Source organism: Indicator indicator, chromosome 34 (genome assembly GCF_027791375.1).
Source record: "Indicator indicator isolate 239-I01 chromosome 34, UM_Iind_1.1, whole genome shotgun sequence".
Classification (NCBI taxonomy): Eukaryota; Metazoa; Chordata; class Aves; order Piciformes; family Indicatoridae; genus Indicator; species Indicator indicator.
This window is the reverse complement of record NC_072043.1, coordinates 4,346,071-4,417,583: the sequence shown is the minus strand read 5'-3', so window position 1 is coordinate 4,417,583 and position 71,513 is coordinate 4,346,071. Positions and strand designations below refer to the sequence as shown.

Below are 71,513 nucleotides of genomic sequence, written 5' to 3'. Positions count from 1 at the left end.
AGCCGTGTATTTAGGACACAATAAATGTGGTCTGAGCTTCAGCTTCCTCCCACAGGGAGCCTGCTGAGCCAAAAAAACCCACTTGGAAGACAAATTCACAGCAGTGTAATGAATGTGTGACTAAAGCAGTGGTTTGGGTTTGGGGTTTTGTTTTGTTTTGTTTTTTTGTTAAGCCTTAACCCTTAATAAATGACAGATAATTTGTTGGCAGAGGGGTTATAAAGACTATCTGGATACTTGGGCTAATTCAGTGGCTGAGGGAAGAGGAAAGAGGAGAGGAGAAAGCCAATTAGATGTAAAATAAAACAGGAGGCCAACTAAGCAAGCCCTAGAAATGCTCATTTTATTTGTGGAAATGCAGGCCTGATGGAATTGAAAAGCTCTGTGGGAAGAGGACAGTTTGGTTGTTTTTTTTAAAGCAGGGGAGAGTTTGGAGGTGGACAGAAGGAAACAAGGAACCAGCTCATTGTTGTTTTGTGAGGGAGGGGGGAAAAAGTAAATCCTCAGAGGAAAACTGAACATTTTGAAATGTTCAGATAGAAAAAGCCTCAAATTCTGACAAAAGGATCAATCTCCACAGCTTAAAAAAACTTCTAGCTAGTCAAAGCACTGACTTATCAGCAAGGATTTCTGCTTGAGAAAGATATTTTTTGGGGGAACAAACCACAAAGAGCTGTTAGCATTGAGCAGTGTGGGTTTTAAAGTTACCTTTTCTCTTTGTTTTGTCCACTGACATTGCTCAGTAGTTCTCAAACAGAATGGATTTTGACTATCCCAGACCCTCAGCCTCCTTATATCAAGTGGGATGTCCAGAACGTAAATGGTCACAGGCTCTTTGCCCACAGGGCTAGGCAAAGGGTTTCTACTCATTAATCCACCCCAAATCCCAAGGATTTACTGTAACCTGGGCAGAACCCCACAAAGGGGTTTGAGGGATTTGGGATGTGCCACTCAGCACTGGACTTTAACCTCCCAGGAGCCAGTTTGGCTTTTTCTGAGGGTTCTGCTCTATCCAAAAACTCAAGTAGCACGAAGTTCCAGTATCACCTAGATTGGTTGGTTACCCAATTTTCCTGCAGTAGAAGCATTGCTCAGACCCATGGACATCCCTCCATCCCATGTTGGTTGGATAATAAGCAGAGGATTTGCAAAGTCACCAGAACTTGCCCTGCTTGAACAGTTTATAGCATCATAGAGTCGTCTGGCTTGGAAAAGACCTCCAAGATCACTGCATCCAACCATCAACCCAAAACCACCATGGCCACTAAACCATGTTCCAAACCCTGTATTTACAACAATTCTTGAAGCCTGACCCTTTCCTCACCTCTTGCAAATCATTTTCCCCTCCAAACAGGCTGCAAACAAAACCAGGGGAGAGCCCACACCCAACACAGGCATCGAAGCCATGAGAAAGGGCAGAATCAAACCCCCCTCACACTTCCACCCCCTTCCTCAAGTCTAATCTTTCATGCCCTGCTGGTACATTTTAGCAGGTGATGGATCTGGGAGCAGATAATTCTGCTTGCTGGTTGATTAATCCAGTGTTACAAGTGCAATGAGAGTCTAAAGACCACTCTTAATCCCCCTGCAATAACATTGCATACTGCCTTTCACTGCAGGCCACCTGCTGGGGTGCAACTGGGGTACTGGGATGGCAGTGGCTGCTGCTTGTCAGTGCCCTATCCACTGCTGGTATTTTATTCACCATCATTTGAGGTGTTACCCACCTTGCATACCCGATCTGAGCCTGAAATATTGGTTTCCAACTTTAACTAAAAGCCTCCATTTGATTTACTGGATGAGTGTAGTTGCCCACCAGTAATGATTTGCCACCTCTACCCAGTGGGGTAGTTTAGGTTTGGTGGCTTTAGAGTTTCTCAGCAGTGACCAAACTCCAGACACACCAAAATAAAAAAGGAAAAGTCAGATATTTATAGAATCACTGGATTGTTTGGGTTGGAAAAGACCTCTAAGTCATCAAGCCCAACCTCCAAGCCAACACCACCACACCCACTAATCCATGTGCCACAGTGCCATGCCCACACACTTTCTGAACACCTCCAGGGATGGTGACTCCTCCATCACCTCCCTGGGCAGCCTGTTCCCATGGCTGACCACTCTTGCAGAAAAGAAATTCTTCCTAATATTCAACCTAACCCTCCCCTGGCACAATTTCAGGCATCTAAACTGCAAACAAGATAATGTGACCTGGACAAGAGTCACACAACAGCTGTTTGGGGAGCTTTGCTTTATGAAGGCTCCTGGTGACTTCTCATGGAAGATTTAGCTAATTAGTCAAGCAGACCCTCAATAAACTGGACACTAAGTTATGTTTAGCTTTAATTAGCTGCTAGTCCTGTTGGCCTTTTGGGTTGCTGGAAGTCAGACATGCTTAAGTGTTGTGCTGAGCTGAGGTTAATGTGACCACGTCTCCTGTGAGCAGCTAGGAAGCTGTGCTGGAGGAAAAAAGATATCCAGAAAAATAATGAGGACAATAAGAGGAGGACAGAAAACAGCTGGAGACTCAGCTCAATAGGGGCATTGTGAGAGGCACCTCCCTTTGTGGCTCCTGTTCTCTTTAAGATAGTGTGAACATTTGGGTTGAGGGGTGGCTTCTCCTGGCACTCTTCAGAAAGGGAAAACCATTGCAGAGGGCTCTCAAGGATTGAGAGTTTTGCTAGGTGTCCCCTTACCAGCTTTGCCCCATCACACCCCTCTTCTGCATCATAATATCCTCCTTGTCCCTCCCTTTTCTCTTTCCCATCCTCTCCCCACCACAGGCTCTGTGTTCTCCCAGCCGCTTTCTCTCCCCATCACTGCTGCCTGCTCCTCTCACCATCTCCTGTCCAGCCTTCTTCCACCATGGCATTTTAGAGTGCTGAGCTCACCCCAAGCCCCAGCTGCTCTTTCCAGTGCAGCCTCCTCCACCTCATACTCTATTTGCAATTTGTTCCTCCTCATTTGCACCCACCCCCTTCCTCCCATGGAATCCTCAGGAGCTCCTTGGAGCAAGTGGGTCACAGCCAGCTTCATAACTCTCCCCTTTCCACCCCCAGCTGTAGGAATACCCTGGATCCTTCTCATTTTCAGAGGTCTTGTGTCCTAAATCCAGCCAGGCAAGAAGTGCTGACTGCCCCTTACCACTGCAGATGCATCTCCTCTTCCTTGTCACTCCTCCATCAACGTCTGTCCACTTTGTCTCTTGCCATTTTCCATCCTGCTATGATGGAATATTTCAATCCCATAAAATGGATTTTTCCCAGCACAAATTGGGCCAAGAGTCAGGTGGGAGATTGCTTTCAAAATTAAATGTGTTCTGCTCCTGAGATTCCCAGATTGCATTGGTTTGGAAGGGACCCTCCAAGGTCATCCTGTCCAAACCCCCCTGCAGGCAGCAGATGAGCACATGCTCCCCAATTGTTTCCCAGCTACTCTGTTTATCTAACCTTAGAGCTATTTCCTACAACCCCGTGGTTCTGACAGCTTAAGGCTTGTTATGAGCTCATATTCTAACATCAAAATATCTCAGAGGTACAAGAGATTGTGAAGGATCACCCAGGCAAGCTGTGCAGAGAAGCAAAATTTGCTTTGTTTTCATATTTCCTGATGTTACTTTGTCTTCAACTCAGGAGATGTTTGAGCAAAGCAAACCCACTCCCTTTCCAACGTGATGGCCTTTAGGAAGCTGAAAACCTTAACCCATGGATACACACTTTATTGTCTTTCTACCTGGCTTTTCTAGCTGAATAAAGGGCTTCCAGCCAAAACCAACCAGATAAAATCTTTCAGGAACTTTTACAGTGTCACATACTTGTGCAAATTGCCAGTGTGTTTATAGCAACAGGCACCACAACAGACCTCAATGCTTTCAAGCAGCCTCCCTCTGTTTATCTACACATATTTGCATGTGGCACCCTCTGAGAGATCACCTGGCCAAAGCACGTAGGTGCTCAGGAGGCCTGAGGGAATCACTGCTCCTCACTCACCCTCCTGTGAATGGAGCATGGACACACCTGAAGGGACCCACTGACAGAATCATACAATCTTAGAAGCATAGAATTATAGAATGGTCCATGCTGGAAGGCACCTCCAAAGGTCATCCAGTCCAACCCCCCTGCAGTCAGCAGGGACATCCCTGCCTAGGGCTTCATTGAGTCTTACCTTGAATATCTCCAGATAAGGAGCCTCAACCACCTCCCTGGGCAATCTGTTCCAGTGTTCCATCACCCTTGTAGTGAAGAACTTCTTCCTGCTATCCAATCTAAATCTGCCCTTCTCTAATTTGAAGCCCTACACGTCAGGGAATGGAGCCCAGCGTGGTGGTCAAAATAAAACCAACACGAAAGGGTTCTATGAGGATTTGGGGTCCTTTTGTAGTGATAGAACAAAAAGAACTGACTTTAAGTTCCCTCAGGGGAGGTTTAGGTTGGACATGTGCAACAATTTCTTCCCCAAAAGGGTTGTCAAGCCCAGGCCCAGGCTGCTCAGGACAGTGGTGGAGTCCCTATCCCTAGAGGGATGTCAAAGCCGTGGTGATGTGGTGCTGAGGGCTGTGGTTTAGTGGGGACCTGGCAGGGCTGGGTTAATGGCTGGACTTGATGATCTTCATGATGTCTTCCAACCAAAACAACTCCATGAGCTGCTTCAGCAGTTGCTGTCGATCTATATGAAGGAAGTCAAACAACACTTAATCACCTTGCTGAAGGTGCTGTGAAGTGTCAGATACCTGGAAATCCTGGAGCGTAAGATCCAGCGTGAGAAGGAAATAATATTATGCATGACAGCCTACAACCATCTTGGGGAGATGTTGCCTAATGCTGCAGATGTAGAAATGAGCTTCCTAGTTGCTTTAAAGGGGAATAAGACACTCTTGCTCTGCAGCACAAATGTTCCTACCAAAAAAAAAAATGCTCCAGAATACGTTATTTGGAAACTGTCCATAAGCAGATGGACTTTTGTGTGCTGGAAGGAAGGAGCTTCATGATTCCTAAGGCTTATTTCTAGGCATAATCACAGAATGCCAGGTTGAAAGGGACCCCAAAGATCAGCTTGTCCAACCTTTCTAGGTGATGGTGGAGTTGAAATGAGCTGGCCCAGCACCCTAGCAAGCTGAGTCTTCCAGCTGTCCAGTGTAGGAGAATTCACCATGTCCCTTGGGAGATGATTCCAATGTCTGATGGTTGGAAGTTTGGCCAGAGAGTGCCTAAAATGGTGGACTTCCATCTCTGTGGGCTGTGAAGAGATAGAGATAACATCTGTGAGGATGGGATGGAAGTGATTGAGTCTTCATCACAGAAAAGTGGGCTGGAAGACATCTTCAGCCATGAAAGTAGGACTTGTACCCACTTGCTTTCTTCAAGGAATGCATTGTTTGGCTTAATGCTTCCATCTCTTGGTGGAAATTGCTTTTTAAGAATCATAGAATGTCAGGGGTTGGAAGGGACCTCTTGAGATCATCCACTCCAACCCCCTGCCAAAGCAGCATCACCCAGGGCAGGTCACACAGGAACACAACCAGGCAGGTTTTGAAAGTCTCCAGAGAAGGAGGCTCCATAACCTCTCTGGGCAGCCTGCTCCAGGGCTCCAGCACCCTCGCACCAAAGAAGTTTCTCCTCATGTTGAGGTGCTGAGCTTATACCTATTGTTCCTTCTCCTATCACTGAGCACCACCAAAAGAGACTGCAGAGTCTTGTTTGTTCTCAAGGGCCAAGTCCTTTCCCCTTTCCACATTTTGGGCAAGGCAGGAGGTGCAACCATCCACTGCCAGTGTGCTGTAGGTGTCTATCAACAGGTAAAATGAGTCTCCAGGCAGAACAGGGTGATGAAGAGCTCCAAGGGATGCTTTAAAACAGGACAGGAAAGTGTCTGGGCTGCTCCACAGGAGAAGCTGGGGAAGAGGAACGTGATTTATTATGCTAAATCCCAGCAAGAAAAAGAAGGAGGTGACTCAAGCATGTGCTTGCCTTAGCAGGGGTCACATCCCTCTTCCCACCTGGTGGAAAACCGCCTCGGGGAATCCTCCCAGGATCCAGTGAGTGATCTGGGGAACATCACTTAAGCTAGTGCGTTTCATTTCCAGCCCCTTGGGATTCCAGATGAACAATCAAAGGGGTGAAAAGGGAAGCTCCACCCAGGCTGGTGTTTCACAGGAGCAGAGGAGCATCACCAGGTGACAGGAGAGGAGCCCGAGGCGCCGCGAGCGCCGGGACGGTGCCGGCCTGGCCATCACTTCTGATTAATGCCAGCGTGCAGGTGGAGATCTTTCACTGAGTTCATCACATGCACTGGGCAGAGGGGAAGGCTCCTGGCCAGGAGGAAGAAGGTGACAAAGCCCCCACTCCCACCCTGCAAACTCCCCTCCTGCCGAAAACTCCTTTGGAAACAGAGAGGGTTTGGGAAGGGCTGTGGTAAATGGGGTTTGAACAATGATTAAGCAAGGATGGAGAAGGGCCTGGGGGTGCTGGTGGACAAGCTCACTATGAGCCAGCAACGTGCCTGCATGAACAAGAAGGTCAATGGTTTCCTGTGGTGCATGAAGAAGAGTGTGGCCAAGAAGATGTTCTCCTCCCCCTTTACTCTGTCCCACTGAGGCCACATCTGGAGTCCCATGTCCAGTTCTGGGCTCCCCAGCTCAAGACAGACAGGGAACTACTGGAGCGAGTCCAGCAGAGGCTGCAAAGTTGCTGAGGGGCCTGGAGCATCTCTGTGAGGAGGAAAGGCTGAGAGCCATGGGGTTGTTGAGCCTGGAGAAGAGCAGCCCCAGAGGGGAGCTGAGCAATGCTCAGCAAGAGCTAAAGGGTGGAGTCATGAGAATGGGGCTGGGCTCTTAGTGGTGCCCAGTGACAGGACAAGTGGCAATGGGCACAAACTGGAACCTAGGTAGCTTCACCTGAACAGAAGGAGAAAATTCTTTGTTGTGCTGGTGCTGGAATCCTGGAGCAGCTGCCCAGAGAGGTTGTGGAGTTTCCTTCTCTGGAGAGATTCCAAACCAGGGCGTTGTGATCCTGGGTAAGCTGCTGTGGGTGACCTTGCTTTAGCAGAAGGGTTGGACTGGGTGATCTCCAGAGACCCAATCTCCACCATGCTGGGATTGTGTGAGGACAAGCCATGCAGAGGCTGCCCAAGCAGAAGGGCTGTCCAAAGGAGAAGGGATGATTCACTCCATCCCCTCTCCAAGTGACACTCTCTCAGTTGTGGGAGGGTAGCAGAAAGCACCAACTGCCCCCCTGCCAAACCTCCCTCCTGACGCAGGGACATTTTTGTATTGCCACCCACACAAACTCAGAGGGCTGTGACTCATCTCCAGGGATAATGAGATCAGCTTTAAAGCAAGGAGATTTTGAATACAATAAAGGTTGTCTCCTAAGTTCTTCACTCATAGAAAGCACTTTCCCCAGCTTTCCCCACCTTCTCCAAGAGGTGGGAATGTCTTGATATTTTTTTTCACCTCCACCTCTCCCAGGAGCAGAGGCTCTCAGCAGTTCCCATGGCTCCTAGGGCCAGGTTTTTTTGGGTAAACACCATCTATCCTCAACATACAGCAACAAAAAATACTCACGGGCTGGCAAAGCAAAGCCCTCACCTTGGCGGGAGCACTCCCCGAGTGGTCTGGCCCATGATCAGCTCCATCTTGAGATGTTTCACTCATTCCTGGCTCACCTCCCACTGCTCTGTTCCCAGCTCAAGCCTGGCAGTGGAGGACAAATAGAGGATTTAACACCTGAATACACCTCCTGTCCTCTGCAGCTGCTGCAGGAAAGGATTGGGCTATGAATCACAGACCCTTCTGGATTTTGGACAAGAAAATCATTCCCAGGGGGATTTTGAGGTTCAGCTTCACATTTAGGGTCTCTCAACCACTCTGTGGTTGGGTTGTGGGCTGCTGTTTGGGTTTTTTTTAGCATTACCCCTTTGGGCTCAGGGTTCCAATTACTCCTTTCCATTCCTTTTCTCGTTAATGATTCGGAAATATTTGAGTGACACATCTTTTATTAAAACATCCTTATCAGGAGGCATCCAAGAGCGGGCAGGGCTCGTGCTCCACTCAGGCTTTCCATGCCTCAGGGAGAGCAAAGCTCTTCCTGGCTCTTGCCTGGCCTCTGAGGAGCAGAGGTTTGGTATGCAGGCTTGGGTAAAGAAGGCAGAAGAACGTGATTGTCCCAAAGGGTTGGTAGGAAAATGAATGTCCATCACACCACAGGTAAGTGGTGAGGCAGGTGAGACATCCTCCAAGAGCTTCTTCTCATCTCCCAGCAGGAGAGCCATCAGCAAGCAGGATGTGGTGTGAGCAGCTGATGCCATTGCTCACCTTGTTCCTTGCCCACTCAGTGACCATTCACACAGCAAAGAGCAGTGTCCCCTCCTCTTGCATTAATGCTTCAGGCACCCATCTGAACTCACTGGTGGTCATCTCTGAGACCCTTCTTCTGGAGCACAGCTTTACATGAGTCATTTTTCCTTGCAGCACCTTCTCTCCTCCTGCTTTGCCCATTGAGACTGCAGCAGCCCATAGTGGTCCATCCCTTGCTGGTACAATAGTTAGTCCCATGATTTCCTCTTCTAACACAGGCACTGCACATGGAGGTCTATGGATTCTGCAGGAGATCAAATGGACCTGATGGAAAACAAGGTTCTTCACATCCAGCCTTTCCCCCATTCCACTAATTGTATGGTTTGTCCATTTCTCTTTTAAGTCCACTCCAAAACGAGCACTGGGGCCAGAACCTGAAATAGATCTGCTTTGAAAAGCCTCACCTGGGGCTCCTCCTGGGTTTCTGTGTGTCTTCTCAAGGCTCTCCCATCTTCTCCAGCATCTTATGGCTGCAATTTTCAAGAAACTGGCCAAGAGGAGTCCAACAACTGTCCCCAGCTCACCTTGCCCAGGGGAACTGGGGTTTTGGGTTGGTGTGATCAAGTGCTCAGCACCAACTGCTCTTTGTCAGAGCACACATTTGACACAACACTGCTTCCCAGTCCTCCCAGGCTGATGTGGTTTCTGCACAGCTAAGTCAACATCACACCCAAAGGCTGTTGTGGAAAAATAAATGAAAAAGACCAATTTGCTCTCTCTTGCCTATCCATGAAGAAATTCCAATTATTTAATGGCCTAAGTGAGCCTGAAAACCACAAGGAACACCTATGGGGAGAGGAAATGAGGATTTCACAGCTGGATGCATGTGGTGGGTCACTCACAGGTTTTGGCATGGAAGGGCATTGCTGGCTCCTGGGGTTTGGCTGCACCATCCCAGCACTGCTCCTGAGAGGGAGGAGACTGGGAAGGGAGAATTTCAGCTTTTCTTATCAAGCTTGCTGCAAATTTCCCTCTTGCTGAAATTAGATGGCTGGTGGGCAGGCTTGCTGCAGGCACAGGGCTAAGCCCCTTTCCTAGAGGCCACCTATCTTCCAGGAGATCAGGATTATGCGAAGCCAGCACACATCTTCACCAATGACAGACATGAGCAGAAAAATTCCACCTGACGTGCAGGGACAGACCTCACCGAGGGCCTGGGGCTACGTCACTGTGCCAGAAGGTGCCAAGGGTTAGCACAGCTCCATCCTGCTTGCAGCCTCCTCAGTGAATGTTCTCAGCTCCTTTTTTTTCCACAATGAAAACGATTATCAAGGCTTTCACCTCCTCTGTTTGGCTTGGCTGGGTCACCTCTGGTTGTTGTGTATGGCCACGAATGTCTCTGCTCCAGGGCGGCTGGAGGTGGGGCTGTGCCAGTGGAGAGGTGTGGGATAGAGGAGAAAAGGTCTGGACTTGCAGGATGTGGTGCTGCCTGCCCAGGGCTCTGCTTGTGACCTGACATGGTGGGAAAAATGCAGCCAAAGCTTTGTTGTGACAGAGGACATGGGTTTCTGTACAGCCCCAGCAAATGTTGCATTAGCATTGCTACTATCATCATCATCATTCCTTCTCTTCTCCTCCTCCTTCTTTCTTCTTTTTCTTCTTTCTTTTTCCTTCTTATTTCTTCTTTCTCCCTATTTCTCCTCCTTCTCCTTCTCCTTCTCCTTCTCCTTTCATCTCATTTCTTCTCCTTTATTTTTCTTTCCTCTTCTTTCTCCTTATCCTTCTCCTTCTCCTTTCATCTCATTTCTTCTCCTTTATTTTTCTTTCCTCTTCTTTCTCCTTATCCTTCTCCTTCTCCTTTCATCTCATTTCTTCTCCTTTATTTTTCTTTCCTCTTCTTTCTCCTTATCCTTCTCCTTCTCCTTTCATCTCATTTCTTCTCCTTTATTTTTCTTTCCTCTTCTTTCTCCTTATCCTTCTCCTTCTCCTTTCATCTCATTTCTTCTCCTTTATTTTTCTTTCCTCTTCTTTCTCCTTATCCTTCTCCTTCTCCTTTCATCTCATTTCTTCTCCTTTATTTTTCTTTCCTCTTCTTTCTCCTTATCCTTCTCCTTCTCCTTTCATCTCATTTCTTCTCCTTTATTTTTCTTTCCTCTTCTTTCTCCTTATCCTTCTCCTTCTCCTTTCATCTCATTTCTTCTCCTTTATTTTTCTTTCCTCTTCTTTCTCCTTATCCTTCTCCTTCTCCTTTCATCTCATTTCTTCTCCTTTATTTTTCTTTCCTCTTCTTTCTCCTTATCCTTCTCCTTCTCCTTTCATCTCATTTCTTCTCCTTTATTTTTCTTTCCTCTTCTTTCTCCTTATCCTTCTCCTTCTCCTTTCATCTCATTTCTTCTCCTTTATTTTTCTTTCCTCTTCTTTCTCCTTATCCTTCTCCTTCTCCTTTCATCTCATTTCTTCTCCTTTATTTTTCTTTCCTCTTCTTTCTCCTTATCCTTCTCCTTCTCCTTTCATCTCATTTCTTCTCCTTTATTTTTCTTTCCTCTTCTTTCTCCTTATCCTTCTCCTTCTCCTTTCATCTCATTTCTTCTCCTTTATTTTTCTTTCCTCTTCTTTCTCCTTATCCTTCTCCTTTTCCTCCTCCTCCTCCTTCTTTTTCTCCTCCTCCTCCTCCTTCTCTTTATTCTCCTCCTTATTCTCTTCTACAGAAATACCCAGTGACAAGCATATAAGCATTTGGCTTTGCCTCACCTTATTTCCCCAACAGAAGAATATGTACTTATTTCAGAGGGGAACTCATGATCCTAGCAAGCAACAGGGCAAAAACAACCTAAAAGTTTCAGTATGAGGTGAAGCTGGATGGGAAGCAAGCAGGGAAAGGGCTGGCAACATAGAGAAGGCTGAGGTGCTAAGGCTGGAGGCTTTGAACCCAAGCTGGTGAAGGGTCTGGAGAACAAATTCTAGGAGGAACTGCTGAGGGAACTTAGGTTGCTTAGTTTAGAGAAGAGGAGGCTGAGGAGAGACCTCATTGCTCTCTACAAGTGTCTGAAAGGAGGTTGGATCTTTCAGAGATTGGTCTCTTGGATTGGTCTCTTATACTTAGCATCAGCTGGTAGAATGAGAGGAAATGGCCTCGAGTTGCAGCAGGGAAGGTTTAGGTTGAAGATTAGGAAGAATTTTTTTGCTGCAAGAATGGTCAGGGATTGGCACAGGCTGCCCAGGGAGGTGGTGGAGTCCCCATCCCTGGAGGTGTTCAAGAAATGTGTGGCCATGGCACTTTGGGACATGGTTTAGTGGCCATGGTGGTACTGGGTTGATGGTTGGACTGGATGCTCTTAGAGAGCTTTTCCATCCAAAACAATTCTACGATTCTAAGAGATAATAACCTAGAGAGGGGCAGAAGAGAAATGAGAAGCACTTTTCCCTACTCCTCTGCTTGCCCATAAAACTGGAGGAGCAAAGCATGTGCACCACATGCACCCAGGCAAAGGGGTGGAAAGGAGAACCAAAGCATGATCAGCTCAGTGAGACAGTGAGGAAAAGAAAAAACAAATGACCTTCTGTGCTGTCTGGGGAGAGACTCTTCCATCACCTTTATGGATTTCCACCTTCGGCAAGAGCTCAACAGCCCTGCATTATCTACCATCAAGACACTAACAGCCACATCATAAATCTTACCCCTCAGCTATCATCATTCACCAGAGAAAATGACTGGTTTGCTCCACAGAGGCTAGAGAGCAGAGCTTCTGAGAGAGGAGATCCCTCTCGGGCTGGGCATCCTCCCCGGCTGCGTTTTGGGCTCGCTCCTACTCGTTGGTGGGCTGAGCAGTCCTTGCCCGATCAGCTCTCTGAGAGGTCCATGGAAAGGAGCCATTTTCTGTCTGCTGAACTGGTGTCATCTTGATATTATCTCTTGGGGGAAGGAGTGAGTCAGGCGGGGCTGGGCGGTCAGGTCTGAGTGGCTCAGCTGCAAAATGAAGTTAGATCAACTCACTTGGAATAAACATGAAAGATTATGGAGGTCTCAGAAACTATGGATTCGTGGAATCACAGAATGGTTTGGGTTGGAAGAGACTCGGAAGATGATTCAGTTCAGCCATGAACCCAGCACTGCCAGGTCACCACTAAACCATGTGCCTCAGCACTGCATCTACAAGGCCCTGAAACTTCTCCAGGGATGGGGCTTCCAGCACTGCCCTGGGGCAGCCTGGTCCAGGGCTTGACAACCCTTTCAGAGAAGAAATTGTTCCTCAGGCCCAACCTGGTGCAATATGAGGCTATTTCCCATTGTCCTGTTGCTTTTTCCTTCAGAGAAGAGTTCGACTCCAACCTGGCTCCCACCTCCTTTCAGGGAGCTGTGGAGAGCAATGAGGTCTCTCTTCAGCCTCCTCTTCTCCACACTAAACAGCCTCAGTTCTCTCAGCTGCTCCTCACCAGCCCTGTTCTCCAGACCCTTCACCAGCTCTGACGTCCTTCTCTGGACCCGCTCCAGCACCTAAAGGAGATAATAATTGATAATAATTTGGGTTAAACTCATCAATACAGCTAGGAGAAGTGTCTGGAGATTGTTTTTCCCGCCTCCTCTCCCCCATGAAGGACACCAAGCCTCTCATGTTGGCTGTGAGGCAGCTTTGATATGGTTTAATTCCTCCCCTCTTGCTGCTGCTTCTTTAGCTGAGGTGCCTGTGAGCCCTGAGGGAGAGCAGAGATGAGGGGAAACATCAGTTTCTTAACAAATTCTTGTGTCATCCTCTTGACAGCACCTTTAAGCATTGAATGACACTCAGGAATGATGTGGCTTAACCTCCAGAGTTCAAGGGAGGGATCATTTTGCCTTGCCAAGGAGCAGCAGGAATTGCTGGAGAAGAAATCCATTCCAGCCCTCACTGCCAGCAGCCACCCACCCTTCCAACCCACAGGAGGCGCCCTGTGCCACCATGGGAGCTGGGGGTGATGGCATTTTGGAGGAGCATTAGGATATCTGTGCATAAAGGAGATATAGAATCACAGGATGGTGTTGGAAAAGCCCTCTAAGATCATCCAGTCCAACCATCAACCCAGCACCACCATGGCCACTACACCATATCCCAAAGCACCATAGCCACATGGCCACCTTCCAATGAAAGTGCTGTGATTGACCTTATTGACCTCTTAATCTACCACAAACAGCAAACAAAAGGAATTAATGCAAAGCATGGGGGAAGGGAGCACCCAGGAGAGGCAGGTGGTGCATGGAGTGGGACAGGCTTTTAGCAGGACCTGTGGTGACAGGACAAGGGGTGATGGTCTGAAACTAAAAGAGAGGAATTCAGACTGGAGAGAGGGAAGACGTTTTTGATGTTGAGGGTGGTGAGATGCTGGCCCAGGTTTCCCAGAGAGATGGGAGGTGCCCCATTTCTGGAACCATTCCAGGTCAGGTTGTTTGGGGTTCAGAGCAAGCTGCACTAGTTGCAGATGTCCCTGCTGACTGCAGAGGGATTGGACTGGATGAGTTTTAAAGGTCCCTTCCCACTTGATCTAGAGAAGAAGCCTTATGAGAAGGAGCTGAGGGAACTGGGGTTGTTCAGTCTGGAGAAGAGAGACTGAGGGGAGAACAACTCCCTGAAAAGAGGTTGGAGTGAGGTGGGGGTTGGTCTCCTCTCCCTAGTATCAGGTGATAGAAGGAGAGGAAATGGCCTCTAGTTGCACCAGAGGAGGTTTGGATTGGCTATCAGGGAAAAACTCTTGGGAGAAAAATGTTCCCTGGGAGAAGAAACCAAACTCCACTTCACTCCAAGATCCTTTCAGGGAGTTGTAGAAAGCAGTGAGGTCTCTTCTCAGCCTCCTTTTCTCCAGGATGAACACCCCCAGCTCCTTCAACTGCTCCTCACCAGCCCTGTCCTCCAGACCCTTCCCCAGCTTTGTTGCCCTTCTCTGCACCTGCTCCAGCCTCTCAATGTCCTTCTTGGAGTGAGGGCCCCAAAACCGAACCCAGTACTCAAGGTGTGGCCTCACCTCTCTTATAACACAGGCACAGAATGATTTTTAACAGAGGAAACTTCTTAAGAGGAGAAATTTACAGTGGATATCAACATTCCCAGTAATGGAAAACCCACCAGCAGCTGGGGACTCTGCTCCATGACCAATTACCCTCATTGCTGAAACATCTCTCCTGCCATCTCCAGCATCCATCCTGTCCATTAGGGGAAATCCAGGCTATGAGGTGTGGCTCAGGTCACCTTTTATTTCAGTGCAGAAAAAATAATAAAGGGATAATGGGAACTAAAAAATGTGCAACGGGAAATAAAAATGTGCAACTGAAACTAAAAATGTGCAACTGAAACTAAAAATGTGCAACTGAAAATAAAAACGTGCAGTATGAATTAAAAATGTACAATGTGAGCTAAAAATGCACAATGTGAGCTAAAAATGTACAATGTGAGCTGAAAATGTACAATGTGAGCTGAAAATGTACAACGTGAGCTGAAAATGTGTAATATTACCTAAAAGCCAGGATAATTCACTAACCTCCCTTTTCCCCAGAAGATCTCCTTTTCCAGAAGCTGCAATTCCACCTCTTTTGCTCCTGACTCCAGCCCAAGAGCTAATGAACTCATTGACAACAGAAGGAGTGTGCACAGAGAGGGACTTGGCAGAGCATGAAGCTGAGCCCTATGAATAGAAGGTTTCGTAGAGCCATGGCCATGTTAATGCTGCCTCCATTCAAACCCACCCTTGCCTGAGCACAGGGAGAATGTTTCCCCCTTTGCCAAATGGAATCATGAGTTATTATTACCCCACTGAGCAACCACAGATGTTTCATTGCTCTTTCCTCCAGTTCAAGAAGACAAAAGCTGAGCAGAACGTGGCTCTTCTCAGCCTCTTTGGCAAGATCTCCTGTTTTTAAGGTGGCATCTGTCAGGAGGCCACAGAACCAGCAGCTCCTGGATTAAAAACAAAATAAAAGAGAAAAACTGGATAAAAATAGAAGTTGATTAATCCTAATTAGCAAGATCATAGAATCAGTCAGGGTTGGAAGGGGCCACAAGGCTCAGCCAGTTCCAACCTCCCTGCCATGGGCAGGGACACCTCACACTAGATCAGGCTGGCCAGAGCCTCATCCAGCCTGGCCTTAAACACCTCCAGGGATGGAGCCTCAACCACCTCCCTGGGCATCCCATTCCAGGCTCTCAACACTCTCATGGGGAAGAACTTCTTCCTTATGTCCAGCCTGAATCTCCCCACTTCCAGCTTTGTTCCATTCCCCCTAGTCCTGTCACTACCTGATAGCCTAAAAAGTCCCTCCCCAGCTTTCTTGTAGCCCCACTCAGATACTGGAAGACCAGATAATGGACCCAGTTTTGTGCTCATCTGAAAGGCCATCAACCACATGAGGGTTGGTCTCCATGATCTTAGAGATCTTTTTCAACCAAAATAATTCTGTGATTCTATCAGCAATGGTGTGGCCAGAAGGACCAGGGAAGGAATTGTCCTCCTGTACTCAGCACTGCTGAGGCCACACCCCAAATACTGGGTCAGTTTTGGGGTCCTCACTCCAAGAAGGACATTAAGGGGCTGGAGCAGGTTCAGAGAAGGGCTACAGAGCTGGGGAAGGTTCTGGGGAACAGGGCTGGGGAGGAGCAGCTGAGGGAACTGGGGGTGTTCAGTCTGGAGAAGAGGCTGAAGGGAGACCTCACTGCTTTCTACAACTCCCTGAAAGGAGGCTGGACCCAGGTGGGGGTTGGGCTCTTCTCCCAACACACAAGTGATAGAATGAGAAGAAATGGCCTCAGGTTGCACCAGGAGAGGTTTAGGTTGGATATTTAAAGAAAGTTCTTCACTGAAAGGGTTCTCAAAGGCTGGAACAGGCTCCCCACGGAGCTGGTGGACTCCTTGTCCCTGCAGGTATTTCAAAGAGACAGAGATGTGGTGCTGAGGGACATGGTTTAGCACCAGCCTTGGTAGATTAGATAATGGTTGGGGTTGATGATCTGAAAGCTCTTTTCCAACCAAAATGATTGTGTGTTTCTTTGAGGCTAGGTGAAGGAGGGCAGGCAGGTCCATGCACCAAAAGGCACATGAGGAGCTGCTAGGGGCATGTCCATCCTCATCCTCCACAAGCAAGAAGCAGATGGGTGCAGAAAGGGCATAGTTGAGAGCTTAATGAGGCTGCAGGACTCACTGCCACACACTGCTCCTGAAACCCAAGAGCCAAAGTGTAATTGCTGTGGGTAATTATACCTGGGGTCATTAGAGCCAGAAGCTCTTGGAAGGCAGATACAATGTCATGCAGTGGGGTTAAGCCACCTGTTAGAGGCTAGGGAAAGGGCCCTTGTGGAAGGAAGATCACTCTGCTCCTGCTCCTTCTGTTTCCCTCTCAGCCCTGGGCACCCAGAGCTGCACAAGTGGGACTCTACACCTAATTTTCCTCCATATTCTCCTCTTCCACTCTGTGCTGTGGGTAGAGGTCAGCTAAGAACAAAGCAGGCAACGTCCAAGACATCTGTTTTTGCAAAGGTTCCAGGAGATCACTAATTTCAATTCAAATCAAGGTCTGGTGGCTCCAGATGCTGTCTAGATAACCTTGAGGAAGGCAGAATTAGACTGGAGATGAGGAAGAAATTCTTTAGAGTGAGGGTGGGGAGACACTGGAACAGGTTGGCCAGAGAGGCTGTGGATGTCCCCTCCCTGGAGGTGTTCAAGGCCAGGTTGGATGAGGCCTTGAGCAATGTGTCCCTGTCCATGGCAGGGGGGTTGGAACTGGATGATCTTTAAGGTCCCTTCCAACCCACACCATTCTATGAATCTATGGAACCTCTGTACACAGTCAGATGCACCTCCAGACTTTGGTTCACCTCTGCTGGAGACAATAAATTGTCTCTTTCTCTACACTGGCTACAGATGGGAAGAAGATGATCAGGCTCAGAGTGAACAGCAAGATTCTGGGTGATCAAAGTCAGGTGAGATGAAGCCCACCTAAAGGGAGGGGGGTGTTTCAAGATACTGCTGTGCTGCATTGCCTGACAGATTCCCAAAATGTGAATAAAATTGTCTACCTTAAAAAAAAAAAAAAGTTTATTTCCTCCCCTCTTGATTCTCAGTCCTGAAAGGGCTCATTTTTTGCATACCGTAAAAGCAACACAAATTTGATGAAGTGATCCAACTGCCAGCCAAAACTGGAGGAGAATGTTGGAGAAGGAGCAAGCCAAAGAATGTAAATCACAGCAACTTCCACTGCTAAACCCAGGTGAAATCCACTGCTGTTGGCTCATTCAGCTACAGAACATGAATGAATATGGCAAGCTGGGTGTGGGAGTTGCATCACAACCCAACAGTGATGGGACCTGACATACCTGAAGTGCTTTGGACCCCAAACTAGGCAGGAGAGCTGATGGTGGCTTCACTGGAGAGGAGTGTGAAGGTTCAATTTCAGATATTAAAGGCTGGTGCCTTCAAGCTGGACCTCTCTAGAGCTGATGAACAGCTCCACAGGAGCTCTTCTGTTCTTTTCACACTGAGGTTATTGCCTGCCAGCTTTGGGTGCTGTCACAAATTCATCCCCAACAGCAGCTCCACCACCACTGTGGGCTTTCATAGTCCAGCTCCTGATCTAAACACTGCAGCTTGCTCCCACCCAAGCCACTTGAGGCTCTCTGCAGCTGCTGTCTTGGGCTGGGACTGCAGTTGTTGCCACCAGGCAGCATCCCAGGGTTCTGCACTCTTGCCTTTGTTTCTTTGAGAACACCTCAAGAGGCTTCACCTCTTTGTGCCTTTAGTATCCAGATCTGTAAAATGGGCTCTTCACCTCACTCAGAGGGTTTGCATCCACTCATGTCACTAAAGAGTTTAAAATGAGAGGATCAGAGAATGGTTTTGGTTGGAAAAGACCTGGAAGATCACCAAGTCCAACCACTATCTGACTCTACCAAGGTGCTAAACCATGTCTCTCAGCACCATATATCTGTGCTTTTTAAACCCCTCCAGGGTCCCCCCAGGGGATTCAACTACATATTCCAGTCTTAGAGAACCTCTTCAGTGAAGAAATTTCTTCTCTTGTCCAACCTCAACCTTCCCTGGTGCAACTTGAAGCCATTTCCTCCCGTTCTATCCCTTGCTCCTTGGGAGAAGAGACTGACCCCTGCCTCACCACAACCTCCTTCCCATGGCCATGGAGTTCTTGTCTTCATTTCACCCTCTAAGGGGAATAAAATTCAAGCTGATTGCTACAGAAAAGAAGCCTTTGTGTCTCATCTTCCCTCAGAAGATTAAGTTCCTAAGGTATGTCAGGGAACCAGCCCCATAGGGGTTAGTGGTGTCCATTTAAATCTCTTGAATGCCTCCACGTAAAGCCACCAAGTGCCCCAGGATTAACTCCAAAGCTGAGGGGATTTACTCACCAAGCCCTGCACAGCCATGGAGGAAAACTACAAAAAAATTGTCATTTTGGCCAACTCTACAACACAACTTGATCCCCTTGTGGGGAATGAGCTGTAAGCCTGGCAATAGCCCGGGATCAGGTGAAGAGAAAGCTTTCACTTGGGAAAAAAGCAGTGGAATTCACAGGGTGAGAGCATCAGGGACATGAGAGAGGAGAAACCTGAGGCCACCTACCTCCTTCACTCAACACCCTGCCTGTGTCCCTGGAGCTCAGCCAGACCTGCTCCAAACCTATAGTCCACAGGGACAGACACAAATATATCTTTAAACACTCCTAAGGAATTAGAACCAACCACAAAAGTTTAGGATGTGAAGGATGTGATGAAGCACCCAAGACAACACGAGCAAGCAGACAACCTTGTTCCAGTTTTGGAAGGTTTTCTACATTAGAATAGTTAAAAAGAAAAAAAGGAGACAATTCCCTTTAGAGAAGAACATCCAAACTAAAGCATCATTCCTTACAGGGCTTTCCTTGCTGAAGGAGAGCAGAAATAACCACTTGTGATCACCTTACTGGTCTAGGCACTGATCCATGGAAGCTGCTGCCATGCCATGTCAGGGGGAAGAAGCCACCAAGGGAAAAGTCTAATTCTAAAAGGAGGTTGTGAGGTGGGGATTGGTTTCTTCTCTCTAGTATCAGGTGATAGGACAAGAGGAACTGGCCTGAAAATGTGCCAGGGGAGGTTTAGTTTGAATATCAAGAAAAATTTCTTTCTTGCAAGAGTGGTCAGGCATGGGAACAGGCTGCCCAGGGAGGTGGTGGAGTCCCCATCCCTGGAGGTGTTCAAGAAATGTGTGGCCATGGCACTTTGGAACAGGGTTTAATGGCTGTAGGGTTGGGTTGAAGGTTGGACTCAACAATCTTGGAGGTCTCTTCCAACTGCAAGAATTTTGTGATTCTGACATCTGCCCCCAGGAGTTTATACCTCTATGAATCTCCTGGGAGAGGAAGGGATGCCTCACCCTGTCCTTCTGCTAGGAACAGAGCAGAAATACTGCCAGATGGGAAGATTTATTTTAAGGTTGTAGCATCATAGAATCATTGAGGTTGGAAAAGATCTCTAAGATCATCAAGTCCAGCCATCAACCCAACAGCACCATGGCCACAGTGTCCCATTAACCAGGATTGCTTCTGAGCCACAAAACTCTCCTCACTTTTCACCTCGAGTTTCCCTGCCTGGCAGTGCTTCCCAGTGGCTGGGACTGGTCTCAGCTTATTCAGAGCTGTAACGAGCAGGTGTGACACTGCCTGTTCAGCCACATTTTTAGATCTCTGGGGCTCATGCAAGCTGTCAGAAAGCAAAGCATTATTTTAGGTAAAATACCACTGGGAAGCAGAGTGCCACTCAGCTTGACGGCTGGGGCTAAATTAAGGACGAGGATCCGCTCAACGCTGAGCTCCTCCGTCACATTCCTGCGTTCAAGGAGAGAGGCAGCTGAGTTTCAGTTGATCTTGGCTCCTCCACTGACCTGCAGCAGTAAATTTCCCCCCTTTTTAGTGTTTGAGTAGTTTGTCAGTGAATGATCCCATTCATGAAGCGGCGGCGATGACAGTTCTGCAAAGCTAAATGGCACTTAACTCTGCAACCCAATCAATCTGCAACAAAAATAAATAGAGGGGGGAAGAGGGAGGGGGAAAAAAAAAAAAAGAAGATTAACAATGACAAAGAGCTAAGGGGAAAAAAAAAAAAAACACAACAGTCCCTGGCAGGTGTGAGAGGATAGAGTCATTAAAACCGGTTGAAATGGTGCGGTGCAGGATTGCTCCCATTCCCTCTTTGGCTGACCTTTGAATTCCCAGTGGAAAATGGGCTTGGCTGATGTCTGGGAATTCTGTCTTGGGTCAGCTCAGATGCGTGTCTGTGAACAGCACAGATCCATCTCTTGGTGGCTTTCTGTAGGTATCCATCTCCACTGGGACCTTCTGAATTAACAAAAGGGCATCTCCAGCCCCCATGGAAAGGCAAATTTGTGTTCAATCCAAACCCAAGTGAAGCTGGAAGAGGGTAGAGTTAGACTGGAGATTGGGAAGAAATTCTTGACAGTGAGGGTGGGGAGACACTGGAAAAGGTTGCCCAGGGGGGTTGTGGATGCTGCCTCCCCCTGGAGGTGTTCCAGGCCAGGCTGGATGAGGCCTTGGGCAACCTGGGCTGGTGGGAGGTGTCCCTGACCGTAGCAGGGGGTTGGAACTGGATGATCTCTAAGCTTGGGAATAAAAAGTGTCTCTAAATGTGGAGCAGATACAGGGAAGGGGATGGTGTGTGAAGAAGTTTGCTGTGCCTAAGCTCTTTCATCAACAAAAAATGGATCTTCTAGATACAGGAAATGCAGGGCACCAGTGATCTGTGTCATTCCACAGAGGGAATTAATAACCTCACTGACAAAAGCAGGGGTTTGTGTGAGAGGACACAAAGGTGGCCAGAGATCAGAGGCAAACGTCCTCAGGGGTAGACAAGTGGGCTCAAAGTAGTTCATCAATAGAGTTTTTCCAGATTCAGACTTGAGACTAATTCTATAGAAGTCTTTAATTAAAACCTTGGGCAGCAAAATCAGAGCTGAGCCATCAAAGTCTGCTGACTATGAAAAGCTGAGTCAGACTGCCATCACTGAAAAGGATTGTCCAAGCTGCAGGAAAACCAGGAGATGGAGGACTGGAGCAGAGGAATGAGATAGGAGAGGAGCAAACCATAAGGGTGGAAATAAGTAAATGATTAAAGAAAGTTTTGGCTGGATTCTATGAAAGCCTCACTGAAGAGACATTAAAACTGCTGGGGAAAAGGAATAATCAGGAAGTTTCTGGATAAATATTTTAGCTGAGAGGTAGAAGAAATGTTAGTGTCTCAAATGGTCTATCAAAGTGAGGTGCCTGCACTGAAAAAAATATGGAGATGCAATGTAACAGTATCCCCAGAATGAGCCAGATGAGGTATTGGTGCTGGAGATAGCACTGCCGTGGGATCTTCTCTGCAGCAACATGTGTGGTTTTCATCACCTGTGCCCAAGGAAGATAAATTCAGCTTGGAACAGAAGCAGCAAAAGGATACCAGAGTGATCAAGGGGGAAGGAGTTTATCTCATGAGACAAGCCTCCAAGAGCCTAGCAGGATGAAGGCTGCAGGGTGATATGATCCCTGGCTATAAATACCCAGGGAGAGGAGTAGCAGAGAGGGAGGAGGACTGCTTGTGCTAGTGGACACTGCTAGTGTAAAAAAAAAAACAGAGTAAGAGGGAGTGTGCATAAGGGTAGGTAGAAAACTGAATGGGCTACCACAGGAGTAGCCTCTGAAACAGCCTCCCAAGAGGAGCAGAAATGTACAAAATTCCCTCAACTTGTTTTGAAACAAAGATGGAAACATTTAGGAAAGGGAAACTATAACAAACATGGAACTGCAACAACCTGCTCTTCATGACCCAAACAGACCTTGACTTTCATCTCCTGCCTCACAGAGGATCCCAGCTTGAGAAAGCACTTGGAGCAGAGTCCTGTCCACGGGGGAAAGGGGAATATTTGCATCGCGTTTCAGGAGCTTCCATCGCCTATTCTGTGGTTGTTGTCACCAAGCCAAGTTGCATCAAGCTAAGCTGTTGGGGAGAGCAAGCAGGAAATGAAACTGATCAAACCAGGATCCTTCAAGGAGGCTCTGAGAAGCACATCACTGACCTGGCAATACTTCCATGTTTAGCTGCTCTGAGTTTATTGTCCAAAACTACAGCTTGGTTTATTTGCCCTTTAAAAAGAGCTGTTAGAAAAGAGTTGAAGGGTAGAAAATTTTTGGGTTTTTGACTGAAAAAAAAAGAAAAAGCCTCCTGCCTTTGGATCTGCAGTGAGTAACTCCTGACATAGAAGCACCATGGTGGGGAGCATGTGTGACACCCTCAAAGGAGCTCTTTCTCTGGAGACCTCATTGCACTCTATAGCTACCTGAAGGGAGGGTGGAGTGAGTTGCGAGTTGGTCTCTTCTCCCAAGGTGATAGGACAAGAGGAAGTGGCCTCAAGTTGCACCAAGGGAGGTTTAAGTTGGACATGAGGAACAATTTCTTCCCTGCAAGAGTGGTCAGGCATTGGAACAGGCTGCCCAGGGATGTGGTGGAGTCACCATCCCTGGAAGAGACTCTGGACAATTTGGAAGATGGTTTAGGGGCCAGGGTGATGCTGGGTCAGTGGTTGGACTCAGTGACCTTAGAAGTCTTTTCCAACCTTAATGGTTCTGTGATCTCCAGAGGCAGGACTATTTGCTGCTCAAACCCCAGCATCTCTCTTGGATTTTGTAGTTTAGACTTTGAAGACTTATCTTGGCCCTTGTTCCTGGGCCCACATCCCACCCGGAGTAAATCAGACCAAAATCCCATTCTCTGCTACCTCAGGCTCTCCACAGATTCCTGCTTGAACAGATGGGCTTCATACTGTGTCCAAAAGGTCAACACTTTTGGCCTCATCCAGAGCAGGGCTGGAAGCCAGGAGCAGAGCATTCCTTAGGAAGGGGTTCAGCGAGCTCCACAGCTTGCAAACAGCTTTTACACAGGAGAAGATCAAGTTCGTGGACTTCTGCTTGTCCCTGGGTGGAAACATGGCACGAGGAGAGGGGCAGGTCCTTGGGAAAAGGAACAATGAACCCCAAATTTAGCAGGGAAATGTCTGGCTGATGCCTCATGAATGAGTTATCCCATCTGCCCTGGCAAGAGCTGAGACCAAACGTCAGTGTCAGGCCATCCTCTGCTCTCTGACATCTTCATCTCGCTGCTCTGCTCGTGATGGGTGACTCTTCACTGCACAAATGGATCTAATTGCTACCTCAGGGGTAAATATTAGCTCAGGCATGGAGGGGAAAAGGCAGGTAACTCCCAGTCTGGGATTCTAATCCCATTATCAGACACCTCCTCAGCATCATTATCCTAAATAACATAAAATGAAACAGAGAGGGGAGGGGGAGGGGGGTGGAAATGCCACTCTATTTCCAGTAATGAGGAGCATAGAGAAGAGAGGAAATCATTCCTCTGAGTCATGCTCCCCACCCAAATAATAGAAATACCTCCACGTGGAGAAGCAGATGACATTATGGATGAGCTGCCCTTCATTTTCATCAGGAAAAAGATTCTCTGTGCAAATCCCACCACAGAAATCCACCTCTCCCAGCTTAGGTTGCCTGGACTCCAGCTCTCTGATCTGAGATTGGCAAGGAGCTGGTGCTGCCCATCCCTCATTTCCCTGCCCTCCTCTCAGACTGGAAGCCACACTGCTCTGATTACCCCACAGTCATCCAGGGATGGGCACAGCCAAGGAATAAAGGGAGCAATTGTTCTGGATGTGGAAAGCAGTCCTGATGTAGCAGCTTGGTGGTTTGGGGGCAGACTAAGGTGTCTGCTGCTCAAGAGCTGACAGCATGGGTGGATCCCAGCTCTGGGAATCTTAGAAGGTGCAATCCTCCAGCTGCTGAAGCCTCAATGACATCCTGTGGGACCAAAGCTGAGTAGGAAGGAAGGTTTGGAAGAGGAGCTGGAATTACAGGCACCCAAGTTTCTAGTAAGAAAAGGGCAATTCCCATGTCTCCTGGCAGGAGCAGAGCACCAAGGCTTGTATGTGCATGTGGATGCTAGGGACAGGGATGGGGCCAAGGAGATGGCAGGCTCCTTTCAGTGCTTCCCTGTGACAGGACAAGGGACAACAGACACAAATTGGAGCACAGGAAGACGCTGCAGTCTCCTTTTGGTGGTGTTCAGTGATAGGAGAAGGAACAATAGATATAAGCTGGGGCACAAGAAGTTCCACCTCAACACGAGGAGAAACTTCTTTGGTGTGAGGGTGCTGGAGCCCTGGAACAGGCTGCCCAGAGAGGTTGTGGAGTTTCCTTCTCTGGAGACTTTCAAGACCCATCTGGATGTGTTCAGTTGTGACCTGCCTTAGGTGATCCTGCTTTAGCAGGGGGGTTGGACTCCAAAGGTCTGTTCCAAGCCCTGCCATTCTATGGTTCTATGTGATGGAGAACAAGCTTGGTTCTCACTGAACTGGTGCTAGAATCTCCCAGGAGAACAGCTGCCAGTAAGAAACCCTTGTCCTGTGACCTGTTGGAGCATTTAGCACTGTTCATCCACAACTTCCAGCTTGTTTGGTTCTCATTTATCTACCAGGCATCCAGGAGAGCCTGTATTCTCCACAGGCACCAGGAGAGCTCCATAGAGAGCAGCTGTGGGATCTGGCTTTAAAAAGGATCTTCCCTCCTGAGTATTAACTTATTACAAACTACTCGAGAGCCACAAAAATCTGCAGGGCTTGTCTCAAAGAGCAGGTCCTGCTGTTCTCATGCCTTGCCTCTCAGACCTGCTTTAACTTCATCCACTTGCTCCAAGAGCCTCTCTGACAGCTTGCAGGGGTGCTGGATCTCCTGTACATAGATCTACCCTAAGCCCAACCCTCCCTACTCCTTGTAAGAATCTGCATAGCATTAGAATTGGGTGTCATGAAGAGCTGGGCTCTGGCTGTGGTGAAAATGAGGAAATCTGAAGTGTCCAAGAACTTGTCACATTCACCACCTGCCAACAATGCCAGCTACTGTGTAGGGCAGACCTTATGGAAAGCATGAAGGGCCTGAGATATCTTACTGCTATTGTATCTCCAAGGGTTTAGTTCCTTTAGGTTTATGCAAATATGAGAAGCATTTGCCCAGGGGGTAACCACTGCTTCCTCTGGTTTTGGTCGGGCTCTGGCACGTTCAGCTGCCTTCTTCCCCAGGAAATTTTGGCTTATGAAGTTTCTTTCTGATAAATTCTTTGCTCACTAATCTCTTGAGGGGGTTAAAAAAAAAAAACCCAACCAACAACTCTCCTCCCAGTTGCATGCATGTAGGCTGTCCAGGAGCAGGATGATTTCAGGTACCTCTCTTAGTCAGTGATTCTCTTACTCCCAACTGTTTGAGGAAACAAGAGCTTCAGTGTTTCCAGCAGTTAACTGACATGTCAGGACAACCTGGAGGGGTTAAACCTCTCCCTTTTGGCACCTACAGATCCCAGCAGTGATAAGAGGCTTCCTTCCTAGCAGTCACTGCCATGCTAAGGCTTAATTATTCCACTGCACTGGGACAGGGAGCTCAAAGAGACTAAAAACATGGGAAGGGACTAGGATAAGCCTAGAAATCACAAAAGATCTGGTTAGGAGAGGAAAGAAATATATAATTAATCTATGTGCTGCAAATATTTATGTCCCAAAAGTGCCTTTTCTCTAGTTTACAGTGAAACCTGACAAATCTTCCTTGGCAGTACCAGACTTTGGGAAGAAAGGAGCCAGGTTCCTACAGGATGGTCCCCTAAGATTCACAGGATCTAGGCTTCACCAAGGCCTTTGTCAAGGCAATTGGGCTCAAATCCTGTAGCCTAAATCTGTTTCTTTACTCAGCTACATTTTAACTTCTAACACCATAAGAAGAAACTGAAGAAAACCCTGCCATTTGTCATCCTTGCATGTATAAACCCAGAGAAGTCTCTGTTAAAACCTACCCCCCCAAAAGCTGATTTCTCACCACGATTATTTTCCTCCCTAGGTTTTGTTGTTCATGTAGTTTGATACACATGAGCTTCTCACCTTTGTTTTCCCTTCCCCTCCTTTCTCCCCTCTTTTTTTCACTCATCCCTTAGTGCCTTTTTCCACTCTGCTTCTGAAAGATGATGGAGAGAAGGGGGAACCAAAATCCCACCCAAACACCAACCTGGAGTTAACCCAAGACATTTTTTTAAGTTGGGACCTGGGGGAACTTAAGCATCTCACAGGATGAGCTCAGTGCTTTGCAGAATTATCTAAACAGTGGCTACAAGAAAAGGTAGGTCCCAGCCAGAGCTCCGGATATGAGCCTCTTCCATCCCTGTAGGGCAGCTGGGATTGCGACACCAGGGCTTGTTCCTTGCTGTTGGAACTGGAAGCTGAACACCCCTGAACATCAGCAACCCTTAGGGGGTTGAACCTTGTCTCACATCAGCCTCCTCCAATAAGTGACAAGCATCCTAGGACAGGAGATCTTGGTGTCTGGGAGGCAGAGGAGCCAACAGCCTCTTAAAAGAGTGAAAGTATCTTCAGGAGCAGCACAAAGGTGTTTGGAAAGCTCTCTGCTGTCACTCTGTTGATGAATGTTTATTCCTTCATGAAGGAAGACTTCTTTCCACTACACTTAGGCTATGCTTCTGAACAAGGGTGCCCAAAAAGAGACTTTAGATGTTCTGAGTGTCAGGAGTATGAAGCAACTAAAACTCGCAGCTACAAGAGCTGAGCATCACCACAGCCCCCTTTAAAAATTAAATTCAGGCAGCTTTCTCCAGCCCAGCCTTGAAGCTTATCTCAAGTAGGCCTAAAGGACAGGGGAGAGTTGCTGAATTCTTTGCATTTCATTGACAAGATCAAAAATAAGCCCAGTGGAGGAAAGCCCTAAGAGAAGAGGAGAACCCTGAAAGAGAGAAGTTAAAAACCCAAAAAGAGGAAAAACCTTAAAGGAAGACCCTAAAAAAAGAGAGGAAAACCCTAAACAAAGGGGGAAAGCCCTCTAAGAAGAGAGGAAAACATAAAAGAAGGTGGAAAACCATAAAGGAGAACAGGAAAAATCCATAGAAGAGGAAGAAGAAATCCCTATAAGGAGAGGCAAAGGAGCAGTTGGCAGCCAGCAATGTCTGGGATTAAAATGTTCAGTTCCAGCAGGATTTGCTGATGTTTTTCTCCAGCTGCAGACCGAACCCAGAACAGACAGGAAAAGATTGAGCTGTGGAATAATTCCATGGTTTTACCATTTGTCCCCTGCTGTTCCCTGTCCATCTAACACACTCTGAACGTGCTTTCCCTGAGCATTCAAGAGATTATCAGGCAAGCCAGTGAAAGCAACTCAAGGTGAGCAAGTATCAGATAGAATTTCAAGAGCTAATTCTGGACTTCAATAAATCACATTGGAAAATAAATATGCTGAGATTGCTGTTGATCCAGAAGAAGAACAAAAAAAAACATCTCCAGTGTCTTAGGGGCTCATCAAGAACTAGCCCAGACAGCTTAGAGCATTACATCTCCCCCCAGAGTGACTCATAAAGTGATTAGAATGGGATTAACAAAACAAAAATCATCACTGGAACTCTTCCCACTGAGAAAAGAAACAATTATTTTCCATCTGGGAAGTGGGAAATGGCAAACTGGAAAACTCACTTTGCTCTTTTTTTTTTTTTTTTTCTGGAAAATAACCAGTTTGGCTTTGCTTGTGGTTTAGAAGCATACCTGTGAGGTTTGTTGGAAGTCAGCATTTCCATGGTTTTGGGTTTCACTGGAGAGCAGAAACACCACACAGAAGGTTTCAAGGCAAAAAAAAAAAAAAAGATGATGATGATGATTACTACTACTACTACTTTTTATTGCTATTATTATAATTCTAAAATATGATTATTATTTTTATTACATTATCATCATTTTCTTCCATTTCTACTCTACTTCCTCCCATCTCTCCTTCAATTAGACTAATCCACTGGATGTCAAATGCACAACCCCCCAGCCACACACCCAGGGGTATTATCCATTTTAAGGAACACCCTTTGCTTCAAAAAGGGCTGTACAGTGGAATTTCATATAGTCATACAATGGTTTGGGTTGGAAGGGACCTTCAAGATCATCTAGCTCCCTGCCATGGGCAGGGACACCTCCACCTCATCCAACCTGGCCTTGAACACCTCCAGGGAGGGGCCATTCACAGCCTCCCTGGACAACCTGTTCCAGGGTCTCCCCACCTCCTCTGGAAACAATTTCTTCCTAATTTCGAGCCTCAATCTCCCCTCTTCCAGCTCCAAGCCATTCCCTATCATCCTGTCACTCCAAAGCCCTTGTCAAAAGTCCCTCTCCAGCTCTCCTGGACCCCCTTCAGGTATGGGGAAGCTGCTCTAAGGTCTCCCTGGAGCCTTCTCTTCTCCAGGCTGAACAGCTGTGTTTAAAACACAACTCTCTCAGCCTGAAATGCTCTGTTTAAAACACACTTCTGAAGTTTGTAAACTTCACCAGGAGCTGTTTCCACTTAGAGCAGTTAAAGTATCTTTGGTGCCTTCCCTAACCATCAGCTTGTTTCTGGAATAATCCCCAGACACAATTTAATTTAATTAACTTACTCAGGCTTCCAAGTACACCTAACAGAGACTCTCACAGACTTTTTTTTTTGCAGTCTGATGGTGAAACTCATTAGACAAATTATTTCCAGTCAGTTGCTCTCTTCACCCTCTACTACTTGAAGACTTGTGGAAATATTTTATTTTGAGCTAAGAGTGTTGCTGCTACTATCCAAGAACAACAGAGGAGCATCTCATCTCACTCCTGTATAAACAGGCCATAGGCCTTGTTTAAATTAAATAAAATTGCAAATTTTGAACTAAAGCACAGTTCTGGAAAGAATAATGGGAGGGGAAAAGACATCCAGAGATAAAGAATGTGCAATAATATACTTTGGCCAAGCACCAAAATCCTGTTCCATCACCCTGGACTCTCACTGAGCATGACATGAGTAGAGCAGGGCTCTGTGGAAGGACAAATGGTTCAAAGAGACAAAATTTGATTCACTTGAACGGTAAAAGAAAGACTTTGGAGCTCACACATTGTGTTTGCAACACCACAGGCAAGAGGGAAATCCTTTCTCCCATTTGCACCCCTCTGTGTCATAAAAGAGCAGTCAAATGGCAGCAAATGCCATCTGGCATTCATAGAACCACAGAATGGTTTGGATTGGAAGGGACCTCAAAGATAATCTAGTTCCAACCCCCTGCCATGGGCAGGGGACACCTTCCACCAGCCCACATTGCTCAAGACCTCATCTTTGCCCAACTCTGGTGACTTGGGCTTAGGTTTTGATGCCAACCTGCAGATGCCTTTTCAAAGTTGGTTGCAGTGTTGCACCCTGGCTGCATTGAGTTTCAGCATGATACAGGATGCAGGTGCAGGAGCTATTGCAGAGCTTGTGTGGAGGTAGAACTAAAGGCTTCCAAACAACACTGAGCAAGAAAACAGGGGAAAAAAAGTAACTTCCTTCTCACTCAACACTCCCTGGATAAGTCAGTGGAGATCTCTGTGTGTCACCATCACCCCAGAAGAGGGGCAACTGTTTGAAACCAGAGCAGGGTAGATTTAGATTGGGCAGTAGGAAGTCCTTCACTCTGAGGGTGGTGGAACAGGTTGCCCAGGGAGGCGGTGCAGGCCTCATCTCTGGAGATATTCAAGGTCAGGCTCAACAAGGCTCTGAGCAACCTGATCTAGTAGAGGATGTCCCTGCTGACTGCAGGGGGGTTGGACTGGATGACCTTCAGAGGTCACTTCCAACCCAACCCATTCTGTGAGTCTGTGATTCTACAAACTTCACAGAGTCAAAGTCAAAGTGATGTGATGTCCAGATCTGTGAGTGACAGAAAACACCTCTCATTCTGACATTTATCTGCACCCAGTAACAAGGTGGCATGAACATGGCAGGGGTGTTGGAACTAGATGACCTTTAAGGTCCCTTTGAAGCCAAACCATTCCATGAATCTATGAGAATTCCCTTACCTACCTCAGCAAGATGCTCCAATAAAGTCTGCAGAGAGCTTGCTGCACAGCAGCCTGATGGGAAGTGATGACTCCCATTTTCTTCAGGGGGTGGTACAACAGAAGGAGCCTAGAAAAGGCTCTGTCTAGCACTCAGAGAAAAGCAAAACAACAACAACAACAGTTTTCTTTATATATTTAACTTTTAATTAAAAAATAAAGGTTATCTTAATACATCTCTTGCAGCCTTTGGGCAAAATGCACCCTTAACAAGACTTTATGAAACATGATGCACATCTCTTCTTGGCACACATCTTAAACATCAACTTTCTGCAGCAACTCCTTAAATCCAGCATTCTCCCCAAACCCTGAAAACATTTAAATGTTCTTTTAAAAAAAAAAAAAAAAAACAAAAACAAACAAAAAGAACAAACCCTACCAAAAATTAGAAGTGGGCCCAAAGCAAAAAATCCCAGATCCAAGCATCCCAAAGCTTTTGGAGCAGACTCAAAATCCAAACCCTTCTCCTCTCATTCGAAGTTTTATCCTGGATCACTGCAAATTCACAGACATGGCACCCAAACAACCACAGGAGATGAAATCTGACTGCTGACCTTGCTTTGGAAGCTTTGCTCTTCACACTGGGCCAAAGCAAACCTTCTGCATCTCAAACTCCTTTCTAAGATTGTTTCAGCTGGGCCCATCCCTAGCAGAAATAAGTGCTGGTTAGAGGATGAATTGGTGCTATCAGAGCTCCCCAGTTCTCAGCTGTCCCTCATCTGTGAGCACACATACTGAACCCTCCAGCAGCCTCATCTGCCTCCCATAGCATGAAAAGAGCCCTGGACGACTCCTTTCTTTGCCAGCAGCTGTCTTGGCTTTCTGGACCTTAGCTTTTCTCTGGAAAGACATCCAGGTGTCCATCACTACCTGCAGGAAGCTTAGGCACACCCTGGGAGGGACAGCTCATCACCACTCACACCACTTTGCTCCACCCATGGCCCATGATGGCTGATTCCCAAAGGCACAACGTGACCAATCTTTAGACTTCTACACAAGGTCTACACACACATATATATATATATTTATATATATATGTACAAAGCCACCATTACATACATATTTAAATATATATATATATATACACACATAGAGAGATTTGGTTTTGGTTTTTATCTTTTCTTTTTGCTTTTCTTTTCCCCCCTCCTTTCTTTCCCTTTTAACTCAATGGCGTGGTTTCCTCTGGGCAGGGCTCTGCTATATGTTCTGGAGACTTCTCTGTCTCCAAAGGGACTTCTGGCTTCTCCTCTGTCACTTTAGGTTCCTCAGGAGTCTGAGATCCCTCCAGCTCCTGACTCCGAGCCTGGCTGTTCATTTTCTCTTCTGCTTCGATTTCCTCTGAGGTGGGAATGGAGTTTTTCTTTGGACGGCCTTTGGGCTTTGTTGGAGCTTCCTGGCCACCCTTCAACACCTAGAGCAAAGAGATGAACCATCAGGATCACAGAATCAGAGAATGGCTTAGGTTGGAAGAGAACTTAGAGATCATCTATTCCAACTGCACCGCCACGGGCAGGGACACCTCTCAACTAGACTTGGATGCTCATCCAAGGCCTCATCCAGCCTGGCCTTGAACACCTCCAGGGAGGAGGCATCCACAGCATCCCTGGGGAGCCTATTCCAGAGTCTCACCACCCTTGTACTGAAGAACTTCTTCCTAAGATCTAGACTAAACCTTCTCTCCCTTAGCTTCAAACCATTCCCCCTTGTCGTATTGCTGATGTGAACTCTGCAGCTGTAAGACATCCTTTAGAGAAACTTGGCTTTGACCTCAGAGGTACTGCATGACCTGGTCACCATTTTAGCCTGCACTCATGGAGCTCACCCATCTTCTCATGTCAAGAAAATGAATGCAAATGACACCCAGAACTCTGGACATCACTTTATACATGAGGTCCAAAAGCAACCTAGAAACAGAGTCCTCAACACTACAGAGAAGGCTTCAAGCAGAATTCAGTTTCTCTGACTATTTGCTTTATTCAAAGTCCAGGCAAGAAAAGCCAGAAACCTTAGCCAGGGTTTCCTTTCCTTCAGCCTCTCTGCCTTCTGAAACAGCCTTTTCTTTGGTAACATCTGCAATAAAACCTCTCTCATCTGAGCACAAGGCAGGAGTCGGCAAGCCAGCTCTGCTCCTACATTTAATTCCCTCTCCCTTCGCACCATCACTGCAGCAACAGAACACTTCCAACCAAGGATCTGCAGCCAGGCTAATCCCAAATTTGTTTTAAGTGGCAACAAGGTCTGCAGCTGTCACATACAGTCAGAGACACAGCCCAGAACTCATCTCCTCTCCCAGATCAGAATACATAAACATCTCCTCCGCAGAATGCCACAGCATCATGGTTCCCACCATGATTTATTGGACAGTTGTCCTTTCTAAAAGGATTTTAACTGGAAAAGGGCCATCAATAAGGGAATTTTCCCTGAGAATAGGGGAAGGAAGTGAAGGGAAGCTACAAAAAGCAAGAATTAAGGATACTACCTCTCAGGACTGCACTGGTTTCCATAGAGCAATGGAACCTTTTTTGTCTATGCACGTAACCAATCCCACAAGCACTGAGTTCACAGGAATGCCAAAAAATCCAGAGGGAGATATTCTGTTTTTTCCCCTCTGTTGTCTTCTTATTTCTTTCATCTCTATGCTTTCTCTTCTTCCTACTGGCTATGGTCCCCTCTAGCCTACCATCAACGCTGCAGCATGAAGGTTTTAACCAAAAGGGTGTGTTTCTATGAAAAGTGATCAAGAGTAAACCAGAATGTGGTTTTAAACTGAGTTCAGGCCATGCTCAGATTCCAAACCTGTTCTTCTGAAATAATTTCTTAAGGACCATGGAGCACTGGCAATGAGCCACCTACCATTTTCTTCCACTTCATCCGACGGTTCTGGTACCAGGTCTTCACCTGCAGCTGAGTCAGCCCCAATGACTGGGCTAGGTCGAGCCTGGGAGAGAAAATAGACACTGAAGTGAGTTTAGAGAGGACAAGGAAGAGCTCAGCAGCAGTGAGGCTGCCAGAAAAAGAGGCTCGTGGCTGGGAGGGGACTTTATACAAAGGTATGGAGTGACAGGAGAAGGGGTGATGGCTTCAAACTAGAAGGTGGATTGAGATGAGACATGAGGAGGAAATTCTTCACCGTCATGCTGGTGAGGCACTGGAACAGGTTGCCCTGAGAAGTTGTGGAGACTCCAAGCCTGGAAGTGTTCAAAGCCAAAGTGCTGGATGGGGCCTTAAGCAACCTAGTAGGAGGTATCTGATGGCAGGAGGTTGGAACTAGATGATCTTTAAGGTGCCTTCCAACCCAAACCAGTCTGTGATTTGTGTCTCTAATGTGTTGTTTTGGGAACTTCCATGGCCACAGGTTTCTTGAACACCTCCAGAGATGATGACTCCACCACCTCACCGGGCAGCCTGTTCCAATCCTTCACAACTCTTGAAAAAAATTGTTCCTAATCTCCAACCTAAACCTCCCCTGGTACAATTTCAGGCCAATTCTTCTCATTCCTGATATTAGAGAGAAGAGACCAACCCCCACCTCACTCCAACCTCCTTTCAGGGAGCTTTAGAGAGCAATGAGGTCTCTCCTCAGCCCCCTTTTCTCCAGAGTGAACAACCCCAGTTCCCTCAGCTGCTCCTCACCAGCCCTGTTCTCCAGACCCTTCACCAGCTTCACTGCCCTTCTCTGGACACAATCCTGCTGTGCTCCAACTGCTGACACTCCACATTTGGCTATGAAACAGGGAGGAACTGGTACTTCACAGGTCTGTGGTGGCTGAAGTGCACATGTGAGAGCCCAGCCACCCAGCAGCACTCTGCCTTTGGAAGTGCTGCATTTTATAGAATGATTTTTTTCTTCTCTACCCACACACAGAGGAGAATCACACTTTCTCAGCACCACATCTAAATCTATTAATTTCTTATGCCTTCTGCTATTATAGGCAATTCAGGCTTATAAATGCATTTATTATTTGAGTCTTTAGCTTAAGGGTATATGTGGCAGACAGCCCATAATCCTGACTCATCCTCCACAAATCTCCAACCTATGCAAGCTCATCTCAAACCATTCATTATTTCCACATTAAAACCCAGCTCACAAATAACTCTTTATCCCTCCCCACAGGTGACAGCACCGTGCAGCTGGCAGTTTGGTAATGGAGTTGGAAATCCTCAACAACAGCAAGCAAGCACCCCACTGAGCCAAGCAAGATCTGCAGGTGGGACAGCTCCAGCTCAGGGACACATTCATAGAATGGGTTGGGTTGGAAGGGATCTTGAAGACCATTTAGTTCCAACCCCCCTGTCATGGGCAGGGACACTATCCACTAGACCAAGGGTTGCTCAAGGCCCCATGCAATCTTTTCTCAAGTGTGCAGGAGGAATGAGAAGACAGAAAGGCTTCTAGAAGCTCTGGACCTTTCCTGAGCCATGATGCCTGCTAGCAAGCACATGTATCACTATGTGGCATTGATATAATCTACTCTGTCACCTTTGATCCCAGAAAACTGGGAAATTAGCCTTGAAACTGAATCTGGTCACCTGCCCATGTCCTCAGCCGATGGTAGAAGCTTCTCTGTGGAGCTGGAAGACAGCACAGTAGTGCCAGGGAGTGTTCACTGTGGGAACAGCTGGACCAGGGCAGCCCTTCTGCTCACTGCTTTCCCCACCAGTGTAAGAGGCTGACCTACCTGTCAGGGGTAGAGAGATACTTCTGCTTCTGGAATTTCTTCTCCAAGCCCATCAGCTGGAGCTCGGTGAAGATGGTCCTGCTGCGGCGCGGCTTTTTCAGCCGAGGTGCCGGCTGCTCGGCCTCCGACTCGCTGCTGCCGTGGGTCTCGCTGGCTGGGGTCTCCGAGCTCCCAGTGCCTGAGGAGGGCTGGGCTGGCAGCACACGGGAGCTGGTGGCAGCTGGGACAAGGTGAGGGACCACGGAGGGCTGCCTGGTGATGACGGAGATGAGAGGGTAGGTCCTCAGAGAAGGGGACCCTGGCAGGGAGGGAAGCAGAGGTGGATAAAGAGCAGTTCAGTGGCAGCGTGGTTAAGTACTGGGACACTGGAGAGAGGAACACCTGGCCTGGCTCTGCCTTTCAGGTGTTCAATCACAGAACCACAGAATGCTTTGGATGGGAAGGGACCTCTGGAGATCATCCCCCCCTACCAAAGCAGGGTGACCCAGGCCAAGTCACACAGAAATGCATCCAGATGGGCTTTGGAAGTTTCCAGAGAAGGAGACCACACAGTCTCTCTGAGCAGCCTGCTCCAGGGTTCCAGCACCCTCACAGTCAAATTTCTCCTTATGCTGAGGTGGAACTTCCTGGGTTCCTGCTTATACTCCTTCTCAATGAGCACTAAGGCAGGGTTCACCTAAGACAATTCCCTCTTCTCCCTTTAGAGGCAACAGATGATGGAGTCCAAGTGACAATCCATCTCCCCCTCAAGTAGGTAACTGGAAGAGTCAAGATGAATCACACTTCCCTCCTCTGCACTCTATACTGACCCCTTTGACTACACAGGACAATGAGGATGATCAGATGGGAATCAGAGCTCTTCATTACTTTTAATTCTACATCTTACACCAGCCAGTCAATACCAGCCCAAAAACCCAAACCAGTTCTGCTCCAATCCTTTCAGGTCAGGGCCAGTCAGGGATGACAAATCTAAACGTTTGCAAACACTGGAGGAAGTTCTGATTCACATCAGATCTTCTGGATTTACAGCTTGAGACAGATCTCTGCTCAGCCTTCGCCCCAGGAAATCCAATGCTCCTTTAAAATCTGGGCAGAGGAATAAGGCCACGTATGGGAAATGGACATTCATTGCCCAACACCACTCTACACATCCTTGCAACCAACATGCACATGGGTAGGGCATTTTCTTGCTCCCTACCTACCTCAGTTTACCTCACCTGCAAAATGGGAACCATCCTTACCTACTTCACTGGTGGTAAAACACAGCTTGGAGTTTAATGTACATGAAGTATTCTGAGATCTTGAGATAAATGGGATGGTGGAAAGGAACATATTACACCAGCAGCAGCGTTGTGAAACTCTTCCCATGAATCACCACTAGTGAAAACAACCATCTAGAGACTTCAGGGAGCTGGGTTTGGAGAGCAACTCACCACAGGGGAAGAAAGGACACTCTGCTTCTGTGCAAGCAGTGGTGTGCAACTGCTGAGCTGCTTTGAGCTCCAGGTGGTGAACAGAGCTGTGAGGCTGTTGACACCAAGTGCCTGCTATTTGTTTATCGTTTGTGCTGGTAAGGGAAGCCTTTGCTTATGGTTTGACACCAACAGTGTCAAAAAAACCAGTGTAAACAATGCAAGCATCTACTGGTGTTCAGCTCAGCCACAGGCAAGACTTCTCAGCTATCTGATCGGGACACAGGACAGTTGGGGCACCGAGGAAGGACAGCATTTAGAGACAGATGGGGGGTCAAGGCTGTAGGTGATTTTTGGGAGGCGGGAGGCAAGTTCCTGGCCAGGAAGAGGACAATGCTTTGGCGGACAACTCTCCCTGCAGATAGAGCAAAGCAAAAACAGTCTCCACGGTGCACTAGCTAACTTTGGGATCACAAAGAAAACAGCCCAAGTTCAGTGTCCTCTTCTGGATCTAGTTATCCCAGTGTTCAAGGGTAGCTGAAGCTGAGCCAGTCCATTGTCTCTAGGTACACAACTAGCATGACTCCCCTTAAACCATCCGTGCAGTTCCTACCCTGATAAAGCCTTGGCTTCCAAATGCTAGGAAATATGAGGCTAGATCTCCACTTCACATCCCCCAGAGTTCAAAGGTATTTCTAGAGTGACATGGGATCCTAAGAATGGAATAATTTCTTAATCTTCAACAAATTAACTGCTGGCAAGCAGCTCTTGTCTGTTCAGCACTGTTGTGACATGCTCTGTCTCCCCAGATGAGGAGGAATAGCAATGAAGAGGAACTCCTTTCCCAACAACTTCAGCTGAACACAGTGGTGAGACACTGGAACAGGCTGCCCAGAGAGGCTGTGGATGTCCCCTCCCTGGCAGTGTTCAAGGCCAGGCTGGATGAGGCCTTGAGCAACCAGGGCAAGGGGGTTGCCTTTGCCTAAAGTCCCTCCCCAGCTCTCCTGTAGCCCCCTCTGGGTACTGCAAGGTTGCTCTAAGGTCTCCCCAGAGCCTTCTCTTCTCCAGGCTGAACAAACCCAACTCTCTCAGTCTGTCCCCACAGGGGAGGTGCTTCAGTCTTTGGATCATCTTCATTGACAGCTCTGGACCCATGTGGTCACAAAGGGGAACACAAAGCAAAGACTCATGAGCTACATGAGCAGAAATTGGGACACTTGCTTTTCATCAGACCAACCTGAAATCTCTCCTCAGCTGCTGGAACGTTTCCATTCAACTTTTTAAGACCACTAGATACAACGCAGTAGCTACAGCATCACCACACAACCAGGTCACCTTGCAAAAGTTTTAACTAAAAATAAATACTTCAAACAAATCTTTTCTCCATCTTTTTCTCCCTTACCCTCTTCCCTGGCTTACTTTCAACCCACAGCAGACACAGAGGGAAGAGAAAAAGGAAAGCACTAATTAATTGCACTGTTTGACTACAGGCAACGGCAGAACAGTTTTCCTCCCAGGCAAACTCAGCTAATTCTGTTTTGGAAAGAAAGAAAAAGGAAGGAAAGATTTATGGATCAGCTCCTCTTGGCAGGTCAGCCCTGCTTGGAGGCAGAATGAAGTCTCACTCAGAATGGGCTGCAGTGAAAGGTAAATAAAGCAAGTAAATGAACTTACGACTCGGGGAGTGCTATAAATCTGCTGTCTGTTGAGTGTCAAAACAAAAGGGGACCAAGAAGGAGCTGAGTTCACTCAGGTAAGAGCTCATATGGTAAAGGAGCAGGCAGTCTACTGAAAGGAAGCAGCAGGCTCTGAGTGAAGTACAGAAGGCAATAAAGCAAGGAGATGTGGTTGAACCACACAGCTTGGTTAGTGGGGACAGTGATCCATCTGCTTTTCCTCCAACAGATCCCCAAAAGTTAAGATTTCCCAGCCCTGCTCTTCCCAGCTGGATCTTACCAAAGCCAGAGCTAAGCGTGGACCTGGAACAATCCAGAAACTCAATATGGGCCAGGAAACAAATGTTTCAAGACAAACAGCCAAATGCCCACTGGATGTTCTCTCAGGTCAGGGTCATTGCTAGAGCCAGCTGAAGGCTCACTAGGACCTAACACAACTCTTCACCAAGGGCTAAGAGTCCTTCTGCTTGGCCGTCTCAGCCAAAACACACCACATGGACCTGCAGCATCTCTCTTGTCTACCAGAAACCCCACTGAGGGGAGCAAAGCAATTCTTGCTCATCTACGAGCCCTGTTTCATAGGATCATAGGGCATTAGGGGTTGGAAGGGACCTTTGAAGATCAGAGTCAAACCCCCCTGCCAGAGCAGGACCATAGGATCTAGCGGAGGTTGCACAGGAACACATCCAGATGGGTCTTGAAAGTCTCCAGAGTAGGAGACTCCACAACCTTTCTGGGCAGCCTGTTCCAGTGCTCTGTGACCCTCACAGTGAAGAAGTTCCTCCTCATGTTGAGGTGGAACCTCCTGTGCTGGAGTTTCTATCCACTACCCCTTGTCCTGTCACAGGGTGCAATGGAGAAGAGCCTTTCCTAGACACAAGACCGTTTCACCTTTCCTAGACATGAGACCAGTTTCCTTTCTGCTCAATCCCCCCCTGCCCTTTTTTTTTTTTTTGAGGGAATGGGTTTTCAGCTAAGTCAGCTGCAAACAAAACCTGCAAATACTAACTCTAACAATAATGAATGTAAGATGTTGCAGCTAGAAGGTGCTTCTCCTCAAAGCATCTCTCATCACACTGTCCACCTACCCAGGGGTGAGCAGAACTGGACCCAAGCCATGGGGCACTCAGAGCTATGGTTGAGTTTAATCCAACTTCAAAGCCAGAAGTGGAATTTCCTCAGTGCTTGGAGCTCTAAGATCCAAGATTTTTTTTTTCCCATTTCAAGCCTGTTCCCATGAGCAATTTATCACCATCATGTTTCAGTATCACTTCTGCATAATAACAGTAATTAATAAGTTTGAATGCATCTGAGGCACGCGTGCCAGAGGCACAAAAACTGAGCACAAAGATAATTAATCCTTACTTAATCATGACATTTGATATGTATATTGGGCTTTTTTACACGTTTAAGGCACCATACACACAGTAAGTAATTGGCCTTCAACAAGTGATGAGCCTGAGCACCTCCTTGAATGAGAATTTGTCTCCTTCCCTTCTGCCACAGGCAGGGCTGGATGTGGGGCAATTATCCATCTAATAAACACGATTCAGAAATTCACCTACAGCAGCAGTGTCTCCAGGGATGTCAGAGCCCTGAAGGATGGCACCAAGGTTCTTCTGGCAGGGTTGGTAATTGTAACAAGCTGGCTTTGTTTGAGGGCCATAGTGGTGGGGGAGGAGACTGGAATGTACATTGAACCTGGAGTGGAAAGAGCTGGTGGTGCTCCTGACCTGGGGCTAGTCACTCTGTCAGGGTTTCCTGTTGTCACAGGAAAGCTGCTGAATTTCTTCTCAAGGAGCAAGCACCACCTGGGTGCTAGAGGCTGCCCTCCTTGCACACAGCAGCCTTTCTTCTATACTGTCTGTCAAACTGGGGAGTGTGCCAGGACCTTGTCAGATCCTCAGTGAAGAAGAAAATTTATATAGTATAAAGAGGAATTTTTTTTTTTTAAAGCAGCATTTGAAGAATCTCTTTGGCCAGCACTCAAGAAATCCTTTGCAGCAAATTTAACAGGACTCTGGCTTCATCAGTGGAGAACAAATTAGAAGAACTCTGCTGTTTTGAATAGTTCTGCTCCACATCTTCTAAGGGCAACCTGCCTTCTGGAAGAGACACCTCTGACTCAAATCCACACTCTTCAGGCAAACCAAGCATGGCTCAGAGAGGTCCTGCTCTTTGTCTGAGGCTACAGAAGAGTGACTGTCTGAAATTCCTCATCTTCAGCAGATGATCCCTTGAAACCCTACTCAGTGGGAAAGGAGGTGCTGTGAGCCCAGGCAGACCCATCCCAGTATCTCCTGTTAGGCTGTATGGGCCCAAGGCCATCAGGACTGCAAACTGCTCCAAGTGGATGGTGGGTTTGGACATCAATCTCCATTCCAGGCCACGTTTGGACTCTGAGGGAGTTTTAAGACCAGGCCACATTAGTCCCAGAGAAATAAACATGAGCATAAATAAACATCTCCATGAAGGACAGGGCTCCGGCAGTGCAGGAAGATTCCTGGATGGGAGCCACCAGCTCAGTTACCCTATAGGCATCAAGGGACAATTGGGCTCTGTGAAGCCAACATCATTTTAACATAGTTCAGAAGAGAGAGCTTCAAACACTTCGGCCAAGTATCTCCTCCATTACTGAGGATAAGACTTGACTTTAAGAACTCATCACTTTTTGGACCCAGATTTAGCAAGCAAAGCAGCCAAGAGCTTACAGAATGGAATGGATTGCCAGGCAGGCTCCAGGCTTCTCTGCTGGGGGTGGAGGAGAAACACTGCACCAAGACAACACAACTCTCAGGGTGTCTAAGCTTAGGCTGCAACAAGTTTCTGTCTTTACTGCTGACAGCCAGATCCCCATCTTGGGATGCTGAGGAGAAATGCAGGAAGCCAAATCCAATCCTCTGGCTGGCTGGTGTCACTGGTCAGGGAGCAAGACTTGGCCTTAGATCATGAAATGGATCATCAGAGCTGAGAGGGTTTAATGGAAGGATAAGTCACGTTCTGTTCTTCACACTGCTCCCTAAGCATCTCTGACTGGCCACTGTCCAAGATATGAGCCTGGAAGGACTTTGGACTGACACATTATGACCATTCTCAGCTCCTTACACGTTTGATAAATAAATCTGCCTTCTCTCAAGGCTTCCCAGTTTCTGTCCCAGTTCAAACACATAATGCCATGCATGCATAAATCAACCAGCCCTGTACTTCCTGCTCTGTTAATTATTATCTCAACATCCCTAAGCAAACACTGGCCTTGGACAGCTGACTAGCTGTGCACACAAAAGCACTCTTCAGGTTTCTCAAGCCCACCCTTGTGTGAGTTCCAGCAAAAAGCTTGCCATAAATACCACTACCTCTTCCTGCTCCCAGCCCCTAAAACACTCTGGTGAGTGACACACGGGAAGCAAGAGAGCTCAATTGTTTCTCAACACCAGGCTGTGTACATTTTGCCTGATGGATCTTTGGGAAAATGCTGTTTTTAATTCTTGGGAAACTAGTAGATCAGTTTTTGAAACACACAGACCCTCTCCTATTTTCCTCTATGCTGAAAAGAAAGGAGGACTTCAGCAAAGACTAGCCTTAAACTGAAAGAGACCTGACACATCTGGGCAAGGATTTTGACACTTAAAATTTGGTTTGAAGGTACCTCAATGATCCTCTACTTCCTGCCATGGGCAGGGATGTCTCTCAACTAGACTTCACTACCCAAGGCCTCATCCAACCTGGCCTTGCACACCCCCAGGGAGGAGGCATCCACAACCACCCTGGACTGCCTGTTTCAGTGTCTCACCACCCTTGTACTGAAGGACATTTTCCTAAGATCCACTCAAACCCTACTCTCACTCAGCTTCATACCATTCCCCCTTGGCCTGTCTCTAGACATCCTCATGAAAAGTCCCTCTGCAGCCTTCCTGTGGGATCCCTTCAGCTATTGGAAGGCAGCTCTAAGGTCCCCCCAGAGTCTTCTCTTCTCCAGGCTGAACACTCCCAGCTCCCTCAGCCTGTCCTCACAGCAGAGCTGCTCCAGCCCTGGGATCATCTTTGTGGCCTCCTCTGGACTCACTCCAACAGCTCTGTGTCCTTCTCCTGCTGGGGACACCAGAACTGGATGCAGGTTGCTTTATTCATAATCTTGGCCCCATCAGGACATGTTTAGCTGACAGGCTGGTCTCTCTGAGCTGCATCTATAATTCTTTGATCTTGCATCTGCCCTAAGAGAGAAAACTCATCCTTGTTTCCTCTGTGGACAAAAATAAACTCTGTGGAGGATTTGGCTGAACAGCTGCACAAACAATGCAATTCAGAAGGATGCAAATGATACACCAGCAGGTTTTGTTCACAGCCTCTCCATCCTTTGTCTTTGCCAATTAGATCTGCAATCTTAAGCCAGCTCTGCTGGCTGGGTAAGGAGGACTGACATGCCCAGGGAACAAAGCACAACACACATCCCAGCATTATTCTAGAAAGCTGGAACCCTATTAGCAGAATCTAGAGCACCTTGGAAAACCTAATCTTTTGGGGTGAATAAGCATAAGAAGCTTAAGAACTCCTGGAACAGGTCCAGAGGAGACCTGCGTTCCAGCTTGTACCCTTTGTACCACCAAAAGGAGCCTGACACCTTCATCTTGACACACCTCTCAGATATTTATAGCCATTGATAAGCCTCAGCCTTCTCCTCTCAAGACTAAACAGCCACAGGTCCCTCAGCCTTCCTTCACAGGAAAGATCATCACCTTCATAGTTCTCCACTGGACGCTCTCCAGTAGATTCCTGTCTCTCTCGGACTGAATCTTCAGCTGTACAAGGTGCCCAATCCCCAGCACCCAAAGCAGTCTGATTTATAGTAGCTGAGACCCAGCCCATCCATTTCAGGGTGGGTGGTGGTTTTGTTTTTTACCAGCTAAAGCACAAACCAAGTTTCACTCCTATTGAAATTCTCCTAATCTCAAAAATCAAGTTGAAAAATGTCTTGAGGATGGGCAGTCTCGAAATGGACACACCCAGAAGAAGTACTTCTAGGACAAAAATGTCAGCCTCAAAAGCTGCAAAGCACTTGGGAGGGTTATGTTTCAGAAAAGCCATGGCAAGGTTTTTCCCAGCTACCAGGCTGCCTGTACCACAGAACTGGTAAAAGGATAAGCCAGAAATTCCAGTTGGTGAGCTCTAGCTGTCCTCATCTCTAACCCTCACTCATGTCAGACATCAGCATGCTGGGTTTTTTTTTTTCTGTTCTGATAGGACATCAGCCAAGGAAACACTGTTTTCATGTCCCCAGATGAGACTGAGGGTGGAGATGAGCTCTAATTAATCATAAGAGGTTGATTAAGGTTTCTACAGTGCTTAAGTTCTGCTCGTTGCCATTGTGAATCAGTGCCTTTGTGGACAGAAATGTTAGAAGGATGCCTGCTTTGACAGCTCCAGTCTAGAACTACAAACCTGCCTCTAGATTGAGGGTTCCAGATGGGAGAACATCCTCACCCTAGAGTTTGGAGGACTGTGAGTCGAAGCTTTGGTTAGCACCTATCTCTGGTTGACATCAACACCTCCGATTCTCCTCCAGCACCTGTCACCCAGGAATGCAGCATCCAAGTGCTCCACAGGTACATCTGTGAGTTGCTAATCTCATTTACATAGCAATCCTTAAAGTCAATACACAAAACCAACAATGCAGTCCTTTCTTCTCTCCACCTGTGTGGGTGTGCAGTTCCCGCTAGCATTAGACACAGCTCCAGCTCATCCTCGTTTCCACTGACTTCATTCTCACCTGCCCCGTAAAGGACCAAAAGAACAAAGTTCTGTTCACTTCAGATGCAGATTTTGGGGCAAGAGGATGAGAGAGGTGATCAGAGGATGATCAGAGGGCTGGAGCATCTCTCTTATGAGAGGAGACAGAGAGTTGGGGCTGTTCAGTCTGGAGAAGAGAAGGCTCCGAGGTGACCTTCTTGTGGCCTTCCAGTGTCTGCAGGGGGCTAAAAGAAAGCTGGGGAGGGACTTTTTAGGATCTCAGGTAATGACAGGACCAGGGGGAATGGAACAAAGCTGGAAGTGGGGAGATTCAGGCTGGACATAAGGAAGAAGTTCTTCCCCATGAGAGTGGTGAGAGCCTGGAATGGGATGCCCAGGGAGGTGGTTGAGGCTCCATCCCTGGAGGTGTTTGCAGCCAGGCTGGATGAGGCTCTGGCCAGCCTGATCTAGTGTGAGGTGTCCCTGGCCATGGCAGGGGGGTTGGAACTGGCTGAGCCTTGTGGTCCCTTCCAACCCTGACTGATTCTATGATTCTCTCCCCCTCTACTCTGTTCTTGTGAGACCCTACCTGGAGTGCTGCATCCAGTTATAGTGCCTCCAGCACAACAAAGACATTGAACTGCTGGAGTGGGTCAGAAGGCCATGAAGAGGATCAGAGGGCTGGAGAACCTCCCCTGGAGGAACAGGCTGAGAGAGTTGGGGTTGTTCAGTCTGGAGAAGAGAAGACTCCCAGGAGACCTTAGAGCAGCCTCCCAGTACCTGAAGGGGGCTACAGGAAAGCTGGGCAGGGACTTTTACAAGGGCTGGGAGGACAAGAAGGGATGGAGTGAATCTGGAAGAGGGGAGATTTAGACTGGAGATTAGGAAGAAATTCTTGACAGTGAGGGTGGGGAGACACTGGAACAGGTTGCCCAGGGAGATCATTGACACCCTCTTCCTGGAGGTGTTCAAGGCCAGGTTGGATGAGGCCTTGAGCAACCTGGGCTAGGGGTAAGCGTCCCTGCCCATGGCAGGGGGGGGTTGCAACTAGATGATCTTGAAGGTCCCTTCCAAGCCAAACCACTCTATGAATCTGTGAGGTGTAGCATTTCCAACCCTGCCACTGCCTTAAGCACAACTGCATGCAGGCCTTTGGATCCCACTGGATTCCTGTTCTCCCTACATGCCAAATTAAGATGAGAATCATAGAATCAACAAGGTTGGAAAAGACCTCAGAGATCATCAAGACCAACCTATCACCCAGCACCTCATGACTAACTAAACCATGGCCACATCCAACCCTTTTTTGAACACCTCCAGGGACGGTGACTCCACCACCTCCCTGGGCAGCACATTCCAATGGCAGATCACTCCGTGAAGAATTTTCTCCTCACCTCAAGCCTAAACTTCCCCTGGCACAGTTTGAGACTGTGTCCTCTTGTTCTGATGCTGGGTGCCTGGGAGAAGAGAAAATCCCCACCTGGCTACAACCTCCTTTCAGGTAGTTGTGGAGAGCAATAAGGTCACCCCTGAGCCTCTTCTTCCCCAGCTCCCTCAGCCTCTCCTCATAGGGCTTGTGCTCAAGACATCTCCACAGCCTTGTTGCCCTTCTCTGGGCACGTTCAAGTATCTCAATACCCTTCTTAAATGGAGGAGCCCAGAACTGGACACGGTACTCAAGGTGTGACCTAACCAGAGCTGAGAACACCTACCACAGAAGGAAAAGGACTCCAACAGAAGCCACAAGGGGAGGCAGAGGTGTTACTATCTGACACGAATTGATTGCATGAGCACTGCATTGAGACCTCTCTTTTGTGTCACAGCATTACGAAATCCCTTGATGTGCCATTAATATATATGTTAATATTGAAGCAATCCATGCATCCTGTTATTGTGCAACCAGCAATGTTTCCATGGGAGCTCCTCCAACAGCTTTTTTTGTCCTCCTCTTTCCCTAATATCACCATTACCAGATTCCTTTATGTGACACTTGGGATGAAGCTCAGATCTGGTGTTTCCATGCTGTCCCTGCAGACAGCACGAAAGTCTCTTTACATTGCCAGTGTGGGCATTAAGCTTTGAAATGGGGGGGTCCAGAGAAATTGGGCAATAATTGGCATTTACTGCTCTATGATGACAAACCACCAGCACTACCAATCCATCAAGCTGAATTGGTTTGCTTTGCTCAGCAGTGGCGTAATCGTTCTGAGAGATCTTGAGCCTGTAATTTATGTTTGGTGAACCACATGAAAAAGTGTTTCAGTTCTAACAGCTTTTTAAAAATCATAGAATAGAATCATAGAATCATTATTGAATACTTGGGGTTGGAAGGGACTTCTAAAGGTCATCTAGTCCAACCCCCGTGCAGTGAGCAGGGAAAATCCTACTCATCTCTTTCAGTACTGATGTCTTGTTTCCATCCCAGAACTGCTGGGAAGCCAGATCCACGTTCTTTTAGTTTATGCAGAAACTTTTCTTGATGTAGAGGTTTATGTAGGTGGTAGATGTTCCATCCCTGGAACCATTCCAGGTCAGGTTGGTTAGGGCTCTGAGCAATCTGCTTTAATTGCAGATGTCCCTGCTGACTGTGGGGCAGTTGGACCAGGTGACCTTGACAGGTCCCTTCCAACCTTAACTACTCAATAACACTGAAGCTGGGGTTGTTCGACCTGGAGAAAAAAAGACTCTGTGGGGATCTTAGAGCTGCCTTCCAGTACCTGAAGGGATCCCACAGGAAGGCTGCAAATGGACTTTTCATAAGAGTGCCTAGTGACAGGACAAGGGGGAATGGATTGAAGCTAGGGGAGAGTAGGGTTAGACTGGATCTTAGGAAGAAGTTCTTCAGTACAAGGGTGGTGAGATACTGGAACATGTTGCCCACGAAGGTTGTGGATGCCCCCTCCATGCAGATTTTTCAAGGCCAGATTGGATGAGGCCTTGAGCAACCAAGTTTTAGTTGAGAGGCATCTCTGCTCATGGCAGGGAGGTTGGAGTAGATGATCTCTGAGGTCCCTTGCAACCTAAGCCATTCTATGATCCAAGAGGCAACCCCCCGCTCTCATCACTAACTATTTTCCCCTTTTTATTGAGAATAAAACATACTCCCACCAAGATATTAACATCTCATTTCTAGTACTGCTTGGGTGAGGAGACCAAATAAAAATAAATAGCTTCTCCAATAAGACACATCATCCATCATCAGCATGTAAAACACAGTCATTAATCACAGCACCAACCTACTTATTACGGGTATTCAAGCACTGGCAATACAAGTGCTTATAAAACAGGGGCTCCTTTCATAATTCCCTGCCCTTGTCTCTCAATAGTTTAGAGGATTAACCCTTTTACAACGAGGGATGGGCAAACTGGTTTTGCCTAATTCCAAACCAACTTGACGTCATGGGTTCGAAAGTTCGACTTGAACTCGAAGCAGTTTGTGCTGAGGGGAGACAGAGGGAGCTTGAGGGGAGAGGAATGGAAGAAAGACAGAGAAAGAGTAAATCAAACATAGCAGGGCATGGACAGAAGGAAAAAAAGTCCAGCAAAGGGTCAAAGGATGGACAAAAATTGCTAATTATAGAGTTATTAAAGAATTGGGGCTCTTCAGCCTGGAGAAGAGAAGGCTCTGGGGAGACCTTAGAGCAGCATTTCAGTATCTGAAGGGGAACTATAAGGAAGAGACCCTAACAGCAACTAACCCTAACCTGTGGGGTTAGGGCCTGTGGGATAGGATGAGGAGCTATGGCTTGAAACTGGAGCAGGGTAGATGTAGTTTGAACATCAGGAGGAACTTCTGCACAGTGGTAAAATCCTGTAACAAGTTGCCCAGGGATGTGGTTAGGCCCCATCCCTAGGGACATACAAAGTCAGACTCAGATCTGATCTAGTTGGAGGTATTCCTGCTGACTGCAAGGGGGTTGGACAAGATGTCCTCTGAGGGTCCCTCCTAACCTGATGCAATCTATGAATCTGTGTAAAGTTGAAACCCCTAAACCCCAAGAAACACAGTTCTGCCTCAGTGTGATTTGTGGGGAAGTCTCCTCCCTCCTACAGACTTCTCTGTGGTGGGAAAAATAATACAGATTTTACTTGTCCTTAATGAACCCTTCTGAAGACCAGAGTTAAACATACAATCCCCTCTGGCATGTTACTCTGGGCTTCTCCTGCATTGCTTGGTGAAGGATTGTACAATCCTCTGCCCAAGTGTGTGCTGAGCCTCTGTGTTCCTTTAGCTAATGGGAAAGATGAGGCAGGCAGCATCTAACTGGCTCCACATCACACAGTGAGTCAGGGATAACACTGAGTAGAGATGGCTAAACCCAGCGTCCCCTGCAAAACCTCTGCTATTCCATGGGCTCTGCACATCAACTCCACTCAGTTATCCCTGTTCCCACCAGCAACATGTCCCAAACTGCCAGCTAAGCGAGTGCTCAGCAGAAAACGTTCGGGTATTTGCAGTCTGATGCAATTCCTTTTCTTTTTCCTACACACCCAAAACTTCTATTGACTTCAAGGAGTAAATAAGTGGGAACAGGGAGGAAATCAAGAGGTACAGAGAAAAGCACTATTTGTACAAATCTGAAGCATTCAAAGAGTTAAATTAGAGTTCAGAATACATATTTACTATGACAAATACTCTTTATTGATTGTTGTGAAAAATGAGCTGAATGAAGAGAATTCTTGTGGAGAGAAACTAGAAGAGGTATGTGGTTGAGTTTTCTCACAAGGAGCAAGCGGGCCCCCAGCTTATAACCAGAGGCAAAACAACTTTTCAAACACTTAAATTACCTTTGCCATTAACTGGACAAACATTTCCAATGTTGGGATCAATTGGCTTTGGGGAAAACAAACATTTTGGAGAAGGCAAATGAAGAGTCCACCACATTAAGCCACACTAAAGCTGCACCCCAGGTACTGGAAATGAACACTTCAGTTTCTTCTGAATGGATTTTTTTTTTTTTTGTGAATTAACAAAGCAGCAACAGGCAGCAGCAGCCATTCTACTAGAACTTCCTTCACCTGTTAGAAATACTCAGGTTTCAGGGTACAGTGGGCTATGAGCTGGTAAACAGCAAGAAGAAACCCTGGTAGAGGTGCTCAGAAGTTCAGCACCAATATAAAAAACCAGGATTTCCCCCACCAGGATATTTCCCCTTAAGGGAAAGTTTCACTCCAGCTGAAGCTGCCATGAAGGCACCAAAACGAGCGAAGTGCTTTCAGTATCCTTCAGTGTCCAAAAGGATTTTCTATCCTATAATTTACTACAGGAAAGTACCAGGCAAATATTCAGAGAGAGAATTACAATAAGCAGCTCAAACCATAACCAATGCTTTTGCTTTTGGATAGGCAATGCCAAAGTGAAGCTCACTGGTGAGCTGAGTCAAACGAATCACGCCTAGGCTGTACCAAGCAGTGGCTGTGAGTAGATTAGCACCAATGCTCTGGTTTTAAACAGCTGTCAACCAATTTTAATATATTTTTACAGGTTGTAACATGACTAATTGTGCTGATTTTGAGGAAGGAGAAATAAGGCATCACCAAAAATCAGGATCTTTAAAGAACAAAGCCACTGCTTGTCAGCTTTAGCCATCATGGTAATGCCTTTCTTTACTGATGGGGATGAAGATGGGCAGCATTTTTGCTCTGTATGTGCCACAGAAAATCCTGCCTCAATTTTTATCTTGCTTGTATTCCTTTTTCCTGACTAGCACTGCTGGATGGATATCACTTCTCTGAAGAACAGAGATGTTTATTTCGTAGTAGCAAGCTCTTTAGCAAGTGTTAATGGAAGCTATTCATAGAAAAGGACACAAAAAAGGCCAAATCACCATGAAAACTGTGACAGCACAAACGAAAAGGAAATCATTTGCCAAACAGCATTTGCCAGACTAAAAACCAAGTCCTTTAGGCAGCTAAACAGCTCTGAAGCCACTCCAACACTGCCCGTGCTAGCTGTGCATGCCATCAGATCAATCTTTTTCATTTCCACTCACGCCCCATTTTCTGTCCTTTCCCTGCTCTGCACACATCCAGCTCCTCCATCCACCACAAAGCCCTTTCAGAGCCATGCCCTGTCCCTGCTTAAAGCAAGGATCAACCTCTGTCTTTCATTTTAAACACAGCTGCTTAGGGAGCCAGAAAACAAACCCAGACCAACTTCAATCCCTGCAGAAGTCCTTTCAGTACTTGGCAATGACCAGGAGATCAGCTGTCTGCAGGGACAAATTTAGTTCACTGGGAGGGACAGGAATGACCCCACTTAACAGTTCTTCCCTGTGGTAGACACAGCTTGCAACCTCCCAAGCTTCTGATGGATCTTTAGGGATAACACTCGGGATGTGGTGCTAAAACCTCCTGAGACAGCCTACACCATCAGACCAGTGCAAGCTGGGAAACCCTAAACTTGCTCTGAGCTGCTCCAAACAGCAGGAGATGCCTTGACCCTGCTGGAAGAGGGACAGTGAGGTGAAATTCTGAGGACAGAATGAACAGAATCAGTCTTGAATGTATAAAAATTGTCTTAAAGCAGGTTGTGAATCACGTTTTAAAGCTCATCTGCTTGATCTTCTGAACACACCTCCATATGCTGTTAAAACTTGGACATATTTATAACCCCCCTTTTTTTAATCATGCAAATTATTGCGTTTTTAATAATATTTTAGATGCTGCCCTTTGTTCAATTGAGGCAAAGCCCAACGCCCATAACCATCACATCTTTGAGATGAGCTCAGGCAAAGTTTCAGGTTTCTGAGCTGCTACTCAGACAAACTCTTTAAATCCTGACAATTAGACTGATTTCTACCCCCTCTTTTCATCCTACCACCTCTTTTCAGCAATCTCTGCTGTCTCTCCTCATGTCATCACCAGCCAGCTAGTCACTGGTGGACAGAAATACCTCGGCAGTATCAATTGCTGTGACATCTCTTCACAACAGGCAGGTGCCACCAGCCTCTTCAGAGGCCTCTTGTCTCTCAGCCATGAGAGAAGGGGTTCATCAGAGCTCTACAATTAAACACTCTCAGGCTGGGATTTCATAGAATCCTAGAATTTCCTAAATGCTTTTGGTTTAATGTAATTTAAGTCACCTACTACCTTATAATAAAGTGCTTTTCAATGTTTACAGTGAAGGCATAATTGAATTTGACTCATTTTGGCCCCGCTCCAACTCCCATTTAATTGACTTCAGTGGGAGGTGCATTGGGCTCGAAGTAATTTTAACTAAAGTAATCCATCAGTTGTTCCTCACCCACCTCACACTGCTTCCCATCGTTGTGATTGCTCTGTAATTTAGTGAAACAAGGTGAAACCAACCCATCTACCTCCTGGCACAGCTTCCTACTACCAATTTCACTACTGTCCACCAACCCAAACCAAATCTGCTTCGGGAAAGCAAAAGAGCAGCCAGCAGAGATCCAAACTGCCTCGTGCTGCCTTCTGCTGTTACAGAAACCTTCAAATATCAGCTCCTCCACTCTTCAGTCACCACAGGAACAAAAAGAACTGTTAGCAAAGCTGTCAAGAGGAGGTTTGGAACAAAACAGACAGAAGGGTGAAGAGAAATGTATTCACAAACTCACGCCAAAAAAAAAAAACCCCACCACATTTGCTTCAGCTTTGTCACCATGATATTGTACCAATTATGTTACTCCTTTCTATTTCAGGGGACTTGCATTTTTCCTCTCTGAGCCACGTGAAAAAAGCAAAGCCCTCAGCCCTCCTAAAGACCTCTCCTGTTATGCAACTGCATGTAGGTACAGCAAGTACCTACCAAACAGAAAGTATCACCACTAACACTGCTTCAAAAGAAGACAGGTTTATCTGTCAGAGTACCCTCTTTAGCTAACCTCAGACATCACACACATTTCTTTGGCTTGTAGAAAGTAAAGGAGATGCTGTTTTGAAGGCTTCAACCCTTCTCCCCTTACACAACAGTGGTTTGGGGTGTAATGGACAAGCGTAGGCAGCTGTACACTAGATGTGGCAAGAGGGACTTCAGGGTTACTTCTGGAGATCAGAGAGTGGTTTGGGTTGGCAGGGACCTTAAAGATCATCCAGTTCCAACCCCCCTGCCATGGGCAGGGACACCTTCCACCAGCCCAGGTTGCTCAAAGCCTCATCCAACCTGGCCCTGAACACCTCCAGGGAGGGGGCATCCATAACCTCCCTGGGCAACCTGTTCCAGCGTCTCACCACCCTCACTGTAAAGAATTTCTTCCTAACCTCCAGTCTAAAACTTAAAACCAGATGAAGGCCAGCCTCTAAGCTGAAATTCTAATTAAAAATGAATTTGCATCAGGAGGCAAACCAGCCTTTAACTATCCTGACGTGCAAGATAATCATTAGGAGAACGGCCAAAGCCAAACAGTGAGCCAAGTGTTTAAAGAAGACACTGAAAACTCTTGTTTAGAAGAAAAAAAAAATCCACCAAATGAGTAAGATTATCCAAGTGACAGCGCAAATAAAGCTTCCAATTCAAATCCTTCCTTGCATGAGTAGTCCTAGTAAAGTTAGCCAACTAGCTACAGGAATAAAAACCACTGGCATGCTACAGAATTGACAAGATAAGACCTGAACACTCACAGCCAAACACATTGTAAGGTCATTGTAAGGTTGTTGCTCCGAAGCTTACAGAGATTAAAAAAAAAAAAAAAAAAAGCATATGTCTTCATGAATTTTCTGTCATCACATTCTCAAAGGCAGGTTTATTTCTGTTGCATAGGAAGTTCAGGAAAACTGTTTCCCTCCTTCCCTCAAAAAAAAAAAAAAGTGATTTCTCCCCCCCCCCCTTTATTTTTAATGGGAAAAAAATTAAGACCAAAGCATAGATTTTTTTTTTTTTTTTGTCTAGGAGCTGCTAAGGGTAACATTCTTTCAAGTTTTATGTTTCAGATGGAACTCAAAATATTCTGGAAAGAAATAGTGCCAAAAGCTGAGTTTTCTAAATGTCTTGTACAGGAAAAAAAAAAAAAAAAAGTCTATTTTCCCCCACTCATGTATGCCAGGATGCTCTTCTAGAAAATGTCTTCTTGGTTTTATTGAAATTTTTTTTTTTTTTTACTCAACTATATATATATTTACACTCTACAAAAGTGCAACTATGAAGAGGTGTGCACAGCCCAGGCAAAACCCAAAATTAATTAGGGCCTTCTTGTGTGGTTTGTTTTTTTTTTTTTTTTTAATAAAGATGAGATGCCTTTCTGTGTGCTACACTTCAGAGGGATTTACAGAGTCAGCTAAGTGGTGTTGACCCCATGAACACTGCCATCCTCCTGAACTCTCACCACATAGCTAGGGGCTGAATCAGCCTTTAGCATGCTCACAGCACATGTTCCACCAGCATCACCCAGACCCTGATGGGTTTGTTCCCTCTGGGAGGCAGGGTGTGTTCAGAGGATGTGAGAGAAGCTGCAGGTCTGTACCATCATGTGCAACACCAGGGTGTGCTAACCAGAGTCAAAAAGACTCAACTACAGCTCCACACCTGGGAAGGTGGAAGATCTTCCAGAAAAGGGCTGTCCTTCACTCTTCCCTGTAAGTCATTTCTCAGCACCAAGCACCCCAACACCTGTCCAAAACATCAGCAACTGATAACTTGGTGTTCTTCCAAGCTGTGTTCTGACCCAGGCGAATGAGGAAGATGCCAAGAATCAGTCAAAATAAAAAGGTACATGAGGGAAAGATGGAAACTAGTAAGTAATTACAGCATTAGCCAGGTCCTAACATCATCTCTTTCTACATTTTAAAAGGTATCATGAAGATGTAGCTTTGGGAATTTCACATCACTCACAAGGGCTAGGAGGCTCTCAGCTAGACTCTCCCAGATTGCCAGGAACACAAAAAAATAACCTGGGAAATTGCAAGGGGGGAAATCCATCTCCAAGATTTCCCTGGACAGTAATATTAATGTGAACTCACAATTTACAGCTAAGCTACTCTGAAACCATCTCATCTGCATGTTGCAATGCTGGGCTCCACTCCCTGCAAGCAGCAGCATACGCAGGACATCTACTGCTCAGCTCCCATTAGCTTGTACTTGTGATCCTGATTTTTGTCTTGCTTTACACAAATACAGCCACGATAACAAACCAAGGTCCTAAACCTTTCATGGAATTATGATTTCCTAGCAAATGAAGCTTGTGTTCAAGTGTTCTGACTTCAGCAGTCCAGCTGGAGCAATTCTGAAATAGAACTGACTGAAAACGTTTGGTTGCAACTTCCTTTCATCCAAAAAGCAAGGGGAAAAAAGACAGACAATTTGCAACAGGGAAACTATTGCTTTGCCAAATGTCTCATATAAAAAAGGAAAGTGTTTGGAAGCTTTGTTTCAGCCTTTAGAATATATATTTCCAGTATTTATTGCAGCTCAAGTAGTTTCTCCTGTTTGACTTCCTCTCACATACCACACTTATAAAACTTTTAACTTGCCAAACTAAATCTAAACCACTTTGCTTCACTCTCAACTGAAAAGGACAATTGATTGTTATTTCTTCCATCCACCAGCAAACCAAAACATCCCTTTTCCTGACCACTACTAACATTTTTGCTTTGCACTGAGGGCACAGAAATGACTTAGAGAGGCAGAGTTTCCTTTCAATCATCCCAACCTGTTTACAACACTCCCATCAGCACTAAATCCTTGCTGCAGGTGGATCAATGCTTCGATCAACACACTGCCAAGCAGATGATATAGCGAGCTGTCCTTCACCACGCTCTCAGCTGGAAATTAAAGGTACTGCTCAACACAAGTAAACAGAAGAAAAAAAAAAAAAAAAACAAGTAAGTTTCCTTAGCTACTGCTCTGCTCCCTGCAGCCTGCTGAGTTCACCAGGAGCTTCACATAACGCGTTGGCTCAAAGCGCTCTCGCTTATTTCCCCCACCTTCCCCAGCGAAGATTCCTGCCCATGCCCACGCCAGGCTGGTAATGAAGGCAACAATTCTGGGGGGACATTTATTCTACCAAACAAATCTGTCTTCTTTTTTTTTTTTTTTCCCCAAGTTGAATAAAAGCCCCTATAATAACGATGACAATTCGAGAGCGGTGGCAGCAGGTCTGTGCCGCACAGTCTCCAGATTGAGGATCCAAAAAGCACAGCATTTAAACCTAAAGCAGTGCTGAGATGGATTTCAGTGTGCTCCCTGCGAGCCATGAGGCTTTAGAAAATAAGGCAGAGGTGTCAATTTTCCCCATGGAATCCCACATTCATTAATACCTCCTATTATAACATTCCTCTGCAATGCTTATTCATGCTTAACCACAACCGCAGCGCTGATTACTTCCCACAGCAGGTTTTATTGCAGTCGTCCGGGTGTGATTTTCTGCCTTGTTCCACATAGTTTTGCCTTTCATTCATTCCTTTTATCCACTACTAACTGGATTGCAATACAGATGGCAAAATTAGGTCTCAATTCCAAATGTTTTAATAGCTGAAATGTCTTCAGAGCCAGATTTCCCTGCTCAGTCTAAGACTGGGGTTTCAAGTTCAGGTTCCGATCAGGCTTTGCTTCTGAAATACCACCTCTAATGTTGGATATGATCTGAAATACCTCCTCTAATATTGGGTATGATCTGAAATACCACCTCTAGTATTTTCTATGATTTGAAATACCCCCTCCAATATTGGCTATGATCCGACAGAGAAAACAGACAGCCATTTCTCTGAGCATCCAGCCCATTATTATTCCTCACAGGCCACTTTTGGGGCCTTTTCGAGCTAGGATTTCTGCTGAAGACATCAAACCATATGAAAACCAAAGCAGACAGCCTGAAAAACATGAAGATCTTGAGGATTAAATTTTGTGCCCAATCTTCAGCAGTTACAGATGAATCCACTGTTAAAATCTATTGTGTTTGTTCAAGCTGGACATGAGCATAGCCGCTGAGGGTGCTGATTACTACAGACTGATTTTTTTTTTTTTTCCTCGTAGGGCTTGTTTCAATATCTTTTTAGACTTATCAAGAATACTCCATGGCTTCCCTAATATTGGATCAGAGGAATTTACAGAAGCAATATTCTGTATTTTTCAGGATTAATAAAATCATAGAATCATAAAATAGACTCCCTTGGTCACTTCACCTTTACATTTTGCTCTTAAACCTTTTCATTTTATTGATCTTTATAAGCTAACCCCAACAAACACCAGGACTTTAAAAAAGATTTTATTTTTTGCTTCATATTTTTGCATATATAGTAAAAAAAGAAAACAACCAACAAAAAACACAACAAAAACCAAACCACAAATCCCAGTGATGTAGATTTTTCTTTGATGGACCTCATATATTGTTGAGAACCAGTCCCTGCTAGGCAAGCATTTTAGACATCTAAGTCTCCCAAGCACCCACCACACACAACAAACCCCAAACTCTTTCTGACACACAACTAGGATCCTGGGGATGGAATCCAAGCCCTGCTGAAGATAGAGAGCTGACAGGAGGCTGGGCACACTCAGGTTTGAGTTAGGCTGGTTGAAGGTATCCCCACAATTTTGTCTGAGCTTTATTGAAGGGGATTAATCCAGCTGTTATGTTTCAGATAACGCTCTTTGAGCGGAGGGCATCTCATTTTTCCCCATCACAGGACACAGACTGCATGGATTTGCCTTTTCCTTTCCCACAGTGCCCTGCTTTCCCCCAGGAACTCCGTAACAGTATCCGTGCCATTTAAAGGAAAAAGCTTCAGCAAGTATTTGAGCAAAAGAAACGGCTTCCACCCCAATTTTTAATGTCCCAGAGCAAATCCAAACCTTGCCTTTTTGAAGGGGCTCTCATTGTGAGGTCACAAGTAAAAACTACACTGGTTTAGGACACAATAAACCTATTTTCTGACCATGGATTCCTAAAAAGGCTGACAAGATTGACTAAGGAACAGAGAAACCAAGGCTCACACTTCATTGCAGAAGCAATGATTCCCCTCAAGCCTCGGTGGTTTGCTTGTATCACTTAGTTCAACCCAGAAAAAAAAAAATCAAATACAGCAAGAAAATGACATTTAAAACCCCAAGGTTTAGGGTAAGCAGTTCCTAGTCTCATCCTAAGGTAAAACAACAGAAAAGACAGGCAAAACTCTAAGAGAAAAATTCAAGCTTGGAACAATTCTACACTAGATACTACCTTTGAACCCCAAGTGCACATATATTACTTTCATCATCAAAAATACCCAAGCAAAAAGCCACCTAAACAAAACAACAAAAAAGTCCCAATAATAAATTGCAGGAAGCAAATCCTAATTACTGGTGTTCTTTAAAGTCAGCTTGTTCCACCGACTAGCAGAGTAGTGAAGTTAAAAAAGACATAAACAAGTGGAGAAAATGAAGGTTGTGGCCACTTGCAGAAGCTGTGGCACACATAGAGCAGCAGAATCCCCTTGAACACAACTCTCTTTATGTAAATATAAATATTTTTATATCAAAGTAGCTAATTCAGAAGATGAGGTCAGGCATCTTTGTGTCTGTAAAGCTATTTCCAAACCAAGTGTTGCTCGAATATTGTCCCACTCAAGATAGGCGCTAGTAAAAAACTTGGGGTAGAACAAAAATTGCACCGGTGGGATTTAAATCACAAATCACTAAGATGCATCCAAATTTGAGAGGGTTTTTTAAGGAGCTCAGGGATGGATCCTGGTGGACATGAACACACGGCATAGACAGCAAAGAATCTGTACTACCAACTTCACTGAAATAAGCTGAAGGCTAAAAACTCTCCCTGGCAGAGGCAATTGAATTCTTTTTACCCCAGCCACCTCAATTCATTTGGGTAGTTCAGCCGGGCCAATTAATGATTATTAATACCCAACATCACAAATGCCACTATCACCAGGGGTAACACAACTTTCCCACACACACCTCAGCCATGACCACCCTGGGCTTTTACTTTTTCAAGCCATTTTAGTTACTTGGCTAATTATGAAGCATTTCCAGTTTGACCTTGTAACACTGCATGTCCTTTGATTCTTTACCCTGCCCACAACTAGGAACATGGCAACTGGATTTTGAATGCATCGCTAAACCTGGATTTTCAAGACCTCAGGAAATGAGCTGGGATTGGTGCAAATTCACCTAAAAATATTTTTATATAAAACTTTTCATTTTCAAATTAAAAAAAAACCCAAAGTGATTCCTTCAGGACTCTGCTCAAAAAGCAACCTTCGGAATTCAGTGTAAGCACAGCGTATACCAACGCTGGCATCATTACTTCCAGAAATTAATTGGATATGACATAACATGAAAAACCAACGAAAAACAGAAATATCAGGAAACCAAATTGTGTTTTCACTAAGCCATCACAATCCACAACCTCATAAATCAAGGAGGCATTAACCAACATCTGAAGAGATTCCTGTTTTAATCTTTTTATCATGGCTCTGAACCCCGGCTAGCATTTTGTTACAGATCCGCTGTGAGTACAGCCCTGTGCATTTGGCTCAATAACTGCCACAACACCAAATTTTAAGCTGTTGATGGATTTTTTTTTTTAAACAAGGAAAATGCATTTTTCTTTCCACAGAACAATTTGTCTTGGGCTTGTTTGCAATGGGAATCTCCCTGGTGACATCGGGGTGCTTTGAATCCAAGCTTCTGAACGCTCCTTGCAACTAAAATGTCAGGTTTTGAGCTCACTACGCACAGGAAAAGTCCCAAACACTCCTTTCACCCCATCCCCCCTCCACTTGCCATATTTGTTTTGTCCCAATTCAGCTGCACACACTTAAATATTTAGCATTCAATCACAGCCAAAGTAAAAAACGTTTTCCTTTTGGTTACCGCCGTTTTTCAGCCCTCTTCACTCAGAGGATGTTGTTAAACACGCGCTGTGCAACGGCATCTTATACCTTTCAGCTCCAGATAAATTATAAAGGTCCATCAGGTTTCTCTGACTTCACCCCAGACGAAAGAACTATTAACTCTTTAGCCCATGAAAACTCTTAAGCCCATCAGGCTTCTCTGACTTCACCCCAGACGAAAGAACTATTCACTCTTTAGCCCATGAAAACGCCTACTCCCGACTTGAGATAAAGCCCTGCTGCTGAAGAGACCTTGGGCTGATGTAAGCAATTACTCATTGCTGTTCCAGACACTCCCCAGCCCCAGCTATGACTCTACTGGTGAGGCAAATTTCTATGATTTCGGTGAAGGCTCATTTTGTTAGACCACAAAGACTAAGTGCTCACTCCCTGAGTAACTCGTGAGACAAAAGGAAACTCAGGCAGCACAGTGCTGGATTTCGGCAGCCCCAAAGTAGTTTGGGGGTTAGTTTGTTCCTTGTTTGTTTGTTCCTTTTTTGTTTGTTTTTTTGTGTGTTTGTGTTTTGGTGGTTTGGTTAGTTTTTGTTTGTTTTAGCATAATACATGCAGGATTTAATTGGACCTATGAACATTAGAAGGCTGAACATTTGGAATTCTGTGCTTTCGTAGCTGGTTCCTTTATGGTTTTAATCTCTCTCGATATAACTCACTTCTTAATCACTACACTTCCATAAAACTTATCCCAAAAGCAGATATTCACAATCCACCCTGACACAGGGACAGGCCAGAGCTTGGGTTAGAAACACAGCCTTGAGGGCAAATTCATTAAAGATCCCAAGCACAAAGAGAAATAAAGCTTTAATTGAATGGTAACCACAAGAGTCATGTTAGCATCACTCAGAAACCACTGCTGAATCATTTGAGGATTATTAATGATTATTTAATGAATAAATTGCAGAGACAATATTTGCTATAGTGACACAGAACTACATATTAAAATTATATCTTGGGTTTTGTTTCCCCCCATGGGGTTAGGGAGAGTCAAAGCAGCTGCAGGGAAGCACCCACCTATCAAAACTACTGTTAGCCTAACGGTGACTTTCAAACCATGGGTTTTTTTGATGCTTCTGGCTGCTGCTAAATATTCAGATTAATATTCCTCTGACCTTTCTGTTCAATTTGTACAGAAAGAGAAATCTTTTTCCTCCTCCTGGCAGAGTGAGGTCTGTGTAACTTGTGTAAATCAGTGACTGACATGAGCAGAATTGGGCTCTCTCGCCACAACCACAAGCTGCCCCACACGGAATCCTTTGGGATACTCATGCCTATTTTGGCCAAGGCACTAAATTTCACTGTCTACGCAGTAGCAAGGGATCAGCCCTGAAAAATTCCCTTGTCAGCAGTATCTTGATTAACAACCAGATCTTCTGGTGCAAAAATATGTCAGCGATTAGTTAGAGAAGGCAAAGCGCGTCACGCACAAATCCGGCGGAAGAAATAAATGTTGAACGAGGATCACACTAATGATTCATCTAACTTCTTCCCTAAAAGCTGGCCATCACAGGGCTTATTTCTGATCACACCTCCCAATAACTACTGGATCTTTAATAATCAGTATTTACAAAATCAATACTGAGACTGGAGGAAGATTTAAGCTTGGAGCAAAGGTTTACTCTACTCATCAGATGCTTAGGCTGTCCCAGCAGCAAATCTACTAGCAGAGTCCACTAAGACATGAAAAGCTCCTTCTTAATTTATATTCAGCTGAGCAATAAAAAGCAAACCAAAATTACTCTATTCAGACTCTTAGGATACCCTAACAGCAAGTTTCCTACTAGCAGAGCTCCATAAGACCTGAAAAGCTCTTTCTTATTTATATTCAGCTAAGCAATAAAAACCAAACCAAAATAACAAACCCAAGCTAAAGCGCAGGCCTTCAATTATGAAACACAACATCATCCCAACTCAAAATCAACATTCCCAGGAAAGAGAAAGGAAAATTAGAATTTTATGACCTTGAAATCTATATTATTTTACTGGGAGTTAGTCCTTCAAAAATATTTTTCAATAGTTAAGGCTTTTTTGAAGACCGTGTTTTTAAGTTTCAATTTCCAAATTCCCTTAAGGTGTCCCCAGTGGAAGTGTGGCCTTCTGGGAAGAATATAAACCTGGGAAAATATATATTTGACCAGAAACAGAAGGATATTCTTGGTTTTTAAATCTAGAATGCATTACAAGACTTCTATTTTTACTTCTAATGTGGATTTTCAAAAGCTGGCATTAGACCAATCTGTTTGTGACATAACACCTATGGTCAGGACCCAATCGCTCATTTTGTGGTGTTAAAATCAGTGATATCCAACTACAACAGAGCCATTTGTGTGTGGGTTTGTGGTGTCCATGCCCACAAAACCATTAGAGGTATCTTCACATCACCTCTATTACAAAGAGCTTAATTCCTTGTAAAGAAAGAATTAATTTAGGGTAGGGGGGGAAACGATCTCTGCAGCAGTTTTTCTCTTTTTTTCCCATTTTTTCTATGAATTTCTTTCTAGTCTCACAGATAGCAATGACAAAAACACCAACCAGCATAAGATCAAGGTCACTTTCTAAAGGACCTGTGCCCCTGTTGACTCATCACTCACACAGATTATTTATTAGTGAACACCCTAAGAAAGATTAAGGCTGAACCCCACCACTTCAGACTCAGATCACCAACACTGCCCAGAAAACACAAGGACCAAAACACAAACCCTTCTGTTAGGTTTGGATGTGCAAACTTGAATTCACAGCTGGGATTTGGTTTTGGGGGAGCCTCCTTCACTTCGGAGAAAGACAGGAACAGAAGGAGCAAGCGCAAACCCTTCTGCTTTGGATGGGGCATAAAGAGTCAAGTTTGCAGCTGGTTTGGAGAAAATTACTTTGCTTCAGAAGAGGGGGAAATGCAGGTGTTTGCTGCCATGTAACACAAATACTTCTGCTGGGGATGGAGCATGAAAAATCAGGTTCGTGAGTGGGACTGGGTTTTGGGGAGCTTGCTTCACTTTGCAGGAGCAAGGTAACATAGGGTGCAAATGCAAATCCACTGGGGATGGGGCATGAAGAGCTGAGCTCACAGCCAGGACTGTGTTTTGGGGAATCCTCCATTACTTTGGAGGGGCAATGTAACAGAGCAAACAAACCCTTCTGTTAGGGACGGGAGCATGAACACCTGGGCTCTCGGCCAGGACTGAGTTTGTGAGAGTCTCCACTTTGGAGGAGCAAATTAATAGAGGGAGCAAATGCAAATCCCTCTGCTGGGGATGGAGATGTGAAAAATCGGGTTCATTGCCAGGACTGGGTTTGGGAGAGTAGCCTTTGCTTTGGAGGAGTGGGAAATGCAGGGGTTTGCTGCCAGGTGTCACAGGGAGCAGGCACAAACCCTTCTGAATGGGACGGGATGTAAAAACTCTGGTTCATGACTAGGATTGGGGTTTGGGGAGCTTCCTTTGCTTCAGAGGAGTGAGACAGCCGCGGGTTTCTGCAAGGTAAGCGAGGTTTGGATTGCAAACAGTGCCTCAAAGCATCCTCCGAGTCCCTGGAAGGGGGATTTAGCGCTGCCCCTTCCCTCAAGAGAGCCTCCCTCCTCCCCAGGGCTTCTCTTACCGGCACAGGAGTGCAGCGGCTTTGGCCTGACCAGGAGGGACGGACAGACGGAGTAGAGGGAAAGTTTCTCGAAGTAATCGCAGGTCTCCTTGGAGAGGATCTCGTCGATCATAAAGGTCTTGTAGCGCCTCCTGCTTGCCTTGGCCCGGGCCTGCGCCTGGCAGTGCATGGCCGGGCCTCCCGCCGGGCCTGCCAGAGCCGCGACCGCGGCCTGCCGTGCATGGGCGCCCGGCACCACCGAGCGCTGCCCCGGCCGCTGCCGCCTCCTCCCTTCTTCTGCTCCTCCTGCTGCCGGCTCGGCGCCCCGCTTCTGCCCCGCTATATAAACCTGCCGATAAGCATCTCTCGGCGGCCTTTTTAGGACGAGCCGGCTGTCAATCAGGGAGTCCGCTGCTCCCCGCCGAGCACCATTGTTACCCAGCGCCGGGCTGGGAGGATCCGCCGCTCCTCTCCCCTCCCTGCTCGCTATTTTAAGATACCGGGGTGTGTGCAGTTCTGCCTTTCTTGCCTTTTTTTTTTTTTTTTTTTTAAGTGCACAAACTGGAAAGGTTCCAGATTGGGGCTGGCTTTTTCCCTCCTTTTTCCTCTCGACTCCCCCCTCCTCCTTCCCTACCCTGTAATTAGTATTAAAATGACAAGTGGGAGAGAACCTCTTCCCCAGCTCTACAGCTTCTCCCCATCTATTCCTCAGCTAAAGTGCTGGAAAGCGGCGGAGGGGCCAAAAAAAAAAAGTACTATTTATAGGAGATTTGGTAGAGTTAGATGACGGTTGGACTCGATCTTAAAGGTCTTTTCCAACCCAAATGATTCTGTGGTTCTACAGCTGAAGCAAACGCTGCCTGCTCCGAAGCCACGTTCCCCATTCTCCAGACTGATGATTTACTTATTTCAGCTGGGGTTTGGTAAAGATGAGCTTTGAGCTCTTTTCTGCTAAGGACAGAGCCTGGGCAGCTCACCGGAGGTTTCCGTGGTCTGCCAGAGCTGCTTTTTCTCGCAGGCGAAGCCCTGAGTTGTTTCTCGCTGCTCTGTTGCCTCTCTGCGGTTGTTTCCCCGATTCGCAGGGAGGAAAATGCTTCCAAATGAGGATTTTTAGCCTGCTGAGAAATTAAGCCGTGCCTCTTTTGGAGGCAGAGGGGTGAGGACACCTTATTGAGGAGTATCAGGAGTCCTCCTCCCTCCTAACCTATCGCTGTCCGGTTTTCCCAGCCAGCTCCCAGCTACTTGTGTCCGCAAACTTTCATCGGATAAAGAGAGGCTCGCTACGGAGACGTGCCACCCCCAAACCCAATTATTTTCAGTCTTCATACAAGGATTTAAGTATAATCTGCAAAATATCATCGGCCACCCTTTAGTTTTCCTGCTCTGCTGATACAACGGGCAACGAACTTGTATTTTACTGAGAGAAAATTCAATGTTTCTGCAGAAAGCAACAAACACCTCTATCTCTCAAACGATTTGAGCAGCTCTTCTTTTTTTTCCCTTTTTTGGATGTTGATATGTATTATTCTAAGCACTCCAAAAATAATCTTTAAACTTTTTTTTTTTTCAGTCACAATTATAATTTAGCTTTAACATCAGACATACATTTGCTGGCTCAGGGAGCCCAAAACCCCCATAAAAACACACAAATGAAATAAATAAAGGAAATAAACTACTTTTGATACATCCTCTGGACTTTCGTCTTAAAAACTTGTTGTATGGGTTTAAACCCCACGGCACAGCAAATGAAATTAAAGCTAGAACAAGAGCTCTTTAACCCGCTGGAAGGACATTCTCATTCCAAATCAAGCAGGTTGGAAATGGTTTCATTTCATTTTGGAAAGCCAAAGCGATCTCACAAAGAGGAATTTAACTGGAATGGTAACAACAGCCACAGAGTTCAAGGATTATTTTTTTTCCCTCCCCTGATAACTCCTTTTAATTTACTTACACTGTTGCTTTAATTCCTAAACAAACTAGGGATATTTAAGGAGATTTGCTGCCTTCGTTCTGAATGTAGCTTTACTTTGATTCAGACAGAAAACATTTCTTTTTGGAGCACGCTTTCTTTGCTGCTTTGTTTCCAGACGTGATTTTGAGGAAACAAAATAATTACCAATCATTTTAACAATTAGTGCTTGCTTGCAAAGAATATTTCTGAAGCAACATCTCGAGCGAGCTGCTGATTTAAACCCTAAAGCAGCAGCAAACAGCGTTTTGCTCCACCATGAATGCTCGAGAGCTGGGCAGTAGCTGCAGCTCTCCCCTACCCCCCGACTCCAAACTCATTTTACATTTACTGGCTTTGCAAAACCTGACAAGATGCAGCAGAGGAATGTTTCTTAAATTGGGAGCACTGGAAATCAAGTTTTCCATGAGCACAATTAGATCCAGCCCAGGAATCAAGAGGGGAATTTAAACAACTTGCCTAACTCGCAGACGAGTGACTGCAAGACAGGAGTCTCTGCTTGTCTTTAGATGTTTCTTTCTCACAACTGAAGGGTTTGGTGTCCCAAGATGTGGAGGTGGCACCTCTGCCCATGCTCTACAAACACCAGTCGCCCCTCTCCAGAACTCAGGGAGATGAACTGGCAGGTGGGATTAGCCCGACACATCTCTAGAAACTCTTTCTTTCTTTCATTAATGAATTTAACCAAAGCGACAAAGTAGCCGGAGCAATGGGGTGGGTTATGTCGTATGAAACACACTCGGGCTGTCAATCAAAAAGGGGGTGCTTTGGTCAGGAATAATCAGGGGTTTTGTTTCCAAAATTAATGAAGTGGCTGGAATAGCAAACATCTGCCAAGGGGACTCAAAGCCCGAGCAGCTGTTGGAGCCCCCGGTACTCTTCCCATGCAGGACACAGCCTTGCTGAGAAGTGCTTCTCCCAAAGGTTTCTCTACTGGTTGAGAAATGGGGCCGGACGGGAGGGTGGAGAGCTAAAGGCATGTCAGGAAAGGTTTGGAGGGCAGAAGACTTGGATGCAGTTTGTGTGCCTCAGCCCAGCACCTGCACACCACAAATACAAGGCACAAACCAGCAAGTTAGCAGGATTTCTGCACATGCCCTTCTCCAAGAGGGAAGGGGGAATTAATCCAGAGGGCACAATCCTGTAATTCATGGACTGAGGCAAATTTGTCTGTAAAACCAGTGAGGAGGAAAAGAGTTTGTCAGTCAGCAACAGGCTGTTACTGGTGAAGAGCTGGGAGTTCACACTCCACCAGAGAACTGAAAGCAGATCCTCCAGGAGGACAGTTGTGTCCAGAGAAGATAATAGCAGGAGACCTTCTGAATGAGGCTTTCTGGTGACCACTTGGTTTAATCTGGAGACAATTTGTGCCACCAGGTATTTTTTTTCTCCACTGCTGGAACCCCACTGGTGTGGTGCACCTGAGGAAAACAATTAAGCACCTGAGAGCAGTTTAGTCCCAGCACAAACATTACCATGGGATGGTGATTAAGGCCATAGGAATTAAGCTGCTGCTGTATGACTCCATTTGTTATTTAGGCAGTACCCAAGTAGCTGGCTCTGTTCAGGGAAGAGTTAGCTGGTTGTGATTACTTACTGCTGTATTTGTTCACTGGAATCATCTGCCTGAGAAGAGGAATTCTGTCTGTTGGGTTCTCAGCTTGCTAGTTTTCACATTCAAACCATTTAAATGCTCAAAACCTACTTTTTTCCCCTGCCAATTCTGTCAAAAAAAAAAAAAAAAGTGTCAAAGTCTTAAAGTGCATCAATTTTTGTCCCAAATTCCTTTTCTCCTTAGCAAAAAGGCACAGATACCTTTTGCAAGCCCCTGTTTAATCACTGGAAAAAGCCCTTTTTTGCAGTGAAACTCAGCCCCCTTTGAAAACAGATATATTCAGACATACCCAATCCTTCCAGGCACCAGCACTCTGATCTCAAGGCTGTGCCTTTCTTTCAGCAGGATACTGGGCTTGATACCTGATCCAGAACAGGGAAATCCAACGTGTGGCTAGAAAGAGGGAGGCACAGTTTGGGCCAGCATTTTGCTCAGGGGAATTTAGAGGCTTTATCCTCTCTGCATGAAAGTCCCTTTGAGTAAAAGATGTCAGCATCCATCTCACATAAGGCAAGTGAGTTTCTAGTGCCTGCCTGGTGCCAGAGGAAAATGGCATTGCCCAGGACGCAGCTTTGTTTGGTTTTTAACCCAGGAGTGTAAAATCTCCCCACACATGAGGTCGACCCATGTTCCCCTGCTGGAAATGCTTTGTGGGAGAGGGACAGAGGGTCTGTGCTGGCTTCAGGGAGCTTCACTTCCAGCTCCACTTCCAGCTCCAAGCAAATTTCACCCCTGGCCTAAGTGACTGTGGAACAGGACTGCTCTCAGTCTGGTAGTTGCACTGGAAATTCTTTCCAGTTCTCAAAAGTCCAGAGGCTCTTTCAAACCCTCACAATTACATTAACCCTCCTGCTTCCTCTAAATCTGTCTGCAGCCTCTTTGAATGTCAACAGACCTCACTCTGAGCCTGATTTTCTTGCTATTCCTTCAAACTCTCTGTGGTGCTGCAGCATTTGTGGGGTCCAGATCAGCCCTGGCTTCACTTGCAGGTTTGTCCCTGAATGGACAGACACTACAAAGTAGTCTTGAAGTGGCCAGAACAAACCAAGGCTTGAGTTACTTTCCTCAATAAAATTATTCTGCAAGCTGAACTATCAGCTGGGACACCCTTGGGTCATTTCTCCCTCTCAGCCTCACTTAGAGCCAACTTTGAGTCATCTAGAAATAGAGTGTAATGGTATTTATCATGTGAATGAAGCCATTGGCCAGTCCTCAAATTAGATTGATAGAATGGTTTGGGTTGGAAGGGACCTCAAAGATCATCCAGTTCCAACCTACCTGCCATGGGCAGGGACACCTTCCACCAGCCCAGCTTGCTCAGGGCCTCATCCAACCTGGCCTTGAACACCTCCAGGGAGGGGGCATCCACAACCACCCTGGGCAACCTGTTCCAGTGTCTCACCACCCTTTTACTGAAGAACTTCTTCCTCAGCTCCAGTCTAACCCTGCTCTCCCTCAGCTTCAAACCTCTTGTCCTGTCTCTAGACACCCTCATGAAAAGTCCCTCTGCAGCCTTCCTGTAGGATCCCTTCAGGTATTGGAAGGCATCTCTAAGATCCCCCCAGAGTCTTCTCTTCCCCAGGCTGAATGACCCCCCAGCTCCCTCAGCCTCTAAATCCTGGAGAACATCACAGAAGGCAGCTGATCCTGCTGCTGTCCTGAACACAGCTCCCAAGGGTCCAGTCTGGGCAAGACCTGATCTCATACTATTCATCCCAAGTATTAATAGAACAATAAATATTTTCTCCATCCATCCATTTCTCCAAGGATCTTCACACTGCATCACTTCATCAGCATCCTACTCCCATTGCTGTCCTCTCCTGGATGCCAGTGAAAGCTGAAGCACCTATTTTGATATGGCCAAGGTAACAAAATCTCTCGTTTAGCTCACATTCCTGGAGGGACTGGAGCCAATGGCAAGGGGAAGCATCTGATCTCATGGGAATGAGAGTGTTTCAGACTGGAACAGCTTTAAAAAGCTTCCCCAATTTTTGGCATGGAAGGCTTCCCAAATCTAACACTGCTTCCCTCTCTAATCCATACTCCAGCCTAATTTGGATGAGGATCCACATGCAAGTGTTCACTGCTTCATCCAGCTTTGCCTAGGGCCAATTATTTTTTGCACAAGGCTTGCTAAACCTCTGCCAAGATGGATGGTAGCGTGTTAAAAGAGGAAAAATCTAAATATTTCCAACTGCTATAAAAGAGGCCAGGATGTTTTGGTGTTCTGTGACTGATGCTTTATTCATTACTCAGGAGGATTAGATCTGTTTGCTTTCTTTTTTTTTTTTTTTTTCCCTACAAGACAGTTTACCTGAAAGCAAAGAGGAGAAGGGGGAAAAAAAGATCCCAAAGCAATAGAGCAGAAGAATGTCTCCAGTCTCCATAGAGACACCAGAAAAACACCACGATCATGTGAGTTGTACACAAGAAGCCTATTCATACTGCTAGGGGTGCTTGTTCCAGGACCTTAAGTAATTTTGACAATCTGCCACTATCTCAGCCTGCAAGAAGCCTGGAGGGAGTTGTTGATGCCATCAAACACTGATCTTTATAAATGGTTTCTAGACAGCCTTCATCATTCTGGGCTCTTCAAGGCTCTGAATCCAAACCTGAATGGATGGATCTCAGGTGGATCTTAGCACAGCCATTCAAAAGAAACCAAGACCACCATCCCAGCAGGTGGCCAGCAGGTCAAGGGAGGTGATTCTCCCTCTCCACTCAGCTCTGGTGAGACCCCACCTGGAGTACTGCGTCCAGTTCTGGAGCCCCTATTACAAGAGGGCGATGGACATGCTGGAAGGTGTCCAGAGAAGGGCCACCAGGATGAGCAGAGGGCTGGAGCTGCTCTGCTATGAGGACAGACTGAAAGAGTTGGGGCTGTTCAGTCTGGAGAAGAGAAGACTCTGAGGTGACCTTCTTGTGGCCTTCCAGTATCTGCAGGGGGCTACAAGAAAGCTGGGGAGGGACTTTTTAGGATATCAGGGAGTGATAGGACTGGGGGGAATGGAACAAAGCTGGAAGTGGGGAGATTCAGACTGGATGTGAGGAAGAAGTTCTTCCCCATGAGAGTGATGAGAGCCTGGAATGGGTTGCCCAGGGAGGTGGTTGAGGCTCCATCCCTGGAGGTGTTTGCAGCCAGGCTGGATGAGGCTCTGGCCAGCCTGCTGTAGTGTGAGGTGTCCCTGCCCATGGCAGGGGGGTTGGAACTGGCTGAGCCTTGTGGTCCCTTCCAACCCTGACTGATTCTATGATTCTATGATCCCCAGGCAGAACCTGGGTGCTGGATCCTACACAGACCTCTCAGTCTCCTCTCCTAAGCAGCCTGCAGAGAGTCAGGAGTTGCCTGCAAGAAGCCCCAGCTATCAGAGCACACTACAAAAGCTTAAGTCTTGCTCTTCACTTCCTCAGGCACCATGCTGCTGCAGTTCACTGGACTGGTGTAGCTAGGCTTGTGCTTCATTAAGGGAACACAAGGAAAGCAAGGAGAGACAGGGGCTCAGGGAGTCAATCAACAATAGCATCCCAGAATTTCCTGTAGCCCTGCTGGGTCCCTAGAGTTCACAGGTAAAGCCCAGTTGCCTAATGCTAAGAGATGGGCAGAGATTTCCAAGCAGCAGAGCCTGATCATGCCTATAAATAGATTCATTCCTTCTAAACAAGGAAAGAGCAAAATCTCAGCTACAGTGAAAAATCCCTTTAGAGGTCCTGGCCAAATTTACTCTTCTGAGGGAGCCTGCTCACAGGCAGAGGGCTTGCTGTGTGTGTGGAAGCCAGCCAAGGAAGGATTTGGTGCTTAAAACACAGAGGAGAGTCTTCTTCCTAATTAAAAGTGCCTAATTTGGCTACCTATGATGCTCAGGGTCCTTCTTCAACCTGCCAGGAAGCCCCCATAAAATTCCTACCTGCAGAACAGCTCAGGAATCCATTTTGTGGCCAGAGCTGAAGAACAATGCCATTCCCAGAAGGATTTGTTGCCTGGGTTTCAGCAGCTGGGTATTTCAACATCAGCTAGGAACCAGCACACAGCTCCAAGGGTTCAGGAGTGCTGTGTTTTGGGGACTCTGCACAGCCAGCTGGGCTGCCTGCAGCATGCTCAGGTTCACCAGCTCGGTCAAAACTACTTGTGACACTGAAAAGTAGCCTTGGATTAAGAGATTTGGCCTTGAAGAATGACCTGTCTGCACCAGTGCCATTTGGGAAGCAAATCTGTCACACTGGATTGCTTAACACCAGCCAAGGCAGAGGGATCTGCCATCAATCAGGTTGGGCCACTGCTCACCTCCACAATCCCTGGCCCTGCCTTGCTTCCCTTCTGTTTCCTGCAATGTGTTTCCAGATGGAGCTTTTTGGATGCTCCCAACTCCATGCAGGGACGAGCCCTGCCCCCAGCCTAGGGTTCAGACAGCACAGCTCATACCCACGAGGACCAGGGGGGAATCAGCTCCAATTCAATTGCCATCCAGGGTAATTAGGACACATTACCATACACAGAGCTGCTAAGACCCTGGTGCCAATGGCTAAGCCACAGAGCTTTCACTGGGTGAGTAATGTAAGTGAGGGAGTAGGACATCAAACAACTGGTACATGTGTCCTATCCCCTTGCATTTAAGGAACAATTCCCAGGTTCTTTAACTCAGACATCCCATTTTCCTGCCCAGAATCTCAGCTTTATGCTTGACCCTGAACTGTTTGTCTTCTTACCATTACCTGGTTCCTTGTTCCTCTCTCAAAACTGCTCTCAACAGCCCTTTTCCAATAGCATTCTGGAAGGTCTTAATCCCTGCAGTGAGGGACTTTACCACTCCTGGGGGTCTCAAGCCTGGTATTAGCTGCTAAGTGACCACAGGTACATTGTCCTTCATCCAGAGCTTAACTCAGGCTGCACAGATCTTGATGGTGTCTATTTGGAAACAAAAACTGTTTGCATTTGCTTTCCACTTATTCCAAAGATTCTCTAGTGTAGGGTAAAGCTCCACTCTGCAGCTTGTTTTAGACAGCAACAACTGAAGAGCATCACTCATGCAGGAAGCAAACAAACAAACAGCTCAATCTGAAAACTTGTCCTTGCTACCACTTTGCCACCAATCTGCCATTACCAGAAGCACCTCTTGGATGCCCCCTCGCTGGAGGTGCTCAAGGCCAGGATGGATGAGACCTTGAGCAACCTGAGCTAGTGGGAGGTGTCCCTGCCCGTGGCAGGGGGGTTGGAATTGGATGATCTTTAAGGTGTCTTCCAACCCAAATATGAAGTGGTTAACAATAAAGTTCAGAGCAGCATCCTTGGGAGCAGTTGCTCCTTTAAACTTCCAACATCATTATTTTTTTTCCTACCTGTAGTAAAGGTAGGACCAGGGAGAACCTCAGTCAGGCAAAGGACAGGGATTGAAGATGTACTGATAAGCCACAAACGATTGTTGGGAAAGGCAGAGAATGGGTTAAAGAGTTTTCTCTTCCTAATTGTTTTGAGCAGAACTGGTATAGCCACATTGCTAGGAGATGCTCCTATGTACAAGAGTACAAACAACCCTGCCATGTCCCAAAGGGCTTTCTCAGTGCTGCTTCAAGGAGTTTTGTTCCTCTAGTGCCCTGCTGGGGCTTTGTGGACTTCAGTAACAGGAGCTGCACAGCCTGGGTCATGGGCTGGGATAAATCAGGCTGGTTCTGGTTGCTTCTGCAGGGCTTAGCCAACTTCTATTAGGAGCTCCAGGTCTCTTGGGCAAAGGTACATGTTGTCAGCTGCTGTTTTCTGTCTGTCTGCAAGGGAGTTTTGAGGTCTTGGTCACCCCAACAACCTGCAG

The 71,513-nt window shown here is 46.4% G+C and overlaps 1 protein-coding gene across 1 annotated transcript; it reads right to left on the bottom strand.

Moving 5' to 3' along the window:
* Positions 1-31,433: 31,433 nt before the first annotated feature.
* On the bottom strand, positions 31,434-62,318 carry BARX2 (BARX homeobox 2). Its single transcript, XM_054395615.1, has 4 exons — positions 62,150-62,318; positions 34,954-35,251; positions 33,128-33,212; positions 31,434-31,685 (listed from the first exon to the last, which is right to left on the bottom strand). Exons 1-4 carry the CDS (start codon positions 62,316-62,318, stop codon positions 31,434-31,436), a joined length of 804 nt encoding a protein of 267 aa, XP_054251590.1.
* Positions 62,319-71,513: the final 9,195 nt, after the last annotated feature.

Bases quoted from the DNA above. Each gene is read 5' to 3' on its own strand.
- BARX2 (XM_054395615.1), bottom strand. From the start codon at position 62,318: ATGCACTGCCAGGCGCAGGCCCGGGCCAAGGCAAGCAGGAGGCGCTAC. The intron at 35,252-62,149 runs GTAAGAGAAGCC...CCTCCCTGCCAG, and splicing joins GCCGCTGCACTCCTGTGCCG to GGTCCCCTTCTCTGAGGACC. The intron at 33,213-34,953 runs GTAGGTCAGCCT...TTTCTCTCCCAG, and splicing joins TATCTCTCTACCCCTGACAG to GCTCGACCTAGCCCAGTCAT.